General features: G+C 37.0%; 1 long non-coding RNA gene across 1 annotated transcript; it reads right to left on the reverse strand.

Moving 5' to 3' along the window:
* Positions 1 to 9,144: 9,144 nt before the first annotated feature.
* Positions 9,145 to 49,011, reverse strand: LOC130592317 (uncharacterized). The gene is made up of 3 exons (XR_008970525.1): positions 48,870 to 49,011; positions 39,727 to 39,825; positions 9,145 to 9,199 (listed from the first exon to the last, which is right to left on the reverse strand). It is a non-coding gene; the product is annotated as an uncharacterized LOC130592317 (long non-coding RNA).
* Positions 49,012 to 72,089: the final 23,078 nt, after the last annotated feature.

The following is a 72,089-nucleotide window of genomic DNA, read 5'->3' on the forward strand; positions in this document are numbered from 1 at the left end:
TGTTACATTTATTCGCTTTGGACAATACAAAGTAATTGATCAAAAGCAAAAAGCTCCCAGAAATAATTTTAAAGTTGCATCTTATATTTGGAAATATGCTAACAATCATATGCCAATGTAGGCAGAAAAAGTCATGATTTTAATTTGTGATGATAAATAAAGTGAGCCTGTATTAATTTAAAAACCTTGCTGCTTGTTACTAAAGGAAAAGTGACTTGTAATTTGACACATTGCATATAAAATGTAAGCTTCTTTCCAATGGTTGGAAAAGTTTAAAAATTGCTGTTATCAAAACACTACTTTTCTTTCAAATGCATTAAAGAGTATTTTTTAATTATGTAAATCAGCAGATATAATTTTACCTACAATTATTGTCAACTCTGCTCACTTATTTGCAGGCTATATTCTCAAAACAATATCATTATGTTGATTAGTCAGCTAGTAAATACACCAGTGAGCTGTTATTTTTAAGAACATTTCATTAACCTAATGTCTCAAACTGAATGAAATGGCTTAGTTTTTCTTGTGCGTTGTAGTAGTATATGCACTTAAAATATCAGCAGAATTTAACCTCCAGTTTCCACTAGAGTAATGCTTTTGACGGGATCAGTGCTAACTTTTAAGCCTAGCCAGATACACTGTTTTCTGACAGAGTTTCAACTGAAAAAGTCACATGTAGACAATTAGCCCTGTTTTAGAAGTTGGCCAAACCCAGAGAAGAGCTGAAAACATGTTCCTTAGTGTTCCTCATTAGATTGACTCACTGAAAGGATTTGATGGAAGAATGGCTAGTTCATGCCTGGCCTTTCATCTCAGAGACCTGTGCATAATGTGCCCCAGGTTCTGCAAGCACAAGCTAGGTGGTGTAAGCACAGTCTTAATGGGAAGTTGATTCTCCTGGTGCATAAACAGCACATAACTCATGGGACAGTACAGCGGGCGGCCTGTGTGTTGGTGTTGAGCAAGGGCAGGCTCAGCAGGGGCTAGCGGCAAGAGCACAGGCACTGGTGCTGCTCTTCCACACAGCTTTGCCCACTGTTTCCCATACAGCTCCTGTGGTGCTGCTTTGCCCCTTCTGCACACTTTCCATACAAATGAGGTTACAGTGATTGGGAATCTGAGTCAGACTTATTGGGCCAACTTCTAAACTGCCTGAAAATAAATGTAGATTTGCTCTCCTCACAAATTAAAAAGCATCTGAGCTCCAGCCCAGTCTGATAACACTGCTTTAATTCACTACAATTCTGTTGATTTTCGTACCTTAACATCCTCAAGTACAGCTATACCTGCATGTTAGTGAACGCAAATGTCATCCTCAGTATTGGGAGGGATTTGCATTTGAATTTACTTCAGCAGTTTGCATGGAATTAATTGATATCCTGCTATTTTTCAAAATGCTCTAACAAGAGTTCAATATGTGGTACTCTCTGCATGTTCTTGAACATCAGTGAGGTAATCAGATAAAACCCAGCCATATTGAAAAGATAGTCCAAATGGAAGCATTGAAAGCATAAATACAGTGTGTCTACCTTGATCTGATATGTTGCTTTCCTTATACTTTTCACATACTGTCTTGAATTTTGCTATTAAGCCAGAATTTCTCACAGTCAAGGAAGCAAACCCAGTTCTAATATCCAACTTCCCTACAGTTCTTCTAAACCACAAACTAGCACAATATATTGAGGAGAATATATACTATGGCAAATTTTCTCCAATGGATTATTTGCTGGAGAATACATCACTCTAATGACATCTCTTTTAAGCTCTATGCTTTAAACATTTCACTGCAAGTATGTTTATTCACATGCATTAGCAGAATCTGCATTAGTCATTGCAAGACCAGGAACATGTGGCTTCGTACAGATAAAACACCTCAGATCTCACATAAAGAGCATGCAAAGTTTGAATCTACTTTATATATATGCAAATTATTCTAGAGACAATTTTCTGCTTCCTGCAGTAAAATTTGGCCTCTAAAAGATTCATTCTGTAAATGCTCCCTTAAAGCATCTCTGTACACGGTGTTGAAGAAGAAAACAAGTGAGATGATACTTATTTTCCTTTTACTCTTGTTTAATCTGATGACCCTCCTGTCTCAGAGGAACCCCAAACTATCTTTCATTACTCTCCATGGCCACATTTTATTTCTCAAATATTTATCTTCTCAGCTGCACCTACTTGCCTTCCATGTTGCCTCTTGGAGGAATGATTATCAGCCTCTTCAGCTCGCTCTTCCCAATGCTGTTACATGAGTGACATAGTTTACAACCCTCCCAGTACTTATCTTCTTAGAGTTACAACATCTGGAGCCAATTAAAAACATAAGAATCACAAAAGAAGGAAAGTTTCTAGCCTTTGTGGTTTCTGAGAACAGTCACTATAATATACCCTACAAGCCCATAAAACAGAAAATAAAGTTCTTTTATTTATTTAAAGCATCATTAATTTTAAATACTTAGGCATGACAATACTGAACAGCTGATCCTTCACTCAGTGCAACCCTGGTGCATGGAATCACATAGTGGACAGACAGTGGGGTGCTTGGGAGGAGCATTTCCCTGTGCTAGGTAGGATGCTCAGGGATGGGATGGTCATCTCTGATAAGCTTGTGGCCTGCAACAGCATGGCTTTGCTGCTGCTCTCCTTGCGTGTGCTGCAGTGTGTCAGCCTCTTGAGCTCAAACAGTGCCATGCTGGAGCAGGAAAGAGCAGGGCAACACTGCACACAAGCAAATATGACTTGAAAAGTTTGTATTTCTCTATTTCCCTCTGTGCTATGCCTGCAGTTCCTACTCTCTAAGGCACTCATCAAAACATTACATATATAAGAGTAACAAATAAATATCCATCCAAGATACCTGATGTGGTAGTACATAAACATTCATTCTGCTCTTCAAGATTCACATGGTTTTGGAGTTTACTCAAAACCAAATCAATTACTAGTTTACAGCACATGAAAAGTTCCAAGTAGTACACAGCTATTTATTCATGAAACAATTTATCAATTTTATACTGTAAAGTTACACATTTACACTTTGGAGTTAAATATTTCTAGAAAGATATGTTACAGAAAACTTTCCAGAGACTACAAGCCATTTGATTTATGTGTAGGAATGTAACTGGTAGAAGAGGAGCTGCTGGAAAGCTTCAGAAACCTTTAATGTGTATCCCTTCATTATTTTTCCCATTTTTGAAATCTTACTTACTAGAGTAAAATAGCGGCCAATTGTTTCCATCAATCTGACAGGCTGTAACTTTCTGAGCCTGCCTTGGTCACAGAGGGTTAGGAAAAACTGCCTTACATTGTCCTTCCCTTCTTGTTCCTCTGTTTCTCTCTTTTTTTATCTTTCTTTTGAATTTAGATAGCTTCACAATTCTAAACTCTCAAGCTTTCAAAGCATTTCACATGAGTTTAGCACATCTTGTTAGCTTAATATCTCACAGAGAAAACTTTCTTTTGGAAATATTCTAGGTCAGCCTTACCACTACTACAAGAAGTAATTTTTCTAAGGTCTTGGTTCATTTAAGCACCAAGTATCCTCAAATACTGATATCAGAATGAGGTCCTTTGTGGTTTCCCACTGGAAGCTGATAAAAAGAAAAAGAAAAAAAAAAAAAGAATTTTGGTCCATTCCCATCAACAGGAATGCTGCCAGAAGCTTCCCCTGTGTCCAATGGAGCCAATGCCAGGGGGCTTCAACGAGGAGCTCAGAGGAGGCTGTGACCTTTCTCCTGTGGGAAGCCTGCACTGGAGCAGGCTCCTGGCAGGACCGGTGACCCCATGGAGAGAAGAACCCGTGCTGCAGCAGGTTTGCTATAGGACTTGTGACCCCACCAGGGACTCACACTGAAGCAGTCTGCTCCTGAAGGATTGCACCCTGCGGAAGGGACCCACGTTGGAGCAGTTTGTGAAGAACTGCAGCCTGTGGGAAGGACTCACATTGGAGAAGGGACACCACACTGGAGCAGGGGAAGAGTGTGGGGAATCCTCCTCCTGAGGAGGAAGGAGCAGCAGAGACAATGTGTGATGAGCTGACCACAACCCTTGTTCCCCATGTTTTGTATTATTTTTACACTTACACATTATGAAGACAGAACAACTCACTAAAACCTGCTGGGGAGAAAACCAGAAATTGCAAACTTGAAGCAATCTGAAGATGTTCAGAATAGAATGTCAAAATAAACAGAAAAAAAGCAGGTTTTCCAAAAAAATGCTTCCTCTCCCCTTCCCTGTCCCCCAATTCCTCTGTCTCCTACAGAGCCAGCAGCAGATGTTTCAGAAACCGTACATTGGGGAGATACACAGTATTATCTGTCCCTCCTTCCATAAAAGTCTCATCCAAAGGGAACAATCTAGTTCAAAGAGCACTCTGGTAGCAGCAAGTAGCAAACCTTCTATTCTAAATAGGTCTTACCTTTGAAAATAATTTTTCATGGATTAGTTTGAAAATTTCAAATCCAGAAAACTGTATCACAACAGTAGAAGAAGCTAAAGGATATTCTTGTCATAAGAACATTCATCTTAAACCATTCACAAGCATGTAACCTGTGAACATGATTAATTTAGGTAAAATATTCTTTCTTCATTAAGATCACAACAAAATGACCACAGAATAAAATCCTTGTGAAGAAGTAATATTTTTATAAATTTAAGAAACAAGTGAAATATTTCACTCCAAAAGATAAGTGTTTTACTCCAATCCAGGAAACATATGTTTTTCCAGTATGCAAATGCTTTCCAAAAATGCAAATTTCATTTCCTCAAATACCTGTACTGATAAACACTTAATGGTAAATAGAATTTTTTAAGGAAAAAAAAAAATTATGCATGATTAACAGTAACACTCAAGAGAATGGATTCAGACATTGAAATCAGCATGAATAATTACATATGGGTTTGTTTCAAAATAAAATTATAGGTGAAAGAGGTCCTTCCTTCTATGTGTAAATGTAACAGGCAATATTTTTGTCTCTGAGTTTGGCTGCTTTTTTGTTTCTAAAAGCAGTAACGTTAAAGATGGAGTTCGGATTCCTGGTGACAAGTGATCGGGTCACAAGCTAGGCTGGGGAGAAGAAGAGAGCAATGCCCCAGAGAGATAGCACTGAAGCAGGGCTGGGATAACAATCTGGGTTAGCAACCCCTACCTTGTCATTATAACTGCAGAGTTTAAAACACCTCTTAGGTTGCTTTAAAGTACGCAGACAGACAGCTCTGCCCCTGCCTGGCCCAGGATCAAAGGACTGGAAAGGTGGCTCAGTGCCACTGCTCTCTCTGGCTCTGCTCAGCCTCACGAAGGCCAAATTCAGCACAGCTGAGAATCCATCCCAGCACGTTAATCATACAGCTTGGGTGGAATTGCTGTCATACTGGAGTTTTCATTTCCTCCATCTCTTGGAGCCTGACTTTTTCGAAAGGACACAAGGGATGCTTTCTCAATTAGCAGACAACTTAATTTTGAAATGAAGCATTTTGGATTGGAAACGTCCTGTTGCCTGTAATTCTAGAAAGCAACTGAAGCTTGTGGAAGTTGAAGCACGTATTACATACAGAATATTCATGAGAGGAAGAAGAGATCATGAACTTGTTTCAGATATCACATGACAGTGATGTGAACACACCACTGGGAAAAAGAGTCCTAACCAAGCTGCTAAAAGTGTTTTCATATCAAGAAAAATATACTGCAGTTAATACAGATTAGATCTGCCAAAAGTGCAAGAAGCTCATTTAAGCAGTCACTCTGGCGGGTGCCAGAGGGGCTTCTACCAGTACACCCTGGCACCAAGGCCAGGTGGGTTTCTCTGTCTTTTCTTTCCTTCACACAAAGGGAGACAAAGGAGAAAAAAAAATTACAGCCATTTCAGTGTGATGAAATAAAGTCACAAGATGACTTGTACATTCACAATGAACAAGTGTAGACATGATACTGGCAAAATTTCTTAGCAGAACCAAACACATTTCACCATAGCAGAGAGATAATTCAAATCTTTACTGTAGTCCAGCTGCAGTGTTGAGTTCAAGATAATTAGGGGTTCTTTATTATACTTATTTTTTAAAGGACTAAAGAACAGAGACATACCACAGCTCTGTTGCTCCACAGCTCCATTTATTCTGGAAAATGCGACTCAATATTTAGCTGGAAACTGCTGTATAGCATTTATAATTAATATCAACATAATGTTATTTAATTCCAGAAGTTGTTCATGGGAGTTACTACAGACAGGGGCTACTGTCTTCCAGCCATGGGGTGGATTACAGTTACTGTGTACACCGTATTGTGAGGGGACCAAAGCCATATCTGAGGTCACAGAGATCAAGGAGACAAAAGAAAACTCCCTGTAAAATTATAAAATATTTCAAGCTAGAAAAAGTTAGCTGGATTATGGAAATACAGTCTTTCTGAATACTTTTTTTCCCCTTCAAATCCTAGCCATCTTTAAAAGCAAGGTGACAGCTCTCACAAGAGAAATTTTTCTTCTTCTCTGCTGTGAATTGATTTAGCTCTCCTTTCCAGTGACAGAGAGACTGCCAGATTGTGTAAAGCCCAGAGATCTTTTCAGCAGGCAGTCCACTAATGACTCAAAAGTTTGCATAAGATACAGAGAGAGGCATATACAGAGAGAAAAGGGGAGAGAGAGAGAATAGAGGAAGAGAGCATTAAGCATACTCTTCATTCACCCATCATACAGGGCTCCCAAACCCAGAGGCCTGAGCCTGCTGACACGGCAGGCAGCAGCATTACTCCAGCTGGGCTTCAGGTCTCCCCAGCTGGTCATCTATCCATATATCCCACTGCCACTCCATTGATAAGCCAGTACAAACCACATCTATTCAAAAAGTACAACATATGGAAACTAGGAGTGTTTTCAGTGATTTGTTTGAACGGCTTATAGTTTTGGTCTGCAAAGTTTGAAAACTTTTTCTTTTAATAGAATGTGTCTCTTTTTCTTTTTTCTTTTCAGTATCAGTTGTAAAACTACCTAAAGTCATAGTCACATGTCAAAATCCTGACGCCTACATTTAATGATTTCCATTTCCATTCCCACAGTCTCATCCACTTACTGCTGGGGTACTACTGCTCCAGCTTTCACATGTCTACATTTTATCAGTGTTCCATGGCTTTCAGTGGAATAACTGCATGGTCATACACATACTCTCATGCAACTGCCATCTTCATTATACTAAATGGACTTCACTCCTTTGGCAGCATTAGAAGCAAAGAGGCAGTTAAGTAATTGCATATAAAGTTATACTCAAGAAAAAAAGGATAAGCAAAAACAGAATTAAGAGAAATTGTTTCTTAGAGGTTTTTTATAAGTTTTAAAATACAGACTATGGAGCAAGAAAATGAGATAATGGCTTAGTCATAAAAGCAAATAACTGTCAGGACAGCAGAAAGAAATTATTTTCTTGTGAAAAGAAAGAAATTTTCTTGTGAAAATATACCTAAAACAACCTTACTCTATGGAAACAGAGTGCTGTAACCATACTCCACTGGGAAAATGAATCCTCACACCATTAAGATAAAGAGATTTACATACCATACTTTGACATACTTAGAAATATGGCCCCAGGAATCAGAAATGTAGAACAGGTGGGTACAGAGCAGAGCCAGGGGAAGAATCAAATTAAGTCTGCACATAAATCTCTTGATTTCACAAGTTCAGAAATATTTTAACACAAAAAGTGTGAGCATTCACAAGATTATGAAACTATGTAAGGTTGTAGAAGTCTTAATTAGCTTGGACTCATCTCATAGGTCACCCAAAGAGACAAAACTAATGCACAAAAATCAGCCACAGCAAAGAGCCTGAAGTCTTTGTCTCCACTTGAAAGTTCCCATCACAAGGGTACAGTGAAACATGTCTTATCTCATAAAGTATCTCAAAGAGGCCACAGGTAGGAAAACATGGAACAACCTAAAAAGCAAGGAGGAGACACAAATGAAACCAGCTGAAGAGAGAAGAAAGGAGAGATTAAATTCTCTATATACTTTTGTGGGTCTGCAAAAAGGCATTTCTTCACAGCAAGAGTTTTAAAGAATTCTTTCAAAAATTCCACATAGTCCTAAGGAGGGTGCTCCCTTTAAAGCTCTCAAAGGTTGGCTATTTTTCATTTTCCTTCAGCTATTTCCATTTTTATCATTCTGCCTTCTGGCTAGAAACATGTACTTGGAAGGATTTGTCAGTTCTTACAAACAGTGAACATGGGGACCGCCTTGTCCTCTACTATGGACACATTCACCAAGGGCTACTGAACATTCACCAGCAGAGGATGGTATGAGATATAAAATGAAACCTCAAGTTAAGTACTAATTCAAGCTAACTACAAACTACTACCATGTATACCACCAGTTAAGGAAGTATTGTTGTCATATATCCCCTAGTGTCCAGTGATAACAAAGGATGTGTAAGAGACTTGCATATAAATGTTATGATACCTTTACAACTTTCTCTTTTCTGCCCTAGGGAGACATAATCCTGAAGGCTAAAGGAAGACAGGAGGGAAAACACTGAGGCATAGACTCCTAACTGGAAGGTCCCTGCCAGGTTAAGTTCCCTTTGTTTGATTCCATGACATCATTCTGGCCACGGAATTCAACCAAGGAAACCCAAAAACAAAAAAAGGAAAGAAAAAATAAAGGATTAGCCATCTTTTCCTTCTGTTCAAATATTCTACGTGCCACAAAAAGCTGTTATTACTTTTATAGTTGTTTTAAAAGGCTAACTTTTCCACTTCCTTAATCTGGCTTCTTTTACTCTTCAGCCGTTGTATTAATGTTTAACCCTTTTTTCATCAGATCCTACAGCCATCAGACTCTGGTTAAAGACAAAAAAAATTCCTTCTCATATTTGATCTACCCTTTGAGAAGAGGAAAGATTATAGCAAGGGTTTTGTGCAGTACAATTAAAAAAAAAAATTTAAAAAAAGACAAAAAAGTAAGTTTGGTTTATTAGCACATTTATTAAAAGCACACTTTTATATTTATCTCAACATCTGAGGAAAAGTCTCTTCCATCCATTTGGACTCATCCCACTGCTCTCAAGATGAAAGCTATCATGCTACAGAGCAATAAGGTACCACCATATCTCCTTAACTGAGAACTGAAGAAAGATTTCAATGCTAACAGAATCTCCTATAGGCCCTGTCTGAAGCACCTGTCCATTGCATTAGGGAACTGTGCTGTAAACTTCGTACGTATCTACAGTATAAATGACATTAAGAAGTTCATGTTTAAGAAGGAAATTAATAACATAATTCTCATGTTTAAAAATGCTTAAATTAAAAATGCCTTTTACTTTTTTCCATTACTTTTCTTGGGATTTCACAGCTTTAAAGTACCATTCAACAGTACTTTTCATTTCTTTGTACTAAAGTTCTTTTTGTAACAATATGATAACCACTGATCTTTTCTAATAATGAAATAACAAATGTTGAAACACTCCTGGGAAAGAAAAAGGGTGGGAAAACAATTCCTGGATTATGAGATATCCCTTAGAAAATTTCAGCTGTATGTAAAAGGAGAGGAAAAAAAAGAAGAGTGGTGCCTTGTTTAAAAAACAATGGCTTTCCATCCAGAATTATGAGGATAAGAGCTAATAAACTGCCTGACAAGCAAATGTAGGTAAAAGCTTGAGTTTGTATAGCATTCTGAAAAGTCCTACTACAGTTTAAGTTTACACTTGGTAACTGCTCATTTTCCCTTGAAGTGTAGTACAGTCAGATTCAGATTAATATAAAACATGATCCATTTTAGAGAAATTATCGTATCTGATGTACAGAACAAAAAGGACCATATTGTTACTTCTCAGACACAGTCAATAATCTTTTTCTTTCTTTTCTTCTGAGGCTGACATAAAGTCACCAGATGGGTCATAATGGAAACAGTATCTTCCACCTCTTTGTATCTGAGTAAATTACTTCCTTTCAAGATGAATTCTCCAGAAAGAAAATTGAATTACCTGAGTGCTGATCCACTTCAAAGGATGTCCTTTATAGGAAGCATAATCAGATTCTGATGCTTTGATCAAGGGAATCTATGAACCTGCTTACTTGATCACAAACTCTACTATTTGCTGTGAAGAGATAACTAATCAATTACAGAACATACACCTGCTCTGAGTAACGTTATTGATGACTTGTGAGAAGGAATGCATAATTCAAAGAGCAAACCTCTTTGGAGAGCTGGCAGTGGCTGTAGACTGAAGAATTCAAATGAGACAGAGGGTGGCCAGCCTAGAAGTAAGTTGCTAATAATTAAATGCGAGTATCTGCTGCACCTTCATTTGAAATGGAGCTTAACAGCCAAAGTAAGGGACTCTTGCTCAAATCTGGTTAGTAGTATGGTCTGCCAGCACAAACCCTGCCACCCTTCCCTGTCCTAGAGCAAGCCTGGTCAGCTTCACAGCAGAACCTGATCATTTCTGCCATATCAGAGTAAGGACTCACTGGTCCAGGGAAGCTTATACAAGGGCAGAGCTCATTTGCCCATCTTGTATGCCATGCACCAGCCTGTGTTTCCGTGCACCATCTTTTCTCAAAGGGCCAGGATCTTCTAGACTTTTCTCAAACATGTATGTGGATGCCTTGCTCCTTCATGACTCCAGGGCTTCCATAACTAGTATTTTAACATTTCAGTGAGAAGCAAATTTCATTCATTCCAAAAACATCCTATGTTTCTTACATTGAAGACATTGTAAATGAGAAATTAAAACTAGCCTGAATATTTCAAAATCCAACATAATAGTTCACAAGACCTATAGTACTGGACTGTAATCACAACAAAATTAACTGTAATAATTACATCTATGTGCTGAAGAGTCTTTATTGCACTACATGAACGTCTTGGAGTATCTTTACAATTCAGACATATAGGAAATCTGTGTCATTAACTATATCTGAGTAATTAAAACTTCCTTATTGAGTGCCTTCCAACTCTTGATTGAGTTATGCCCAGACCCACAGGTGCCCTCCTTTTAAGCCCAAAACAAACAAAAAACCTCTGCAAAACACATACAACCTACAAGTGCTTTTCTTCAACTTTTAAAATAGGCTTGAGGTTAAAGTAGGAAAGAATCTAAGTAGAAGTTTTGAGTGCTTAAGAGTACTGAAAAAAGAGACTGCAAAGTCATCTTTGTAACCTTATCTACTCTAAAAAATCCAAAGATCAAAATGTTTGTCTATTCAAAACATTGTATTTTCCTATATCCATTTTTAAAAAAGCAGCTTTTTCTTTTTTTCATTAAACTCAGTTGAATTGGGTTAGACTTTAAGATTATATTTCATTACATGGTCTTTGCTTAATGCTTCAATGGTCAGTCATGAGCTGACTTTATCCATTGCAAGCAACACAAGAGCTGACCATGGAGAGCTGAATGTAGCCCTTAGAATACAGTCTTCTGCCATTTTGGCCTTGAACTGTAAGCATACACAGAAGATAGAAAAATAAAGTGTCTGAGGTCTGGACAAAATTTTGCTGAATCACTCAGGTGAGGACCTCAGCCAAACCTAAGACTCTCCTGCTGTGAAATACTGCACAGCTTTTGAGGATGGGAGCCCTCAAAAAGCCATGTTACAGCAGCTAAAATTCAGTGGCAGCAGTAACTGGCCACAGGTTTCTAAACAATCCAGTGAAGCATGTGCATCCCTTAGTCCTTCTCGCGTTTTGAATTTATGTGAAGATGTTTATTTTATTGCCTTTTATTTCCAAGACGAAGGAAATCTATAGTCCACAACCAGAATTAATAACATTAAAAGAAAGAGAGGAAAAAAAGGCATGAGTCATTTGAATTCAGTTTTTATGTAGCATGCCAAAATAGGCTGAAGTTAAAAGTGAACGCAGTGCACTGAAAGAATTGTAAGGTTTGTTTTTATCTTTCTTATTGAACAGATTCCTGCAGTTTACTTTTTTGAGCATCTTACGGCATCTTTGGATTAGGTAACAAAGAAATTCCTTTTTGACACAGCATGTGGTCAAATGAAGATTCTGTTCAAAGTGACATGAAATCAAAAATATTGGCTATATAACAGGTATTGTCTTTTTCTATACCTCTGTTCTTCATTGTCAGTAGCAGCCATAACTGAAGAGACACACTCACAAAGAAGTAAGAAATGTTCAAAGTGGGCAACAGATGCTTTATTAGAAGGCAAACCTTTCTCTTTTCTCTATTCATTTTATCCTAACACCAGCAGGTTTCCAAGGGGGAGCAAAAGCAGCTTTGAAGCTTTTTTTTTCTTCCAACTGCTGTACTTTTTTAAAGAGGTCCTAATTTCAAATGCTTTACTGAAGTCTGACTTAGTACTCTTATGCTACAGAATATTTAATGCTTTAAAAGTAGGATCACTACCAGTTCCCCTTTATATTTGCAATTTTTTTCTGGTTATTAATGGGACAGACAAGTCCCAGTTATTGGTACTTGCAGAATTCTCCACCTCCAGGACGAAAACAATACTCATCTTGGGTGGCAGGGAGCTACGGGGGACCTTTGACCTGAGTAGTCTGGGAACAGTTCATGGGTTTGTTCCAGTGTCCTATATGAAAACAGGTTTTACCTCCACATGCATAAGAAACTTCTGATGTTACTTACAACAACTAGTGCATACTCAGGCTAACTTCTTAATTGAAGTCAGTTGGAGTTTTGCTCAATCACTGAACACTGAATTGGATTGAAAACAGCAGCAGATACTAAGCTAGGGTAAACCAAGCTTGTTCCACAGAAACCCATCTGTATCCCACCTCAGAGTTCCAAATGCCAATGTCACATGTTCAACAAAAAGTCATCCCTGGAGCCCTATTTCACACATAAGTTTCATTACACTGTGTTGAAACTCGGAGTTGTTCAGTCTAATTATAACATGCAAAAAAAGTAGGACCAGCACATTCTTATATTCTATGCTGTCGTGGTTTAAACCCAGCCAGACAGATCGTTCACTCACTCCCAGTGAGTGGTGCCAGGCTGGAAGCAGTAGAGGCCCGCGTCCCTCCCCTCCCTGGGGGCTCTCCCCTTCCCTGCTCCCGGAGGGATGGGGAGGAGAATCGAAAGAATGCAAATCCCACGGGTTGAGACAAGAACAGTCCAGCACAACACAACACAAATCACCACTGCTACCACCACTAACAACAACAATGATAAGAGAAAATAACAAGGGAAGAGAATACAATACCACCCACGGAAAAACGAGTCCAATCCAGAAGACCCCGTGTCCTTCCGTGTAACTCTCAGTTACCCCCTCGGGCATGACGTGCTGTGGTATGGAATACCCCTTTGGCTAGCTTGGGTCAGGTGTCCTGTCTCTGCTTCCTCCCGGCTTCCCCTCCTCCCTGGCAGAGCATGAGCCTCACAAAGTCCTTGGTCACGGTAAACATCACTTAGCAACAACTGAAAACATCGGTGTTATCAGCACTGTTCCCAGGCTGAAAGTCAAAACACAGCACTGCTTCAGCTACCAAGAAGGAGAAAAATTGACTGCTACTGCTAAACCCAGGACACATGTCAATGAACAGGGATGAACAGACATAAATAGGGCTTAATGCCTATTTATGGGACTATGTAGGAGCCATGGGGACTGGATATATATATCAGCATTGTGTATATTCTCTCCATGGAAGCACACAAATGGCTATTCAGTGCAAAAGGTTTGTTTATACCAGCAAAAGTATCAAAGTAACAGTTCACTAACCAGGCCCCAGAGACATGAAAACAGATGACATGTTAACAAAAGACTGCAGTCACTAGAGGTACTGGAATATAATTATGTGTATCACATTCCATTTCATCTCACTTCAAAACTGCCTTGTGAATTAGTATTTTAATTAATACCTGATCAGGTTATACATTCTGTTCAATAGCTGACCAACAGATCAGCCTCAGACATTGCTCTCCATGTGACTACCTTAACGTGGTCTAGAACATCAGAACAACAACAGAAGCAGATCAGCTTTGGTTCTAAGGTTACTTAACTCCTACAGGGAGCCGGAAGCAATGAGAAACCAGTCTGACAAATAAGTGATCTGTGTCAAGGCAATTCACTGATTCTGACTTCTGCCTTCTCCATGAGCGCCTAACCTTTACCTCAAAAGGTAATCACCTGTTCAAAATCTCTTGGGCATCTCTTTTTTTTCATTCCTGGTTCTCCATTTTCAGGGAATTGGACAAAGCAATCTTTGGTGGTTTTTTTAATGCATCTCAGGTAACAGCACAATTATCTGAGGTCAGCTTTTGCTACATCGTACTTACCATTCCCTCACCTAGCAAAAATATAACCAGGCAGAAGTTTTAGCTAGAAACTTCTGCCTGGAGAAGAATTAACTTAATTCTAAGTGGTAACTTAGAAATCTGTATGACAAAAAGGCTCAGTAAGTCTGTGATTCCTTTTAAAATAAACACCTGATAAACTTTCAGACTATCTATCTGCACTGTTCTCAGTCTTCTAAATCCAAGTAGAAGGCATACTGTAATACAATAGTATCTGTCTTACACAGAGCTGTTTCGTTATCCAAAAGCTGAATTTCTTTTTGGCAAACAAGCTGTAAGAGTGACAATTTAAAAATTACAATATATAAAATATAGAAGTAATACTTTCACCTGACCATGGTCATTATTATATTTTTCCAAGGGTATATTCATAACACCTAAGAATCCATCTCAGAGGAGCAGAATTAATTTTATGCTATTTTTTTATGCTCATAAGAAATAAAGATGTTCAGTGTTTATTGCGGATTATTTATATTTTTTGTGTTAAGCTTTGTAAAAATGTATTTGAAGCAACAGAATGACAAAATGACTTTAAGAAGTAGCATGAAAGAAAGCAGACTGTTTACAGAATGGGACCATACATTTAACTATTGAATATATATATGTATTGAAAGGCATCTTTCTGAAGAAAGTGAATGAACTTACAAAAGTAAAATCAGGAAAGCAGGATTACATGAGGAAAACAAAAAAGGGGAGAAGGCCAGGAAAGATCAAAAGAGTACATGGGTAGATGAGCTGGATTAAATGAACCTGCAACATCAAGGTTCATACAAAATAGACAGTTAAAAAGTCATAATTTAAGAAGGCTTGAAGTGATCCAAATGTGAAGAAATTGCAGACATTACCTTATAAAGTAAGATATTGAAGCTCATATCTAAATAGGTAAACAGAGTCCAAGGTTCTACTAAACACTAAGCTCTGACTCTGTTTGCATGATTTAGGAGGGAACACAAGGCAGTTGTCAGAGGAGGTGGCTGCTGCAGATCCCAGTTCCTGTCTTTCTGAAAATTAAGTTCTGTTGCCTTTCTAGTCTCCACATTTCTAGTGATGCAAGATTTATTTAGAAAAGGTTTTCAATAGAGCAGATGATGATTCCCTGGCGGTACCCCATCCAAGTACTAACCGAGCCAGATGGTGATAACTGGAGAAAAGAGACTACATTTTTACTCACCTGTCACAGGTAGGTTCAGAAACCACCTGTTCTTATCCCAGTATTCAAAACAAGCTTGACAAACTACAGTAGTAGCTGTTGTCCAATCAGCAGGGGTAGTTTCTGATGCTACTACCCCAGAGAATACCACAAACAAAAAACTTGGCAAGTACTGATAAAAGAAGTGGGAGCTGGGTGGTAAGGAGGACAATATATCATAAGGCAGCCATTATTCAATACACTGTGAAACATGGTGAACTTACTGAGCTGCTCCTTCTAACAGCCTAATAATTTGTCCTGCTAAAGAAGAAATAACATAGAATAAATTTTGGAAAGCAAGTCTTGAGTGACAACAAAGAGAGAAATGATCAAGCTGCAAGAAAAGTATGCAGCAAGCAGAGAAAATAATTTAGCTGGAATTTGGAAAAAAAATATCTATTAAGGCCAATAAATTAAATCCTAGACCTAGTAAATGGAATGGTTTGGGGAGTGTTGGTTTTAGGTTTTTGTTTGCTTGGTTTGGTTGTTTGTTTTGTTGTCTGTGTTGCTTTAGGTTTTGTTGGTTTCAGGGTTATTTTGCAGGGGGGCTGTTTTTATTTTAATCAGCTTCAGGAAGGCCAGCATTTGACTAGTCTATTATTTATTCACAGCAAAGAAGCCAAAAAGTCTCTAATATATGGAAGAAGAATCTGATTCTTGAATTGCTTCATTTTAGTATCGAGTGGGTTTCCAAAAGCATGCACAGGGCAAGAATTTACTCAGATAACGGGATGCTCACTTCAGAATTTGTCTTTCCCTAGAAGCTTCTCAATTAAAGAATATTTCTGTTCTCATCTCTAAATCCATGGGCAAAAGCTAGTTGCATATACATATATATGTATACTTGCATATACATATATATATATATGTATCTGAGAGAGAAGGGGCACAGACTACTATAGATATCACGACTGATGAAGTTCAGCCCCCAGGCAACTACTTCATAATAGAAGATGTCCTCGTAGGATTGCCCAGGGTACTATACAACCTCTTATAGTTTTATCTGAAGGCTAGCATTTGGAGGCACCCAAGTAGTAAAGCATTAGCCCTGAAATGCTAAAACTTCCAGCGAAATAGCATTTGAAGGAGGACGTGGTACTGTCATCTCCTATCCACTGCTGAGAGCAAGCTTTTAGCTCAGTGCTGAGGTCTAAGATCCTGAGAAAGATAGGCCCTTGCACTTACATGACCATCACCTATATCAAATAACTCAAACAAAAAAAGAACATCTCTCATGTAAATCTCTTTAGAAAATGAATAGAAAGACCTGAAAAGGTTAAAGGCTACAGCTTTTAGAGCTTTTATTGATACCAAGGAAGAAAAGGAGACAGTGTTCAAAAGTTTTATTCTTAGGCCATTTTCAACAATTCCCTTTTAAAAATCCTACTTCTATGAGAACACTCTTACCTTATTCAGAAAGTTCACAAAGAGTTTCTTTTTCTTTACCTGTATATGAGTGTGTGTGTCTAAGAATGACAGTGAAAGTATAAATCTTTTCCTTGTTCATTATGTACTCCCCTACAGCAAATACCATCTGAAGAGCCAGGGGGTCTACATAAGGTCTGTTATGTTTCAAACTTAAAACCTTCTCAGACATCCCCTCTCAATTAGATTGTTGCTTCAAGTATTAGAATAATTGTTACAAGACCTTTAGACCTTTAGATACCTCTGGCAACTATATATGTATTTTTAAACACATAACACAAACACACACAATATCACACATGCATATATATCTCTCTGATGAAAATACATATAAACACCTAATCAAATAGTCCAGACACCTCTTCTGTACCTGAAAATGTTTACATACCTACACTAAGCCACATTTTCAGTTGTATCCTCAATCTTCTTCAGTGAAGTGCTGCTCTGAGAATATATATTTCAGCAGAGCTTTTTTAAAAAAAGTAATCTAGATAACTCGAGAGGAATGAAAAAGGCACCTTCCAAGAACACCCACCAAGAAGTTGCTCATTTTTGCAGATTCCCCTTTTTCTGATATTATTGGCACTTTAGAATCCTTGCCACTACCAGGGCCCTTTGATCCCTATGACCTGGCGCCACAATATTTGCACCCTGTGTGTTGTGAGAACTTAAAAAGGATTATTTAAGGGGGGCAGCTTGTGTAATCGCACATTAGCAAATGATTACCGCTTTCTTGACATCAGAATGATGGTTTATTAGCAGTATTTTAAAGTTTTTAGGTGAGGGAGAATGCAATTCCTCTCTGAATGGAAACAACAGTTGAATCTATAGTGAAGATGAGGAAAAGGTGGGTTCACTACAGCATTACTTCAGTCAGAGATTATTCCTTATGGGATTTACGCAGTGGTTAAATACTCATTCCCTCCTTTTCTATCCGACACCTTCGTTTGTTATTGCACCAATACAGACACTGAGTCTTTCCCACACTGAGAACTCAGTGACAGGAAAATTTAGAAATTACAACACAAATACCATCTAAGAAATAATAATAATAATCCTGCTATTATGACAAAGCCTGCTATGTTCATTAAAACAAACAAAAAAACAAAACAAACAAACAAAACCAAAAAAACAAAAAAACCTTCCAAATCAGTAATTCTCAAAAATTATATTAACTAATGCTAATATGCATAACAATTTTTAAAAGAAAGTATTTGTGACAAATAACGTGTCTACTGGACCTCTATGGAGAAGAGGGAATTTCTCTTTTGGAGTTAAAAGATCAATAGCTCCCTAAATTCCTATCACATCATAGACTTGAGGGGCTATAACAAGAGTCCTGCCCATCGTGTATGGTGGCTGTCTGAAGGTACAGCTCATCTAGCTTTCTTTTACTGCCTGCTGAGTGCTCATATAATCCTTGGTTTTACCTTTTATCGTTTTCTCCACCATTACAGATATCAATCTTGCTTATTCTTTTCCTCTTTGTTAATATTCTGATCCTTCTACTAAAGCTGTAACTTCATGGGAAATGTAAAATTGGAAGGAAGATCTTTTTTTCTTACTTTCCTTTAAATTTTGGTACCTAGCAAGCTTTCTGCAAAGTATTTCCAAAAATCCCACAATAGCATGGACTTTTAAAATTACACATATAAAATACTGTGGTGCCTGAAAGCCAAAATACTTTTAGGCATTTTGTCCAGAGTATCTTGGACAACCTATCCACATGGATAATACATGTTGTATCACTCTAGCAGAATACAACTACTGCTAATGATGTTTCAAATGCTACCTGGCCAGTCTTTGCACACTGAGATGAACAAAATCAATCAAATTATGCACAACTTCAGTCTGTTGGATACTTCACACAGACAATTTCAGTCTGCCATGTTTTCAAAACAGAAAAAAAAGTTTAAATTTCTTTGCAGTAAGGTAGTAAATTATTTTTCTCACTCCAGACCTGGGTATTCTTCAGTAATTAATTTCCATAACAATTGAACTGGAAAGAATCAGAACTCAGATATCAGTTGACTGAAGAGTTTTTCCCTATTCCCTTGAACATAACTTAAAGAGGAACATTTGATCACTACCAAATTTCTAAAGGGAATACCATTTCAATATTAAGACTAATGAGACTAGTTTAATCTCATCCCTATAAACAAATCAGCTTAAGCCTAATGAAATCTTATTTTTGTAAATTAATGCACAAAGGAAACAGTTCAGTGTAAACAGACTTGTAGTATACATTGTTTAGGGACTATTGACTTTCGAATTAGTCTGCTTTTCAAACATTACACGTCAAAAACATAGTCAAAATGCAAATGTAGCATAAACGGCTCTATAATAAATGCTCATTCAACATTTATTCTTTCTCAAATCATCTTTTAAAGCTCTTTCATGCTAATGTGTAGAAGATGTGACATTAGAAAAATTGCTTTGACATGCTAAGGGGCTCTAAGATTAACAAAAAGAGAAAGAGCAAGATAAAGCCTTCAAAAGACTTATTTCAGAGGAATTATTACTTCCTTTGAAAGTCTTCCAAGGTTGCAGTGCATTTAAGCTTGTTGGCATACATGTAAATGAAGAACTACAAAAGTATTCAACTAAATACAACTTGAATTAAACCTTCAGGCTAATGTTAAGGAATGAGGATAAAGGCCAGACCCTAGGCTGGCAACAACTCATTTAAAATGAGTTCTTTATTTGAGGACATAAGTAAAGAATTATTATTATTTAAAAAAAAAAAAATCAATACAAGAGCAAATGTAATTAATGTAATTCACATACAAAATGGCTTGAACTGATGGAATTTTCTGATTGATAAACTAGCACTCTAAAGGGGTATATTAATGTACCATGAGTTGTGCTCTAGAGCAGAAATAGTCTCAACATCTAACTTACTCTCCTTTCTCAAAACCTCCTCCACTACAAAGTCTTGATTCCATAGTAACTACAAGACAATAGGGATGTGGTTCTCATGAAAACAATGATTTTGACTTGTAAGCCTTAAGCTGTGATTTAGCCTTCTTGTCCTTTGACATCAAAGGGAAAGTTATACGCAGTTACAACTTACTCTTCAGTGTTCATTGGGAAAACATGACAGAACAAAGTCCACTCAGCTGCAAAGGCGACCCACTTGCACAAGTGGTAATGTTGTGTGCTTCTGCTCTCTTTGCCTTGCCTTGCATTCTCTCACATGTCCATATTAATTCACTGATTTCTATTAAAGCTATAATTTCCCAGAATATAAAAACACATGTCCTGAAAGCAGACTAGGGCAGATCAAAGAAAGGCCAGGCAAGGAAGAATAGGTCTGGTACTCTCTGGGGTTCCTCACCAAAATCTGTCCTGTAGCGAAGAAAAAGACACAGATTAGACCAGCTTTACTGTGAAAACACAGACAGGTGTCTGGTCCTATACAGATAGTAAAATACTACTTAATATCTCCGTTAAATGGCATACTACATTAACAGGCGCTTTTGCACCTACGTTTTCTCTTAGACTGAAGTTTGTGCTATCATAATTTTTATGGCAGATGTAGTATTGCCTCAAAAGAACCACATCACAGCAATAGCTGTTTTAAGAGATCATGTGTGAGACATCCTTCTCATAAGGATCACAGCTCTGTTTAAGCAGGCTGCTTTGGAAAAATAGCTTATTAACATTCTAACTTTATATGAATGTTGGTAATAATTTTAGGTCAACAACATATGGCAGAATTTTTAGTGATGTATTTCCAGGAAAATATGATTTAAGAGAAACAAGAAGTAGAGAACACCATCCTTATACATTTTCTTTTTCTGAAGTGTCTCCAAAGTATATGCCACTTTCATAATGCCAATCAGCTGCAAAATCTCTCCAGTCAGCACATATAGTTTCTACAGCTGCGCAGTCATAACCTTATTATATACCTGCTGGTGTGAAATTTGAGTTTGGGCGGAGTTTTTCAGGAAGCTCACTGTCTCACTATTCACAAAAGAGGATTCATTACTAACTTAATTTGTTACTACAATGAGTACTAGATGAACTTCAGATCATGCAAATTCCTATCACTAAAGTCAGAAATAGCAGTATGCATGCAGAAACCCAAGCAGGCATGAAATCGGTGATCAGCTAGGTTGCCACATGCCTTAAGCTGCTACGAGATCTCAGTGCACATATGCAATTAAGTGCCTAATTTTAAAAATAAATAAATAAAGAAGAAAATCTATCTCAAGTATTGTAATTGAAATTTTGAAATACTGATCATTGAAAATGTTATTGTAGCTTAAAAATGGAGTAATTCTTGCATACAAAATGATGTGTTAATATTGTCTGGCAGACACCTTAAAACAGGCACAAGAGAACAGAAAGAAAATCTGCCTCATTTTAGCCTTACAGTTTTTAATTCCCCCCAGAAATATCACTTGATATAATTAGGGAATTTTAGATGCAACTCTATAGATTCCTTTTTCTTAGCTCACTGCCTCCCAAGGGGAGGGAGGAAAGGTGCCTCAGATGAATGTAAGGCTGACAGCATTTGCTTTGGTTGCACTCATATTCCACCTGAACACTGAACCTTAAAAAAAAAAGGAATCTCTTTGATGCAGTCTTCCATTCATCTGCCTGTAACACAAAATGTCTGGAGCAAAACATCTTCTAAGCAGCTAGTTTCCTATACTGGTAGTTCACTTGAGACTCTGCTGAGCGGGGAATTAAAAGAGATCTTCTCCACAAAAATCTGCTTTGGATAGTGGCTTTGATGGGCTCAATGAATTTTGTAATAGCAATTTTTATTAAAGAGTGGCCTCCTTATTCCTGAGATTTCATGCATAGTGATAAAATTACAAGGGAGCACTTTAGAATACATCACATTATGCTATTCACTCACTGCACAGATGCAGAAACAACTTTCATAGAACCATAGAATAGCTAGGGTTGGAAAGTATATTAAGATCATCTAGTTCCAACTGCACCCCCCCCCAGGGGCAGGGACACCTCACCTTAAACCATGTCATCCAAGGCTCTGTCCAACCTGGCCTTGAACACTGCCAGCGATGGAGCATTCACAGCTTCCTGGGCAACCCATTCCAGTGCCTCACCACCCTAACAGGAAAGAATTTCCTCCTTATATCCAATCTAAACTTCCCCTGTTTAAGTTTTAACCTGTTACCCCTTGGCCTATCACTACAGTCCCTAATGAAGAATCCCTCCAAGCATCCCTATAGGCCCCCTTCAGATACTGGAAGGCTGCTATGAGTTCTCCCCACAGCCTTCTCTTCTCCAGGCTGAACAGCCCCGACTTTCTCAGCCTGTCTTTATATGGGAGGTGCTCCATTCCTCTGATCATCCTTTGCTGATATAAATAATCATATATTATTATGATATAAATAAGAGGGGCTGACTGATGCACAATATGCTGAGTGGACATGGGAGTGGTCCTGGAAGAGGAAACCGAATGCAGTGCAACTAAAATGTTCAGTAATTTACCAGCTGTATGACAAGGTTTCTGACAGCTACTGCTGTTCAGGGGTAAGCCCCCACAGAGTATAAATGATGCCAAAAAAATCATGCTCTCTGTATTGCATAATCTCTTCCCACACTGCATTCACCAGGCTGGTATTCCAGAACATCCCAGTAAAACAGCAGTCCTTTTTCACTTGCTTAATCTGGCTCTTATATTTTTACACTGACTCTACACATCTTTAGGAGCAATCCTGTCACTTCGTCATGCAGCTGTATCTGCCCTACATCCCATTAGCTCTGTATTGTACACTCAGAGTTTGTCTGAGGCTTGGTAAACTGCAGCTTTGCATTTTGCTTTGTTTCCCCTTACACTTTTCCAAAAGGCCTTAGCCCTGCACTAAATATTTTAGCCCAAGAAGAAAATACAAGGACAGGAACTCAGCCTTACTATCAAACTGGAGTTTGCAGTTGGATGCAAAGATATGCACAGTTCAAACAGAATTTATGAACTGCATATACTTAGAAACTAGAAGTTAGCAAAGTCTAAATTAATTCTGGCCATGACTCCTGCTGCATACTTTCAATCTAGAGCATCCTTTCTGCAACTACCATTAAAAAAAAAGCAATGCAACACACGTTTTTATATGCCACCAGCACACATAGTTAACACAATTGTCACTACTCATTGTATTCACAACTGCAGCACCTTATGCTTCTCTGCTCCTGTGCCACAAACTCTCACCTGCACTCTGGGGACCCAGGTGTTGCATTTCCACATGACAACACATTCTTGTGGCTATTACAGGTCATCAGAAGACACTTCTTCCACACACATAGCTGTGTTATTCTTTCCCAAATCAAACAGTCCCCCAGAGATCTGGTATGATCAGCTACTCTTTACATGCCACAAAGAAATGTCTTGGGGATCAGAGCATTAGAAAAGTGCCCAAACCACTACCCTTGCAGCAATAAAATGCCCCTGAAATCGTACTTATGTCGAGCCAAATTAAAAGGACAGCAAATGCAACTAATTATTTACAAACATCAGAACAATTGACAATGCAGTCACATCACTGCTAAAAACCTAGACAAACGTCCTGACAGAAAGAAAGAAAAATCATGCTTAACTAGAAGGAAAGAAAACTCCTTGCCTCCTCTGCATCCAGCTGACAAATCAGAGGTGCTTACCTGCCCCGCCATCACTGTTCTGCACTCATTTTTTGGTCAAGCTTTGTTTTAGGAGTGTGAAGGTCTTTTTAATTTGTACTTTTTACAAACTGCCTTTCTCTCTGTTCCAATTTAGCAAGAGTTGATGTGTCTGTTAACTTTAACAGGTATCCTCAAATAATGATTGTAATTGTCCAACATATTATGATACCATGAATTCGATATCATTTGACTGTAAAATAAGTTTGCATTTGTGAGTGTTAAGATAAAAATACCCCACAAAATGGTTGGGGATATCAATCTTTTAAATGGAAATTAATCAATTAAAATTTGCAAATAAATATACTCTGCATTATGATTAGAGAAATTATCCTTTCACACTTCTGAATTCTGTTTCCTAGATGCACGAACAAGATTGTGAGGGACAAACATCTAGATGCTTAGTATGAAGTATGCTACAATTGTGTCTTTCTTTCTAAGACTGACGGATATGGTGCTTTCATCTGTGGGCACTATCTATTTTTCCTAATTAGCAGTTTGAAAGAGAATGCCAGAGTTTTGTAATGTAGAGGGAACGCTTTCTTCTCATCTCAGTCATTCCAAATGTCCTGTTGACTAGCAGGAATCTTTGAAGTCAGTCTGTGACTCTATCCCCTGAATCACAATTGTGTATAAATGTTGTTACCCATTCTTACATTTGGCTTGTGTTTTCCCTGCTTCCCGAAGTAGGCAGATACTTGCCCATTATAAAATATTGTTTGTCCATCCTTCACAATAATCACAAAAAATTGAAACCTGAGCACTTCTTATTTAACTATAAAATATAATTAGGCTGTATGCAGTATAAAACCTCCTTACATCTATAAAGAAGCAATATCATCTTAAGCAAAGCGTCTAAGAGAATGGCACCCTTCTGATTCAGTAGCACAAGTACACTAGTCAGTGCAATAGACCTCCTCCTGCAGGACAGTGCAGTTCCCCATCTCCCAGCATTTGTGCACATATCTTGCATTTACCTGTCCCTTGTTTACAGAATCAGCAAACAGCCCAGGTCAGAAAGGACCCTGAAAGGTCACCTGCTCCAACATTTATCTGCATAGCTGCAATTTCTTCTCAATAGACAGCATTTTCTTTTAGACTTTCTTGCTGGTATGAGCAAGTATGGTCTAGACAAGGGAAAGATGACATTAATTAGAAGCAGCAAAGTGTTACTAAATGCAGAGATTCCCCTTCCATTAGCCAGTGATCAGGCTTCACTTGGTGGCTGCTCATGTAGAGCAGAAGTTGCAATGCCTTTTGAAAGTCTGGAAGGATTAGCACCTCAGACTTGGCTGACAGTCTGTTCAAAACAAAGTGAATCCCTCAGTTACCCATTTCAGTGGACAGGTGTATCTGTCAACTGTACAACTCTTCCAAACATCTTAGAGAAGATACTAATAAGTAGTTTCATTAGTTAGAGAACTTTTAAATTCACCTTTCCTCTTGGAGTCCCAGATGAGGAATGGCAAAAATTCACCCTGCTGCACTGTGCACTAGAATTTCCAGCCCATATGCTCAGTCTGGCAGGTATCACAGATTCTAGTAAACGCTTCCAGTGGCCCACCTAGAGACACTGTTTAAGCAGACTTCCCATGTTATACCTTCCGACAACTGGTGCAGAATTCTCATTTTCTAGTAAAATTTAAATATGGCTTTTGCCTACCTCAAATATTTTTCTGACTAAAGCTTCTTCCTCAGGCAACTGTAATATTTTAGTCCTAACTAAAAATATGGTAGACCCTTAGGAACTGAAAACTGTTTTACTGTTTAAGGCTTGGAACTGATAACTCTACTGCCCACAACAGTTCAACTCTACACAGTTTATAGCCCTGGCTAGAGTTGTTTATACTATTTTGTGACTAAGACAAAATGAACTGGGCAGAAAAGCATAAACTACTTCAGTCTTAGAGTAGGCAGTTATGCACTGGTGTCTTGTTTGCATGAAATCATTATTCTGTCTTTTTACAATACACAGTATTATAAATCACAAGCAACACAATATGCTAGCTCTGAGAAAGCTGCACCCAACTTCCCTCACTAGACTAATAGCTTTATTTTAAAGCATTACTGGAATCAGGTTTATCTAGTTTTCACATGAGGAAGAACTAATAAACAAATGAATACAGAAATGTATGTGCTATGAAAAAAATATATGTGGACCACTTTTTCTAACAGTTTTAAAAGAAAAATTGGGATGGTATGAGCTCAGTAAGAAAAAAAAATAGAGAAAACTGCAGTTTCCATTGGTACATATTAAGTAGACTTGTCATTACTGTAATGCCTGTAAGTCTTTAAAATCCTGAATTAAATGTCAGTGTCAGAGGGAAATCTTGAAGATTTTGTAATTAGAAATATTATATTAGAATAGCGGTACTTTTTTTTCCCCACCCTGCAATGCCCACACCACAGTCTGTTGAAGTGAAAGATCATGTATTGCACATAACTCTTCCTGGAAGAAGAAGAACTCCATTTGTTGAGAACCACTCAGACTTGTCACAAAGCACTACCATGTACCCTTCAGTCTTCTAAATAAACATTTTCCCTTCATTCTGCAACCACTTATGGTATAATTAAACAGCTCTTTTCTCTTGTCCAAACATCCATTGGAAGACTTCAAACAGCAAGAGGGTAAGTTGACTATATGAGAGTGACAAGGTGCAATAACAGAAGAACAAAATCTTCTTTCTTGTTCCTGACAGCACAGGAGTTCCTAGAGAATTGTCATTCTGCTCCTTTAGTCCTAGATAACAGCTAATCTTCCAGTTTGATCAACCATGTCTTGCAACAGTGAAGAAAAAACAAACCAACTTTTTTTTCCCCCAGCAATGTTCTTATTGTAGTGGGAAAGCACCTGTGGGCCTAACAGCAATCACAGAAAAGCAGTCTTTTGAATCCTGGTGTTCTGATGCCATTGCTAGCTCCTCAACTTTGCATTACCATTTTGTCATGCGAGTGAAGCCCCAAAATGTTGCTCCAGAAACTGCAAAAAATCTGTTAAATCCCATCTTCAGACACATCCTATGTTGTAGATGCATCTCTGCAAAGTCAGACTAAGTGCCAAGCTAAACCAGTTCCATTGTTTAACTCCAGCTGCATGCACACTATGTTGTTCATGCTCTGCAGCAGATTCCACATGCTAAAAAAGGTTGACGCTCTACAGCAGGTTCCAACTGCTCCAAAACACAGAGAATTGCGTGATGTTAAATGGAATCGTAAATGTTTGTTAATGCCATGGTTTAAGCCCAGTCAGCAACTAAGTACCATGCAACCACTTGCTCACTTCCCCCTGGCTGGTGGAAAGGGGAAGAGAGTCAGAAAAATGGTAAAATCCATAGACTGAGATAAGAACAGTTTAATAATTGACATAAAGTAAAATATAGTAACAATGTAATATATAATAACAACAAAAGCAAACATAAGAGACAGAGGAAGAAGCCCCAAGAAAGACAACTGATGCACAATACAGTTGCTCAACACACATCGACCAATGTCCAGCCTGTCCCTGAGCAGTGATCAGACACACCCAGCCAACTCCCCCCTGTTGCTATATGGAGCATAATGCTCTGTGATATGGAATATTTCTTTGCCCAGTTTGCGTCAGGTGTCCTGTCTCTGCTCCCTCTTGGCTTCTTGTGCCTCTCCTCACTGGCAGAGCAGGAGAGACTGAAAAGCCCTTGACTTAGAGTACTACTTAGCAACAACAAAAACATCAGTGTATTATTGTTATCAGACTAAAGCCAAAATACAGCACTGCACCAGCTACTAGGAAAAATCAAATCTATCCCAGCCAGGACCAGGACAGTTAAGCTGGACCATACTTCTCAAGTAGCATTGACATCCCACAATGTACAGCAGTAAAAATTCCCATATCTGTAGTGGAGGACAAGAGCACCATGTACAAGCACATTTATCTGGAACATTTCATAGCTAATTTAAACAACTGCAGTGCTGTCCGAAAACCCTAGACACCTGAGTAAACTTGGCAAAGCAGCATCAATACGCTTTCTATCATATGCTGCTGAGCAAAACATAAAGCAAACTAATCTGATGGAGCATCCCTACCTAGACAAATGCTTGCATGTACATAGCGGAGGCATTCAGTGCTCCTAAACCAGCATAGGTGGAAAAAAAAAGGAAAGAGTAAATCCATGGCCCTCAACAGTGCTAATCTTTTGTCAAATAAGCAAGACATTCAGAAATTAAGTTCTAAGCATTACTTTTTCTGCCTTTTCTACATTGAAAAAAAAGTAAGGCAAGCAAAAGTTGCTCTATGAGCATCTAAGAATTCTTGAAGTGGCTTGACCTCATGATGTGTCTGATACTTACAACATTCTACTTATATTATTTATTACTCATTTATTATACTGAGATAATCCGTGTAATATTTATAGATTTAGTCAACAGATTCCAAGTAAAACACAGACCATTTATGGATCACTTGTTTAGACTAAGATGAAAATATGCTTGGGTCCTTTACCCAATCACTTTTATCTTGCAAACCATAAATACCTCTCAAACATGGCCATTGATGACTGGAACACTAGAATTCTTTCACAAGCCAATTGTTCATGTGACAAAGGAAGAATGTGGTCTCTGGCCCTATCATTATTACATAAATTTTATTGGTGCCTTTTTCTGGCACAAAAGAAATTACTCTTTTAATTTGCAAAAGCTTGACAAAAGGAAAATATCAGTAGAAATTCAAAGAATTCATCTGAAATACATTATCCAAACAACAGACACTGCAGCAATAGGTCATGTCAAAATCTTACTGAGATGGACTTCTTGTGATGGCAGAGAAATCAGGGATATTTCTTCATTGTCCCTAAGTAAAAGTACTCTGCATAATTTCCTTAATTTGTAAATGCAATTATACAGTACAATTACAAATTTGTTTCTTATAAAATGTGGTCTGGGGGCACTTTGTCTTCTTGCAAAAAACAAGCAAACAAACAAAACCAACCAAACAAACAAAACCCCCAAAACAAACAAATGAACGAACGAAAATCAAATGCAAACAAAAACCAACCCACTTTTCTTACCTTTTTTTTAGGACAGTGGTCACTGTAGTCACTCATTTTTCATTTAAACATCAGTTGTTGGTGCATTCCATAAAATGCTTCAACCATAACAAACTCGTGGTCCAGTTATGCCCTACTGATCTTTCATCCATGTTGATAAGGATTTAATCATGGGAGTAATCCCCCTGGTTTATTTGAATGACTTTCATTAACTGGATCTTAAATGTGTAAATATGAGCATCTAAATCTCATAAGTTTTCAGTATGATGGCATAATTTGACTTATTCTCTGAATTTTCTTTTGAATTATGAATTCATTTCCAGTATGGTATTACTTTTCCCTCATTTTTGCTATGCCAGACTAAGAGAAAGCCTTAAAAGAGCAAAAAAGATGGTAAGCAAAGGGAAACAAAAACTTGCTCACATCAGGTGATACACTGGAGAGTTCAAAAATGCATGCACAAAACAAAGAAGGAAGGAAGCAACATATAGTAGTTTAAAACTGAAAAATTAAGTAAGCTAGAAGAAATTTTAACATGAAAAAAAAATAAAGGCATTGTACTGTAAAGCTTAGCAAAAATAGAATTTTGTATAATGGATTTGTGAACAGCTAAGGGTTGGGAGCCGTTGCTTTTTGTTGTGCATGTTTTGCTGGCACCTGCCAATTTTGAGAAAATAGAACACTAAGAAGAGAATTTAAGAATTCAGACAATGCATGGTCAAATGCACTATGCTCATTTGGACGGTTTGATGTACAAAGTGGCTCATGATTTAAATATCACTGTTAGTGATATTTAGTAGGTACTTCATATGACATGTTAATCGGATTGGTGTCCAAATGACCATTTTTGTAAACAGGATTGAATGAAAGCCAGACTACATGGAATGACAACTAGAATCAAGTTATTTAATGGAGTGCCTAAGCCAAAGATTTTGATGTAATTCTGTTATGTAAATGTTAATATATGAGAAGCATTAGCTAATGACTTTTATGGCAGAGCGGTATTTCTATTCATACTACAAGATTATTCACAATACTGCAAATAGCAGCTGAAAAAGCTCATTTAGTACAAGCTATTCAAGAGCTGTACTTTTGTATCCTAAAGCTCCAGCCATATGCCACTGCAAAGAGACAAAGTACTTTTCCTTAGAACATTATAGTAATGAACAGCTATTCTTATGTCAGTATGGAATTATGTTTATCTTATGTTTGGGCACTGTACAGAAAAATAACTCATTTCCATGAGAATAAAATAGCACTAAACATATCATATCTATATCAGCAGCCGTTGATCTGAATCTCTTTAACTGTCATACCAATTTAAGCCGCAAAACACAGCTCTCCTTTAACTACAGTAATTCTGTGAAGCAAATGGAGAATCTTAGTCACAAAAAATGATGAAGTGATGATTATCTTTTTCACTCAAGAAAATAAGTTTAATAACTTCCCAGTCCTTGCCTTTTGTGAATAAAAATAACAATCATCAGTAGCTATGAGTAAAATATCCTAATTCCCTACCATTCCTACCTATAAGCAAAGGGACAAAATAATGAGAAAGCAAAGCAGACATTTTTGTGGTAGGAAGATAGAAGACAATTTGCAATCCCATACAGTAACACTGCTGATAAATTACTATCATACTGTAGTCCTTTGAGTAATTTTCTTTAGGATGACAAGTACTGCTGCTGAATTCACAAAAAGGTAGTTTGTCCACTGAATGCAGATATACCATTTAAAATGACAGAATAAGCTACACATAAAGGTCTGTAAATACTATTTGAGGGAGAGTTTTGTGGAGATTTGAATTTCTAGTTTCAGCAAATGAAGTGATTGCAAATAATAGCATCTTTTCTAGTGCAGCACATGTGCTTGGGTCTTTGAATTAATTGCTTTACCTTTGTGAATGCTAGGGCACATTAAGTGGTATGACCAAGACAAACAATTGTTCCATAAGGGAGGAAGAAAGCAGTCAGAAATCACTAGCTAGAAATCACTCTTATACCATGCAGGAATAGACAGTGGGATGTTAAGTTAAAAGGTGATGAGCAAAGCAGATAAGGTAAGAAAAGCAGTGCGGTATTCAGGAAAAAACACTGCAAACAGAAAGTACGTAAGCAGGCATCTCCTTTGTCAGCTGAAGGCTGAGCTTACATAATTATATAGCCCTCTCCCTGTTCACACTCTATATTCATTTCCTACCTAATATTGCTGAGAGGAGAGGTATACAAGAAGCTCAAGATTTCTAATAATACAGAGCCCTCAGCTGCTTGTTTAATTTCATCTGAGTTTTGTGTCAGTCACTGTATGCACTTACCCTAAATCAAATGCTCCTGCTGTGCACAGTGCCAGCACTTACAAGATCAAAGCCTTACAATAGATGATGTGAGTTAGTAAACTTCTAAAAGATTAAAATTGAAATGGGACACATTTTTAGCGACCTCAGAATCTCAAAAGTAAGCTTTCTGAGTACCATCTACATCCATAAAACCCCTGCATTCATGCATAATGATGTTCCAGGTCTTCCATTACATTATATTATGTCAGTGTTACTCTGGCTAAAATCTGATGGTAAAACACTGTAAATCCACTGTTCCAGGGATTACTGTTTTATCCATCCTACCAAAATGAAAGAGTTCTTACACACATTGCCAAATGTATTTCAGGGTATATTTCCAGGATAGCCACAACACTGTGTGCTTCCATCACTGAATGCGAGTGTGACAGCTCAGCCAATACACTATTTCTGCTTGGATTATATTATGCTTTGCCTTTACTTTTGCTTTGGTGTATCATGCTACAAGATAGGCTTATATAAATAAGTAATTAATTCGGAGTTGAACTCGATGATCCATGTGGGTCCCCTACAAATCAGAATATCCTGTGAAGAGATAACTTTTGGCAGTCTTCTCTCAAAACACCTGTGGGGAAAAAGGCTTTTCTAGTGTACAATAGTGTACAGATATGTATATTAAACAAGTTGGCTGTGTTGCACCACAATGTAAAAGTTTCTCATTTTATTCTTTCTTTTTTTTAAGTCTGTGAAACATACCTGAGTTTTCTATTGAAAGATTTGAACAGCCTTTGATTAAAGTGTGAAAATCAATTGTAGGCATAGAGAAACACCCTTCCCAGGAAGGTGAAACTAGATGTTTGGTCAGTAGCTTGATTTAATAAAACAGCAGCAAAATAGAGGAACCAAGAGGAACTGACATAACTAATCTTTTAATCCTGTCTTCTTCTTCTATGCATTTGTGTATAGAACAAAGGAGGCGAACAATAAGCCATAAAAATGTATATGTTGCCCAGCAGGGCTTCCATTTGGGCCAGTCTTATATGCTATGGCATTGAGATTTTCTCATTTTACAATCTGCAAGTAGTAGAGCTGTTCGATTTATTTCATATGAGCTGTAGCTCTCTCCATCATAGCTCACTGTTGGTATATGAACAAAAGGCAAAGAAATTGAGAGCCTAAAAGGAACAGGTGGAAAGAAAGAATGCAGAAGCATCTCAAACACCAACCCAAACACAAACGAGGGTGCATTGGCACCTCTATCAAAGATTGCCAAAGTTACCTGGATAAATCTGAACTATTTTAAAATACAAGTAAAATTTTTATAGACTTGATAATAGTAAAAATTTAGGTCAGTTAATCCTTGACTATTATGAAGAATACTTTATAAATACCTATCCATAGATACTTTACAGAAATAGCCTTTCTGACTCAGTTAAAAACTATACAAGACAGTCTTCATAAAATCCAGGAGCCTGATTCTCTTACTGATTTTATCTCTAAATCATTACTATTATCTCCATTACAGCATCACTGTACTAACTGTGGCTTATTTTTCATTAGCTACCAAGTTTATGCTCTCTTTTCTTTTTTTTTCTAAACAGATTGCTCTATGGAATAATTTTGCTCAGGTGATCACCTTTGATGACACACATTTGCTATTGCTTGAATCCTAAAAACTGGTACATACACATAAGCAAAGTAATTGCAGCATTGACCTTATCTTCAGTTCTGCAAACAGTTAGGCAGGTGGTTCACAGAACTAATATATAATTAGTCAATCTGTTTTTACCATTTGTCATTTTTCATGTGGTTGTAGATGAAGTAAGTAAGCAACTGTCTTGATGATGTTTCTTGTCTCAATATTTGCAGACAGAACTGTGCTCATCTTCAAGGAATTCTGCTCTAAACATGTAGATCCAGTTCCCAAGAAAGCTCTTTCCCTTGAAATTCTCATTTTTTTTCCCCTCTCTCAGAAGTAGCAGCTGCTTTTGGTGACAATTTTATATCTGTGGAATTACTGATGAAACAACTAGCAGCTTTCCCCAGTAAAACAGGAAATTTTTTAATAACAGATCTATATTTGCTGTTATAAACTCTGGGTGTTGTCAGCAGAGCAGAAGTAGTTTCAGTAGTATTAAATCTGATTTCAGTTTGCTAAAAGAGGAGATAGCTCTGATCTGGAAAAAAATGGTATGAAATATAAAAAAGGCACCTTCTTACTCAAAAAAAAAAAAAAAAAAAAAAAGAAAAAAAAGCTATCCTGCCACAGAGATTACAAGGATCTTTAGCTACTTTGGCTATTTTATCTAATTCCAAGAACTCATTTCTGCTGCACTTGAGCCTGCAGAACTGTGCGGCTAACACTATGTAAACAGGACATTAAGCAAACAGAATTGCTACTGATTTTTTTTCCTTGCAATAGTACCCAATACAATGACTTTGCACAACTGCTTCTATAAGCACAATATTGAGACAATGAGTTTGTATAGGTGTGCGTGAAATCAAATGATGAGGAGATATTATTAAAACTGTGCACATGTCAGGAAGATTCCCAGTAACAACAGAAAGGTGTTTTATAATGTGACCGCTTCATATCATTAGGTGAGGTAAAATGGGATAGCTGAAATTAGTGGAGGATCTTGTCCACGGGAGGATGTCAATATTTAGTTTGCAATCAAGACAAATCTTTTTATATAGCAATTTCCAGATACTTCTAGTTATGTTACAGATATGAGTAACTGCCAGTATTTTCTAAAGACAGCTTATCATAATTTACCATTATATTACACCAACACTTTTGGTTCATTATTATGCTGTAGAAACATAATAAAAGTAGTAATAAAAGTTATTATTATACATAATTTCCTAGTTTGCTTTCCAGAAATACTTCAGTTTCTTTTCCAGATCCACACAGATCATCACCACAAACATGACAAAAACGTAAACTGAAAATTAAAAAGACTGGTTCAGATCATCAGCCAATGTAAGACAGCGTAGTTTGATTCAGTTAAAACAGACTACAATCAAGTTAAAGTAATTTATATCATCTATATAGATTTGCCTCAGAAGGATACACAGCTCATGGGATATTTTATTGCTCTGCAAACATCTGTTTCATTTCCATTTCAGCTCCCCTTAATAAGTTGTTCTTCTGTTCATTAATTTATTCTCCATTCAAGGGCTGTGGAAGTCACCAATGATTTGGGGCAGTCCAACACCAAACACTTTAAAAGACACTCTAAAAGACACTCATTCAGTGGGAGTTAGATATGTAATGCCTACCAACACAACAATCTCATCCTGATGCTACAGACCACTTTTGAGCAGCTCTGGAAGATTTATCACTGTCTGATTTAACTGCTGTTTGCAGTAATATCTTAAGGAAAGGATTATATTTATGCTACAGTTCAAGGCAAGCATATACATTCAGAGCTCCCAAAAATTATCCAGAAACCATGCACTAGACAATCCAAGTTTTAAATCCACATGTACCAATTACTAATTAACCCAGTCTCATTTTCATCTTATTATTGTTACTTGGGGTGAGGAAAACAGCTTACATCTACACATTTGTAGAACCCAGGTTCAAAAGCAGAAGTCCATGGATGGGCTTTCAATTACACATACAGGGCTCTTGCTTCCTCTTTAAAAGCCTTCAAATGTATAAACAATCAGCAAAAAGAAAAAGAATTCTTTGATACAGCAGCACAGAGGAAATGTATTCAGAAGAAAGAAGAGAAAGGCAAGTCAATGAGAACAGAAGAAACAATTTCAAAAGGATTGTAAAAAAAGCGCTTGGATTTAAGCTTTGAAATATGTTATCATTTTGTGAGACTTAGAAGGCTGATAACATGAGGCTAAAATTAAAAGGTTTTCCCCAAATAAAACATTTTAAAATTGTTTAAAAGTGGCAATACAAAGTTTCAAAATCTAGAAATTGAAAAATACATCAGCTAAACTCATGTTTCATGATTATAATGTTCAATACAGCTGCTCACTTACAAAAACCAGAAAGATAAAGTTTATGAATATTCATTATCCAGCTCTAACACTGTATATAACACTCCCTTCCTCTTATTAAATCAAGTTAATTATGTTTTGTCTGTTCATTTGTATGTTTGCATGTATGCCCATACATACACATTTATAAATACATTTAAAGAGATTGAGCATTAAAAAGCCTTACATTAAGTTGAAAACTTAAAATGGGGACTATCAAACACAGGTTTGTGTGTACAACCATAATTCCAACAGCTAATGAATATGTACATATTTTTTTCCTAGCTCTCCCATCTGCATCCCAGGCTATTACTCTTGCAACGTGCTGCTTCCGGCCCAGGTCAGGTAGGGGGAGAAGAGATGTATTATTTCAAGTGCAAGAAAAATATCCTCCCTTGCTCCTGCTGTCTGGGTACAAGCATTCAGACACCAACACTGCCTGGCCCTCAGCACTCCAGAACTGAAATTACAAAGGAAGTGCAAATCCAGGTAATATTAAATGGAAGCCCCTGCCTGGCTCCGCAAAATAAGCAGGTTTCACACATGCATCTACACTTGCCAGATCTTAGTGACTGTCCACAGTGATAAATAAAGAGCAGGTCACTAAAACAAAACATTATTCTCCCCTTCAAATTTCTCATCCTGGATAAGCATCTTGGACTCAGACAATTTTTTAAGGTCAGGATTGTGTTTTTTCACTATTTGCAAAGATCACTCTCTTGCCCCTTGTTCCCAAAGCAGCACACCCTCTTTGGCTGATAAAACTGGATATCTGATGGGAAGTTTTCAAACCAAGCTATTGAATTTTGTGAAAGTTGTCAGCAGCAGTTAAGTATTTTCTAATTTCAAACAAGCTTCACTACAAGTAGCACTATTAGCATTGCCTAAAGAAGACATGTGTTTGCAAAATATTACTGCAAATGCCACATCTGACTGTCTATAATGTTAAAATGCAAACTGGGCTGAAGACTTTGGAGAGCAGCTGATGACAGATTTCATCCAAACTTAAAGAGTATTTATTTAACATTTGACACCATACTTCCCACCTTTATAAATATACTGGAAATTGTCCTGCATGAATCTAAGACAATAGGTTGCGGTCAGAAAGGTCAGTAGTCAACTAGCAAACAGAAGTGGAGAACCCACAGGTTCATAGTGCAGCATCCGAGGCACATAGCCAGGGACCAGTGGAACTAACTCCCCTTCTGATGCTTTTTTCCTACATCCTCCTACATGAAGGCACTTCAAGACTGCAGCTTAGGTCTGAAGTATAAAATGAAATTGAAATGAAGACAAATATAACAACCTCATTCCTATATGCACAGCCCCTTGACAGTATGTTTCCTAGAACACTTTCCTGAAAAAAAAAAAAACAAACCAAACACAGCTTCAAAATTCACCCAAGATGGACTTATTGGCTCTAAATCTTTTTCAGGAGAACAATACCACTCACACCTGAATAGGAAACAATTCTTGTGGCTGGTGGTTAGCTGCTTGGGATAGAAAATTTCACATCTCCCAACTAAATAACAACTGCTTTTAAATGTTGCTATTTAAAGCTGATAAACTTTGTTAAAACACATGTGTTTCACAGGCTGCCAGGACTGGAATTTTAGTTCCCACATTACTACCCCAATCCATATTTTATTGTGCATATCTTATGTTTTTCTGTGTGGTGTCATTAATCTGCTCCCTGGCTGTGCAGAATAATACCCCACAAGAGTAGGCTGCTTTTTGAATATTTTATTATCTCTCATTGTATTTCCAAACTAATATATATTTACAAATTCAACCTCCTACAGGCAGAACTATATTGTTTTCCCCCTGTGTTTGAGAACCAAGGTGTAGATACTGAATTTAAATAGCAAAAATCTATCTACAGTCATTTGTGTTGAAAGAGAGAACCAATCACATATCAAGCTGTGCAAGAAAGGGGAAAAAAAAAGAAAAAAAAAAAAAGAAAATATTTGCATACTGCAAGAGAAGACAGAGGGGGAGGGAGGCACACAAACAGGCTATGTTCTTGACGAAAGACATCTTTCAGTGCTGCTGAAGGACAACTCATTTAATCAGAGATTTTCCCCTGGTGTCTTTATTGACACAGATAATTTCTTTCCTTTTACCTGTAGCATTTTGGCAGTAAGAAGAGCGAGAATACCCTCCCTTGCTCCCCTCTTTACTGCTACACTAGTAGCCAATGTTGGCCCTAAAACACCAAATTACCAATGGTTCCTCTACTGCAGGAAACTCCTCTTAGGCCACAGACCTAAGATTAATCTTTCCTAGTTTCTGAACAAGGCAAAGCTAAGCTTGAAGTTGACACTGTACAGGAATATACACTGAAATATCCACTTGGTCCCCACCACCTGATGTTGGAAGAGTGAAAATCCTCTTACAAATGGAAGGGGAGACATTCTTTTATGGGTTTTGCACATTTGAAATAAAAAAAAATTGCTCATTATGATGAAGGCCCAAAATTTGGTTTTCTAGACAAGAATTTTAGCCTTAACTTTTAAAACACTTTAAATATGAAATATAAAAATACTATATACACTATCCACAGCATTTGCAAATCCATTTCCTTTTTAAAGGGCTTTGTTGCCATTCTTAAGTTGAACCAGAACCATCCAACTGTGTATGAGTATCCCAAGACTCTTCTCTAAACTATGGAAGTAAAGCATGCCATAAATAGGTAACCTGATATTTAGAGACATTTATATCCCTGTATGTGAAATTATCATGTATATACCAGACTTTCTGCTTTTTTGATCCAAAAAAAGATTTCAATCTGGTTTTAACCAGCTATTGGTTTCCACTATAAGTACCACCCATTTGAATACTGCTTTAAACATCACTGTTATACTCAAAATGAAAATGTGAGGACACATGATTAAACATACATGGTCAAAACTAACAAGCCCAAAACTTGATGCATCCTACACCACAGCAACTATGCTTATTTTATTTTCTATTTTAAAAAAGCCATATATGTTATCTTTTTCCTCATTCAAGTTTACTAACGTGACAGCTACTCAGGAACCTGCAATTACATGCAATTACTAGAGGTAGCAATTTTTCAGAATAATAGGGGAAGGGTACACAGTCGTACAAACAGTAATACTCAATGAGCAGTTTCCTTTCTTACAAAAAATAATTCACAATATCCTTTTACGTAATTATTAGTTACCCTGTGAGATTCTGCCTGTCTGCAACATTATTTAAAATGAACAAGTATGATGGTTGTTCCCTTTGTTTACCTTGTTTATCTATTTTCTTTTTAATTCTATGAATTCTATGCAAGGACAGATTATTTGACTCAGTTTCGTTTGTACTTTGTAGTCAATGATCCTGATCTAGGAGACTTTGAGACCACTGGAAAGTTCTTTTTTGAATCCAGATAGATTTTGGATCACCTTAACACCATCATTATCTCAGGAATACTATTATAAGAAACACAGGGTTACTGGAACAACCTCAATGTTCTAAAAAGAATTGTCTGTCATCACACCTTTTGTAGTTCCATGATTGAAATCTAATACAGTTAAGAACTCCTAATTGATTGATCTTTACTTTTTTTTCTCCCCGAAAGTGCAATCACTTTTAGCACTTAATTCATATTTATTTTGAGCATTTTCGTCAATAACATTTTATCTGTGGAGTTTCTAGCACTGAGTTACTAACTGCACCTAGTTGACAGGAACAACAGTCTCCTCATGACTTTTCTATTACTTTTTAAACTTCTTCTCCTATTCTACTTGCTGTATTGTATATTTGAAGGGATACATTTTCAGAAAAGGGCTATAAGTTACTACAGATAACCTGCACAATCCCACATTGCCAAGTCTACATACAACTAATATTTATATATACAAATAGTGACAGATACTTGCCTACTTTCTTGGAAAATTTGGATACTTTTCTTGGAAAATTACTTTTGTTTTACAGCATAATCTACTGCCTAGTTTATACTACTTTGTTAAGTTCAAATCAAAACAAAAGTATGAAATTATATTTAGTAAATTTTGCAGAATATAGTAATTAAAGTCCTTACTGACTTTATTTATAAGGCACACCAGTAGTATATTGAAGGAATCTGAAGTAATCTGAACTCCTGTAGAATTTTTTTTAAAGTAAAAAAAGGATGCAGAAAGAAGTGTATCTGTTCAGTTTGAATATCATTACAGACAGGTAGAAAAATATAAATATGTGGTGAATAAGACTAAGTTAAAAAAAGAACAAAAAAAAAGTGTTTCCTAAGTTTGAAATGAAAGAAAACGAAAATGAATAATAGCATGCAATATTTAAAGAAAACTAGCATTAGTGTGTTACAGAATGGTAGGCAGAATCTACTATTCTGCAAGGACTTTAGTAGGCAAAGATCCTAATTAAAAGTACATTTTAAGAATTTCCTATCTCATGACTGTAGATACTTTCCTTAAAATTTTAGGTTTTAGAATCATCTTATGATCAAACAGACTTCCACTTTCTTTTCTAACAAATTTCTAGCCTCTGTGCTTGGAGAGCATGGTTTAAAAATATGAAACTTTCAGGTGAAAAACAAAGTTGCCCCCTTAAATTTCTCCTTAAACTTACTTCTTTCATGACACATCCAGCAAACATCATTCCTTGGAGACTGTCTTTAACCTGTTTTTCAAAGTTAGGGACCCAATATATTAAAGCAAGTGACTTGCCAAAGATCACCCAAAAGCACCGTAAGAGAGCTAAGAACTAATTCTCTGAATCACAAAAATCTTCACCATATGACCAGCAATTCTATTAGAATTAAGACAGATATTGCATGCTTAATTATGTGGATTAGCAAAGGTCAAGGAACAATGTCATTTGTAATTGAAATTAATATTGTGATGCCTTGGTTTCCTCACCAGGAAAACATACCCGAAAGTCATGCAGTGGCATCCTTCCAGATACAGTTTCAGACATGAGGAGATCACATTCTTCTCAGTAACCAAAGATGAGAGAGGCTCTGGACATTTTCTGGAAATCAGAAGCATGCAGATTGATAAGGAGGGAGGACATGTAAGCTCTGACACTTTCTATTTCTTATAAGCATTTCTTTCAGCTCTACAGGGTGAAGTACAGGAAAGGTCACAAATCAAGTCCAAAAAGTAAAAGACAGTTGTTGCAGCTCAGAAAGCAAAGGATAGTATTTGGATCGAAGTACCTAGGTCAGCATTCAAATGAAGCTGTTCTGCTAGATTTAATAACAACAGATGCCTTATTTCTCTTTCTTTTCAGATAAATGAACCACTCTAAATTGATGTCAAGTTCACCAAAAGGTATGTGACTGAAAAAGCAGAATAACTAACTTACTTTCCTTATGGAAAAATGAAACCTCCTAGTCCAAGGAACTTAAAGGACCTGGAAACTAGAAGCAATCAGGTCAATTCAACACCCACCGACAGTATTTTCTTTTTGTAATAAATTGGTCTCAAGTGCAAAAGACCTTGACAAACTTACTTTTTCTAACACTTCCCCATTACACATGCTAATGCTCTTATCTAATTAATAAAACTCCCTTTAATTCTGCTTTCTACCAACACAGTATTTGACAAAATAATGAATATATGCTTCTATTTAGTTAAGAAGTTTCATTCCCTTTACACTAATGTAACTAAATACAAAGTCTAAGTATACATTTATCTATATAAGCATTTAATTACACATGCAACAACACAGTACCAATCAATCACTCTTTATTTCATGAAACAGATAAAAACATAGAGAATAACATTGTAATCAATTATTTCAATCAATTTTTTCTTTTTGCAGAATCAATAGTTTAGTTCTTACATGTTTATTTAAAAGTAATGCACCCACTTTTATGAGAAATGAAAAATGGGCACTTTGTAGGCAACATAAACCTTCAATTTCATTATCTGTGCACCAAAACTTACGAGAGGGGTTTAATAAGGAGTAGTATGCATAACACTAGTGACACTGAATAAGAATTAAACAAGAAATGCTTATCCAGAATGCAAGAATAAAATCCTCACACTCATGCCTACACATTCATGCTTTGTCCAGAGTCTATTCTTGCTCACGTACTGAACACATACAGTATTTTAAATGGTCTGTTCATCCAGTGCAAAATGAGTATGATTAATGGCTAATTGCTCTTTCTTGTTTGCTATCCTTCTCATGCTATGATATCAGAGTTCCACAAGGGCAACTGTAGTGGGCTGGCCAAAAAGCCTGGAGGGGAAAATTAAATCCTCTTCTTAAGTAGCAGACTAGCAGTCTCCTCCAACAAAGGCTTTCCTTCCCTTGGTGGTAATGTGATTCATTTTCCTATAAAGAAGAAGGCTGGTATTTCAATGCGTAAAGACAGCCATTACTGTGACATTTAACAAGCCTGAAACCTCTGGCTTTCTTGCTAACCTAGATCTGCCTTAAGGCTATCAGAGACAAAAGAGGCCTTCTCCTCCAGCAAGCATCAAAGACCTAATAAAAAGCCAAGAACGACTAGGCAGTCAGCTTCCCTGTCAGAAATGCAAAATAAAAATATAATATATGCAAATTTGAGGCATGCAAAAAAAATAATCATGGAATATTGCTTGTGTGTACAGTTGTACTCATAAAACCTGTAATGCACTTTTTGAATTATTCAGCAAGAAGAGGCTGAAAAGCAGCAAAGAAGCTTATTATGTTTGCTTTGCTTCATAGACTATTAGGTGGACAAAAAGAAAAAGGAATTTAGTTACGCTTGCTTATCTCCTAACCTTATAAACTTGGGATTAACAGATCAAAGAAGGATTTGGTTCAGTTGATAGAAAATGGAGCTCTTTTATAGCTGTTTGGTCTCCCTGTCCCTTATGATCAAATAAGCTTAAGCAATTGATAAAATAAATGGGGGTTTGAATTCATGTGTTTTAGTATATACATTTAATATTTGTTGTATCACGTTGTACATATGTATGCAGAATTAAGTAACAAGTAAAAGAAGATTGAACAGTGCACATCAGATGTTTTTTGTATTTTGCACATGCCCTAATACTGGAGTCCAAAGTACAAACACAAGGTACTGTACTGATATAATTTAAGTCGCTTCATGATTTTGCGAGGTATGTGGGGCATCCCACATACTACATGCATACAGTATTTCTGATGCTTCATTCTCTGATCTTGCCATCAGTCTGAAAATTAACCCACAACTTACCTCCACCTCGTGGCGCTGTACAACACTGGGACGCAGAGATGGATACACCTTGCATCACTGTGGTGTGGGCGCACGATGCTGGCAGGGCATGATGCTCGCAGGGCATAATGCTACATGTTTTCTCTCCAGCATTTCAAATTACAATTGCAATACACCAACAAGTGACTTTATTATGACAAAGATGACATGCTTCTTTTATTCCTTCATCAACAGCTCTGTTATTTTGCACAGGTCTGGAGATGGCTGTATTTCTGTGCCAAGATCTGGATAACTTCAAAGAGTCTCACCTTTTAAAGAACCGTAAAGAACCGTATATGTTCATTGTGAATCAAAATTAAATTACACATTCTTTTGAAAGCTGAGGTCAGCCCATTTAGCTATGAATTACCAAAAGATGAAGATATGTATCATTTATTTAAAGAAGATACCATACCATCCACATGTAAAATTGTTTTTTCATATCAACTAGGCCATGCGATTTCCATTTACAAATTATCACCTATAAAAACGAATTAAACGACATGGCTTACTTCTTTTTCTGTAAGGTTTTGACTGTAACTTTTGCACAAAGTTTATCTCCATTACTACAAACTGCCATCTAATAGGATATTTGGATGCAAATTGCATGAACTAACCCCCAGTACATTTAGTTAATGTAATACCTCATGGGACTTCCTAGTTGCAAACTGAGGATTGTTAATAAAACAGCAATAAAATATGGAATACCAGTGTCTTATTTATCTCTTCAACACCAACTATCATTTCTGTGTTTCTACTCTAATAACACTTCTGTTCAGAGAAGCCAGAACCATTTGAAAACTAGCACAGGAAGAACCTCCAAGAGATTTTCTAAGATTACATTTGTTCTGGCATTAAGTTTCTTAAATAAAGATTTACCAAAGTCATTTAATAACACGTAGGGGAAAGAAGGCAGATGAAGCTCTTTACATGGTGGGAAATGAACCAAGTATCAAGAACAGATAAAGCAGAAATTCTGTGACTGACCCTTCCATGGTTAGCTCTTCATAATTAATGGAGATGCTCTCATCATAGATGAGTTAGTTAGTGGCTGACTTAGATTGAGATTCATTCCAAGTAACAGCTAAACCAGTCACCGAGGAGAGAATAGCCACCATGTCCTAAGGAGGCCAGAGACCAACAAGTGGAAGGAGAGTGGTGGAAAACTACTGAGTTGACAGATACATGTAACAGCTCGGACACTGAGATTGGAATGAAAACCTTCCTAGGTCCTTTGTATATATGTACATTTGGAACATCTTCACCTTCCCACAGCTTAGTTCAACACTCACAAAATCAAAGGAAAAAATGAAAACTTCTGGAATAAAAACCTGCCAGAGGTAGCAGATTCAAAATCTGTGGATCTGATGACATCTAGATCAGATTTATTTTCCGTGTATGGCTTTTGATTGGCAAATATTACAGTTTGTTTATGTAACATAATTTTGCACTGCATGTTTGCTGGCATCATTTGCTCAGCATCTCAAGAGAAAAGGAGAAGAAAGGAGAAGGATACTAGATGATCTTAAGGTCCTTTCCAACCCTAACTATCCTATGATTCTATGATTCTATAAAAGGAGAAAAGGAGTGGGGGAACAAAAGGAGAAAGCTTAGCAATGCATAAAAAAAGGCAATATCTATTATGCTAGAGTACCAGAAAGCCAAGAATGTTTTTCCTATGTTACAGGAAAAAAAGGTTACATCCTAAACCATAATATTTTTTTAGAAATTATATATTCCTTTTCCATACAGGTCTTACATTAGGAAGAACAAATAAACAATATGAGTCAGCTAGTGATTGTGTCATTTCATTCAAATGACAGAACATGATTTGGTTTTGTTGGAAATATAACAAATGACAGCCAAGCAACACAATATTCTCTGGCTACAACATAGATCTATGTACAATTTTGCTAAATAAATTAAACAGACACTGGGGGGATAGAACACTATGTTAGTGTATTGTATTACAAACGTAAATCTTAACACTTGCAAATTTGTTTGGCCCAAGAAGATATGCAAAATGTATTGCAAAAATATCTTCAGGAAAACTGGTCTCAAAAGTTACTCTACAAAACCTTGGTGGTTGTGATCTAAGACAGAAAACAGAAATAATTTTATTTTAGCAACAATATTGGGTAACACCTAAACATATCAAAGACCAGCAAAGGACTAGATTTCACTTTCTGAATGGTTTAAAAGAAATACAGAAGGTAAATATATAGTTAGTTTCTGTACCATCTCACAGTGTCTCTAAACTCAAGAAGTTCTTATTTAACATTACAGGAACTTTTTTAAGTTCTTTATTTCAATTTACTACTATTTAATTCATGTTAAAACCCAAGCAATCTATAAGAAACAAATGCTGATGGAGTTGAAGCAATATAGACCCATGACTGCACAGTACCTTATCTGTCATATCACAATTCTATGATGTAGTTGCAATGTTACTGTAGCCGTGCTGTTCAAAAATACTAGTGAGGCAAAATTAATGAGGAGAGGTAATGCATGTTACTAAAGTGATACAGGTGAAGGGGAAGTTCTACGGAGAGAAATATTTCTCCTCAGGTTTTTGTTGGTGCATTAATGAAAGCAAATGATAATCTGCCACCTGACAGGAAGGTCACCTTAAAACAAATACATGGTATGGATTAGTTTATGTAAAGCATACCTAAATGGGTAAGAAAGACAATTACCTGATAGCTTGTACTGCTGAAACAGAGTTCATATTGATCTAAATTAAAAAAAAAAAAGAAAAATACCAAAAACCAGTCACAGATTTCTACCAATCTCCTTCAAAAATATCAGTCCTTTTGAATAACTTAAACCTTGATTGGAACTCTTATTGTTCTCTGGATATCCTTCACTATATTCTGCACAGGCTCTGACGTGCAGCACCTCTGTTGCTTGGGGTTTTTTTTGGTTTACAGGAAAAAATAAATTTAAAAGAAAAATCAGTAAAATTGTTTCTTGCCTTTCCTTGGTGAATCTTGGTGCATATAGCATCACAATTAAGGCATTCATATAACATCATGATATGATCCTTTTGCTACTCTGTCTTTCAACTGGTGTTGCTTCCAAATCATTTAACACATGCCATTGCTATCATTTAGCCTTCCCAGGTAAAGGTTGGGAGCACCTAATGCAGAACAGCCCTGCCATTGCCCTTGTATCTGTATCTTTCTCCATCACAGTGCCTGCTGCTTCACCTTGTCTTTAAATACTGTGTGAGACTTTTTGTTATCTAGAAGTTTCAGGTAGAAAGCTTTGGGAGGTCCTATTGTTATAATCAAACACTGGTGTGGTATAGAGTCCTATTATTACTTGTGGTGTAGGGTCTTAAATTGAAAATTTGTGCACTGAGAAAGTTTTGGCAACTTTTGCTATATAATTACAGTGTAATTCTGTAGGTACATAAAAAACTGCTGGTACTAGTTTACCTTCAAATCCAAAAGGTCTAACTATGGTTTCAGAAAACCTCCATTTCCCTCTGCTGGTGGACTTCATATAATATTGGGTTGGGTTCTTTGCTAAGTGCATTTCCCTTTGCCACTTAGGTTTATGGAAGGCTGAGATTTAAGACCTCAGGTGTGGAATAAATGTATGCTTGGAAGGCATTATCATTGCCATTTTACAGACCAGTAAGCTGATTTAGAGGAACCATATGATGAATCCATGGACAACAAAAATATATGACTGAAGTAGAAACACCATCTTATTCACACAGGCATCCTTTTATTGTGTTATACACAAATTTCGTCCAACACAGACTCTTATAAAGTTACTACGTAAACATTTCCTGAAGTAGTGCTTATTTGGTTGTTACAGCAAACATGACAGTTCAGTAGACGGAAGCATACAGTATCAATATGTAACAATCTAAAACTTTATAAGAAGTTTCAACTGGACTTGGGTACCCTTTGAATGGTTACACAACAGCTAATTGCTTCATAACAGAATATATAGAATTTTACTGTAATGAAAGAACTGCAAACCTTGGGTGAAAAAGCACATACATAGCATAAATGATACCTATTTTCTTAATATCTCATTTTCATTCTAAAATTATTGCCAAGAACAGACACACACCACACACTCTATATCCTACAGTTAAAAGTTCTTAGAAGTATTACTAGTTGCTTTCTTTGGCAATGCAACAAAATATACCTCCAATGTTCAGGTAATTGGATATGACATTAGTCAAACCAATTTGCTGAACACAGGCTTTTGTGCTCCAAATATGCTACAAAACTCCACTGCATCACTAATAAATACTATAGCTAAAAGCCATCACAGAAAGAAAGGGAGAGTCTGCATACGTGGGAGTAAGTAAAAGAGGAAGTCTGGTTTTATTTTTAAATTCTCCATGTGCAGAAAAATCTTCACATTCAAGGATTTCAATCAAAAAATTATGGTTTAATCACAAAAAAAAAAAATGTTACTCAACTAAAGACTTACAAACACCCCTCTGTGAATGCCTTCAGGAAAGACTGAATATCATTCTCTTGTGAATAGTTTCACTCACATACAAAGTAAGGCAGGAAACAATAACTAGAAGGAAGGAAAATTGAGCAAAACCACTTTACTGCTTGTTATCAGAATGTAGTGTAAAAGGACTGCAAGACTAAGGGGATCTTGAGAATTAAGTTATTTGAATGAGTTCCCATAAAATTCCGCGGCAAAAAGGTCACTTGTGCAGGTGGAGCCTGTTTGTTCTCTTCCTCTGCAGAATTCAGTCCTTGCCAGGTCCCCACCAGATCTTCTCTCACTGATTTCATCTACTTTTGCTTCAGATGTTCAGTTCCCTCACTGCAGACTGGAGAAATACTCTGCCTCAGAGTGATTTTCTCTCACTTCCTTTGGACAAATGCAGTCTTTCCTTTAAATATCCACTACTTTCTGAATTAATTTTTCACCCGAATTACCCATTAATAATGGGTCAGAATGATCTGTTTTCTACCCTTCAAAGAACAATAACTAAGTAACAAGTTGTATAGGTACAAGGTCACCCCAGCAGTGCAATTGCTATTTCCTGTTAGGGATAAGAAAAGTTATTAGGAGCATACAAGTGGGGTTGCAGAAGACACTGACACTAAGAGAGGAGTTTCTTCTTTGACAACTAAGATGGTGGCAGCAGTATCATCAGAAAAATCTATTAGTGCAGCAGTGTTCAAAGAATCAAACAGAAGTACTTAGGGCAGTGTTTGCAACTGAAGGACTGTACTGCTGATTATTTACCTGTAACAGCTTTGCTTATGACCAGATTCAGGTCCCTCCTACTGACTCTGCATCTTTTGAACTCAGTGATATTTATTCACAGCAAAGTTGAGGGCTACAGCTACACGTCTGAACCAACACTAAATGAAAGGCATAGAGCTGCAGACAAGATCTGATGTAGGAATACTATGACCAAAAGCTATTTACCATCAACAGCTTGTCAATCCAAAGCATACCCTGAACTCTAGCTTCTACTTTAACTATTTTCAATGAACTTGCAAGATAGGAGGAAAAAAAAAAAAGGCACGGAAACAAAAATTACAGAAAATGCCAAGCCACTGTATCAAGCACTTTGGAAAGAAGAGTTAGAATCTAAACTGATAAAGTGAAAGTCTAAAATCAACAACCTGAAATTCAGCAGAGCTGTCATCAATATACACAAGGAAAAGAACTACTAGATAGATAGAAAATAGGTACAAGGCAACACAGGAGAGGAGTAACCAAGTAGGAGTGCATCACTAAATCACTTCAGCAGTAAATATTCTGTATCTCATCACCAAGGGGACTTTAATAGCTACAGTCCTCCTCCATCATTAAGTTTCAGAGCTTTATGATTATTTATTACCATTAGCAACTAGGAGAATGAGGGCAGAGGAATGTTACTCCTAATTGAATTGATAAAGCCTACAGATAAGCAACTGAAGTCACTCTGCATCTGAAGTTTTACAGTCCACTAACTACTAAGAAGCTGGAGAGGCAAATGGATATGAAATACATACATATATAGACATACAGAAAAAAAATAATTCCCGTAAAGCATCCCAAACCCAAGTATTTAGGACTTGAGGCAACTCTCTTCTCAGAGATGAAGAGCCATATTGAATGCAAGAAGAAATGAGGAATAATTCTTAGTCAAGAAAGAATCCTAGCATTTGGATCCTAGCATTGAGTGTGAAAAAGCTGCATACCAGAGTTCAGCACTTATACACATAAATGACGGTTCAGAACTTAATTTTTTTTCTGAGCATTAGACTTGCTGCTCCTGTGAACTATGCACCTGAGAGTTGCAATGAAAACTTACCACCTACTAAGCATCCACTTCAGAAAGCACACATATTTTAATAAGACCAATTAGGAAAGCATCTACGTTAAAGGTCTTTTCCAACTTAATTGATTCTATGATTCTAACTGCTGTCATTTATAGGATTTTCTGTGTATATGAAGTTCAGCTATAGACCTAGGTTAGCAAAGTCTCAAAATATTATTTGTGCTATTTATTTACATTTTTAAAACATAGTTCATACAATTAAGATGTTGATATCATTATTACCAGCAAAAAGAAAGCTCCTCCATTACTGTTAGCATATTACAAATCTCAGGAGTGTTTTTACAGAAAACAAAGATGTTTTTGCTTAAGAGCTGGCCATGAAAGATGCTTTTCCCAGGCAATTCTGGGACACAAGAGACAAACTACGCTAGAAAGTGTAACGTTCATTTGAGATTCAATCAGACATTTTCTGTGATTGTATTCAAAAGACAGATTGTAATATTACCTAATCAATGGGAAACAGCCTTACAGCTAAATGAAACAGCACAGAATATACCAAAATTAAACATTGATACTTACTTCGGGACATAAGGTCTCAAAACCATTCAGTTGATAAACTTGGTTTATGCAAAAATTATGGAGACAAGATTTCAGTTCCTCTGTAAGACCCCAGTGATTTCCAAAGAGAAGAATCAGAAGCTCTGTTTAAGACATTACTTTCGGTTCCCTTCGGGAAAGAAAATAAAAAAAATAAAAGAAAAAGCTGGAGCTTGTCAAAAGTTGGTTTTCCTGAAAACAGCTCCCGATGAACAAGCTTATGTAATACCAATTGATTTTATCTACCAGAAAAACATTTTGATATATAATATCTAATTTTAAGGTGCATCCCTTCAGCACACACATTAAGTGTTCTCACAAAAAGCAACAAAAAAATAAATCTATCTTGAACTCAAGAATTATTTCTGCACTCCATCCTGCTTTTTATCCCCAAATTATCTATACAGTGCTTAGCTATTAATAACAGTTTTAAAGGATGCACAGCTAATACCATTCATATATCACATTCTAGCAGGCTGTACTAGAAAACAGGGAGCACTGTTCAATTTTTTTAACCTACACTCTCTTATCCCCTCTTTATACAATATTTGATAACTTTCTACTAAGCAAACTCCTACTACTGAAGGAAGGAAATCTAAACTAGATATAAATATATTAATATAGATGGGATTTTTTCTGTTTTCAGAGTCTTAGCCAAAACCATAATTGTGTGCATTTCTCTCACACAGCAATACATTAAAATATTGTATCTAGTATTTACATTTGAGAAAAAAATCATCCCAGTAATAAAAGTTCTAAAGAACTGAATATCAGTAAGACAGCATCAATATGTATGATTTTATGATTTACAAAGAGCAAAGTTAATCAATACACATCTCTTGGCAGGTGTACACAACTACTTAAGAAGCTGTATTTACAAAGGAAAACCTGCAAGTAGGATATGAAAGAAGAATTTTTACTATCATCATATATTCTTGCTGTGAAAAATACTCATTCAGTGACAGTTTTTTCAAATTTGTATAAGTTTGGTTGAAAGTCATCCCAAAAGTAACTTTTGAAAAGGGAACATGTAAATTCACTTTTTAAAGTCTTAATTGAAAAAAAAAATGTTACTTCCATTATTGTTGTTGTTATTAGCAGTATGGTCAGAGATGTTGAAAGTGAAACATTTCTTCATAGAGACTCACTCAGTGATTCATTCACTATGATTTTTTTCTTCTAATTTTTTCCACAATCTCTGGCCAGTCTGAAAGTAAAATAAAATCTGTAAATGATTATATGTTCTAATAAGACCAAAAGATACATCTAAGGTGTACATCTGGCAACTGCTTTCATGTACATATTACTGAAGATGGTAAGCCAATAGCTGAACATAACAGTAGCCCTTTTCAAAGCATACTGAGCTTCTAAGTAGATTTCCATCAGATTTTCATAAGTACCCAATCAAACTCTTTCTAGTTTACATTAGTTTCAACGTATTTCCACATGAATTATGTAGCTAACCACCCAGACTACTTGGTCTGGTCCTTGGTCTTCTATTTATAACCTTAAATACCACCTTTGAAAATGTAGTCCTTACTGCCTTTAGAAATAGAGGCTTTGCCTGTTCAATATCTTCTATATAAGTGAAATAGTAAGCGATCCCAAAGCTCAGGTAAATATTCAGACAAAGATTATTTAATGCCGCATTAAGTATGCAGCATCAGCCTCATACCTAACATTAACTTCATTGACTTTCAGTAACTTTCAGATATAAAAAACAGATTCTCCATAAATTAGCCGCTCCAGCAACTCTTCATTTTTCTGCTCTCAACATGTTCTATACCAGACGGATGCAGGACTGGCCTGCCTACCATTGCTGTGAGGATTCACTCTCACGGCTGAAAATAACGGCTGGGTCATTGAAAATAATCTAAAGAACTTGAAGACTGCCTAAGACAGTTTTCATTTTAGTGGGATTTAAGCACTTCAGTCCTCTGAGTTTCTGTGAAATGTCTGTTCACTGATGCTCCCAATGAAGAAAACTGCATCCTGATTGAATAGGTGAATCTGTATCATAACCACTTCGTCTAAGAATCCAGCTTGGTACACTTCTGAGGGAATTTGTTATCTCATATCAACTCAAAATCAGTAATAAACTGTCACATTAATTACGACACATTTATTTAGCAATTATATCATCCTTATGCTGAAATCTTACAGGGAATTACTGCAAAAACAACCAGTTGCAAAAAAAGGTAATTATCATAAAGGATCAAGACAATAATAAGTAAAGCAAGCAAGTAAGCTTGGAACACGGACATTGTCAGGACAAACAAGTTCTACATGCAATAATAATAACTAGGCCCTTTTGCTAATATAATAGTAAACAAATGTTTGGGGATGGGGGTTGTGTCTCCCCCTTTCTTTTTACTTGTTTGCACAGTTCAGTCATTGTCCAATGAACAGACTTACAAGTAAATGATAACACAGAGCAAAGGCACTATAAATGGAAACGTACTTAAGATTTGAACTGGTTAACTGCATCGAGACAATGCAGGACTTCAGTCCTGTTGTGGTATAAACAGGGGTTCACTACACAAGTTCATTTTACATCATTCCACCCTCAAATGTATATGTAGTGCACTCATTGAAGCCAGAAACTGGAAGAACAAAATAAAATCCTTTAATAAAATTCCTGTATATCAAAATATATTAGAATCTAGGCCGAGAAGAAAATGAAAACAAACCACATAAAGAAATATGGTGGCATTTTTTTTAAATCAGTGGCTTAGAAAGTTTTGGAGACCACCGACAAACATGTCACTTATAAAACAAAAATGACTGCTACAACCTACTTATAAAGATATTCCAAATCATCACATCTGGATACATGCATGCTCATAAAAAACAACAGCTATGGCCCATGGCCAGTGAGTTGACATCCTGAAATTTTCTAAACCTTTTGTCAGTCAGAGATCTCTGCCCCACACTTTTAGTAGTCCCACTTTAATTGCTGCAACTGGAAATGGTATTGTTTTCCCGTACACAGGATTATTCTGCTTGTTCTGAAAGACCGTCAAAGATTTATATAAAAAAACACTCAAAGCAAATAGTAAATTAGTCTGTGATTTATGCTTAACATCATGAAATGATCAAAGTCAGAAACACATTCTGAAATGTGCAGGGGACCAGAAAATGTACCAGACCCTGCTAATATATGGAATTATCAAAGACCTCCCAAATGACTTAAGTTAATTCAAGCTCCTTGTTCACAATTAGACTCTTATCATGAAATCTGCCATTTAGTTTCATACTATCAAATCTATGCAGAGAAAGTAGCACATGCTGGAAAAGAGGCAGATTACTAAACCCCTACATCTTCGTTTCCCTGTAAAAAAAAAAATATCTGTTTAAAGAAATGTATTTTCTTTCATGTGAACTTGATGCTGTCTAATTTAATTCTTGATGTTTCTTCCATTGTACAGCGAGGTATCCTTTGAGGAAGGAAAAACAGCTTGTGTTTTGATAACAAACACCCAAAAAAATAGTTGCATCTCTGCTTTCAAAGAGACAAGCTGCTTTTATTCCTCGGCAGAAACTCATTACAATATGATGGACAAAATGTCATAAATAAATAAATAAGAACAAAAGGTGATTTTTTTTTTTTTTTTAATTATTTTTGACAGCAATATCAACTATTGGAAATAGTGCTGGTTTTATGCAGGCCTCTCATCTCCTCTCTACCTAGATTCTTGGACACTTGACTTGAATTTGTTATGAAATAAATTAGAAGAAAAGAAAACTAAGGGGAGAAAGTAACATACCATATGAAAATACCATTAACATTTTCTTAGTGAAAGGTAAGTTAAGAGCTTGCTGTTAGACACAGTTGCATGTTCACATGCATACACATAGAAAATCAAACTGCACTTCAGAGGAGGACCAGAGCTCTCTGTGAAGCTCAAAAGCCTTTGGACTTTTCTCATTTCATATTGAAGGAGGTCGTGCTTTCCCCCACCCCAAGGTCAGTGTTGTAAACATCAGTCCATCAAGATAAGAAACTTAAGTCAGACGATATTAATTACCTGTCCTTTCATGTCATCCCTGTCTCACATCTGGTTTCCTCTTTGTAACATTCATTTAGGCCAATAAAAGCGGGGGGGGGGGGGGAGAACAAAAAACCACTTCAGCAGCTTTCTTCTTTCCCAGGCTGAAAATGGCACACGAGCGCTTCATTTACTGCATACACACACTCACTCACACATGGGCACACACGTACACACATGTGCAAAACAGTTAGCTGGTATCCTGCAAACTAAAGTCTATCTTAAAATTGTGATGTTAGCTCAAGCCATACCAAGATACAGGCAGAAATTTATTCTATGTATTTTACTACTTTTCATATAAACTGTAGGCAGCAACTGGACTTTTCAGGTATATTGTAGATGTTTTTCCCAAAGCCTGATATTGGGGCTCTTAAATAGGTCAAATATTAGTGCTTTAGTAATTCAACAGTATTAATAGACCCCACTGTTCAGACATCTTCCTTTGCTTGTGTTTTATTTTTATATATAATCTGTCATGAAGAACAAATGGCCATTCTTTTTTCCTCATATCACTACCTGTAATAAAATAGTCATTTAGCCAAATCGTACAAGCTTATTTTCACCTTTTTTCCAAGTGATATAGTCATTTTTGCTGCTATTGAAACTAAGCCTTTATCACACTAGTTTTGAACAGGAATACTGCTGGTTCAAATTTTAGGCTTTGTTGTTTCTAATAAACATCACGGAAAATTAAGGATTTTAGGGTAATCCACAAGATAGATAAATATTACTTCATATTACTTTTTAATGGAATGTATTTTCAAATTTTCCAAAGTTCTCTGACAATCTCAACCATTCTGAAGTATATTTTAAAGAGCAGGCAGAAAAACAAAAAAATATTTACTACACAGATGATTGGCTCTCACTAGTGCAGCCAGTCTATATTAGTTTCAGTTCATAATTTGAAGTGAAAAGCACAATACCTAATCCCTATTCCTTAATCTATCCTGTCTATACATTTCTATTTGCTTTTGAAGTCTCAAAGTGTTATCTTCTGTAACTTGTTTCCTCTTATTTTTGCAACCGCAAAGCTATTTTAACGTATGTCATACAATTGAATCTAAGGGTCCATTATCTACAGCACATGCACTTGTAAATCTAATGCTGAAGAGCTGCATCTCTGTACTAAAGGAAAAGATATATACACAAGCTTTTATTTACTAAATGAAAGGATCTGCAATTCCTCTGAACTCCTTTCATTTTGGTGCCAAGGACAGACCAGATAAATACTGTAGTGAGATATGTTTATTGATTAATTTAATTATAGTTATTATCTACAAAGAACACCATACGATAGTAATTCCAAGTCAGATACACAGACATGCAAACAATGTTAACTTCAGCATTGTTTCAATTCAGTTACTTTATGCATATCAATTTTCATGCTGTACTTAATTACATGCTCACTATTATGCTTTTTCCACAAGACTACTGCCTAATTTAGTGGACATTATTTTGTTAAAACCTGGTTTACACTGTGGCTTTGTGTTTGACAAGCTTATTTCCTGTGTAATTCCTGAACTGATATGTTTCTTTCAAGTGTTCATTAAAGAACAAATAAAAAAAAAAAAAAAACAAAACCCTTAGCTTTCACAGAACATTCCATGTTATTGGGAAAATAGTGGTGTCCTTCGCACCTGCACCAGCTAATGAATCCCAGCAATAAAAGGTATCCTTTCATCCCTGTTAGTGCAATGATACAGCAATAAAGCATATGAGGTTATATAGGACATTAATTTGGAGCAACACAGCCCACAGTAACTGAACATCAGACATGCATACACAGTATTTACATGAAACAGTGCAATGCTATTAGCTCCAGAGCAGCTAGAGCAGATTTAACATTCTGTCTCATCCTAATCGGTTGTGGGGCCTGAGTTGTCCCATTTAGAGCATGCACAGGTATCACCACACACATGGCAAACAGCACAGCAGACACGCCCTTTGATCCATGTCTGCCACAAATTTCTGATGCAGCCTTTAGCAAGACAGTGCTGCTGTTCTTTTCCTGTCAGTAAACCTGTGACAATAATATTTGTCTCCCTCTGGCACCTAAGAATGTGATGCAGAAACTAATCAGTTTGCAAAATATTTTGAACACGGAAGCATGTAAAAACCAGATCTAGGCTATTATATAAAAAAAAAGCAACTGCAATTACATTTGTGCATCCCTGATCTAGACTAGTTAAGAGATTGAAATATTCAGGCCACAGTTCATGAATGTTCCAAAGATTCTGATTTAACACTGAAATAACTATGAGCCACAACCAAACCAACCAGCAGTGTGACTGCAGTGTATGCCTGTTCTTATCTCTTAGGACTTCATGTGATAATTAAGCTAACAGATCCTTAGGAAGTAACACAATAAAATACCAGTCATGCAATTCTGAGCTTTTGCTTAGCTTCAAAGATTCAGTACACAGTAAAAGCTCGATCTGATTATTCAGTTCTATAGCTCAGGTGGTAACAGGTATTACAGCAATGGTACACCATCCCTAAACAATACTCCTAGGATTCTCTACCATACACACAGATGGTGCCTGCTGGTGCTTAACCACTTAAGAGTATGCAACAGTTTCCTTACTCTTATCTGACAGTATGCAAAAATTATGACTTAGAATTTAATTCTCTAATCATAAAAACCCATCACGTAATCCTTATACATTGTATTTCAGCCAAAGATCTCTCAAAATAGCATCCTTGCTCGTCACATCTTTCAGAATTTTAAAGGTCTGACTACACAGTCCACCAAGTTGTACACTAGCTGTAGCCTGAGGAAGCACTTCCCAAGTTCACTGCCTTTGGTTGTGCCACAACAGTCCAAGTTTCCTACACACTGGTGTGCAAGAAAAACTAATTCCTGAAACTTTTTCTTCAGTGATAAGTATGTGAGATATCCTGTTACTGTAATCTAAGTTCGCCCATTGATTCAGTAAATTATATTAACAACTTTGGATTATAATTATCAGGCCTTAAATCAATTAAATATTTACAGCATAAAATGAAGATAGCACAGTCTTACACAGGTGAACAGCAGGTGTGCCTCTACCATGGCAATGAACATTGATTTATGTGTTTTGTCTCTCTAAACCAGCATATATATCCATTTGAACAGTTTATGTACATTGGTAGATAAAACTTTCATTTTTATTCTGACTCAATCCTGGCTTTGAATTACCTGATTTGACTTCAGCATATTTGTGGAGTAAGTATTTTGAGGATTATTCTGAGGAATTATTAGGGTAAAATCAAAAAATAAAATAAGCAATTTTAGGTTTTGACAATGTTTTAAAAAAAAACAACAGAGGAATTTAGCTGATGTCAAGCCCTACTTTTATGAAAGAATAAGAAGGCATGAAAGTTAAAGCAATGGATTACATTTAAGGAATGTTTCTCTCCAGGACACTGCTCACACGCTGGATTTCTTGTGTTTATAATGAAAGATGCAGGTTAGCCCTTTATCTACAGCAAATCACCCAATGAAGAATGACTTTGCATCTGTAGCATGCCTTCAAATGTCTAGCTAGCAAATGTCAGAACTATTTGATCTGGTTTCATAAAATGAACTTTCAAGACTTTGAAAGATAGTTTATGCTTTGAAAAAGATTAAAAACTTCTGTCTTGATCTCAAATAACAGAAAAAGAATACTCACATGCTTGAGGGAAAAGGAGGTGCACTGCAGTACAAACATAAAACCAAGCAAGCGGTCTAATGTTTTCTGGGTATGCTTTCCAGCACAAATTTAAGACAGACCTGGGCAACATAAATCCTGCTTAGTATCTCTTGCTTAGCAACAAGGAATGTTTGATAACACATGGGATATTTAACACTAAGAGCCATGCACCCAGACTGGCACAGAAATGAAGAAGGAATAAAAACACTGTCTCTGTTTCGTCTTAGAAAGAGACAGCATTATCAGCTTGCTTATATGATTAAAGTTTGTGAGCACCCTTTAAAATTAATTTAGGCTGAGCTTTCAGCATAGCTTCAGAACTTATGTGCACAAACCTTCTGCAAAATCACTTATATCTATTCACCAAATAAAGCAGTTCTGTCTTAGTCCAGTGCACCAAAATCCTTGCTGAAAGATGATCCTTGTATGAATTGTACCGCAGTAGCTACCAGTGCACAATCACTCACAGCAGGCACTACTGTCTTTGAGAGCAGTAGTAATAGGATGCCAGCAGTAGGAACTAACACTAGCAGCAAGCTTGGATTTATAAGCATTCAGTGAAAGAAATAAAGTAGAAATAGACATTTATATTTCAGATGAGTAGTTTCTACCTAGATAAGCTGCCAAAGTATGTGCAACTTTCAACCTTGCCGAATTATTGCATCTCTACTGCAAGCAGCAGTACAATTCCTAGCTTTCCAGTGCACTACCACCAGCAATTTACTCTGAGAAACAACTTCAAGCTTAATAACAAAAGGTGAAAGAGTAGAGATAGCCTGCAACCACTCTTCTATATCTATTCTGGATTTACCCAAAGAAATCATCTGGGCCTACAACTACAAGGTGATTCATGTAGCTAAGGACTTTAAACCTGTACATCTTGTACCTATTGTGTACAGTAGGTACAGACAGGTACACTGTGTCTGCACTAGCAAGACACTGGGACTTACAGAGGATGAATTTAAAAAATCATGTAGCATACTGCTTGAATATTAAATGAACAAAATAGCTCCATAATACACAATAGCTAAGAAGGAAAGAAACAGATAATGAAACAAAATGTTTCCATTTGAATTAGCTGAGATTTACAAAATGAGCAGCCAAGGCCAGACACCTACATGATGCCACTTAATAGCTTTCCTACCTATGCTGGTTAAGCATGTAAAGACCTAATGCTTCTCTACATAAATATAGATAAATATCTGTACATATTTTCCAAGTAGCTACTGAAAGGACATCAGACTAATATTAGCACATTCATTAAGAAAAAGTTTAGTTATCAGTTAAAGTTATTATCCCAACAAAATTACGTTCAGACTGAAGGGCTATGTGAATTTATTCCACATTTGACATAAACATCTGTTTATTACTATATAGACTAAGAGATAACACCATATTTAGTCAATTGATGTATTCTATTCCCATTGAAAAGCAAATATGGATAGCTGAAGACTATACACTTCCTATTGTTAACGTTCTCCAAAATAAAGATATGCTGTAACAGCTTAGAAATTCCTAGAAATTTTTTCAATCCAGTAATTCCTAGAAGACACAAAGATTCCTGGAAAGTGCTTTAAAAATCCTCGAAGTTCACAAAAATATCCCACCTCACAGTAAAAGCACCGACTTTCAGGAATTCCTAGAAAGCATGGAAAAATGCCTAAAAAGACTCTCAATCCAGGAATTCCCAGAAAGCCCTCAGGTTTCTAGAAATAACTCAGAAATTTCTAGAATGCTTCTATATCCAGAAATTTCTAGCATGCACTGAAAATTCCTGTGAACTAGGAATTCCTATGTCATGTCACAGGGTACACCAAAAGCTGGGAACATTCTTGCAAGTCTCCATGTGGCAGAAAAGTACATGCCACAGAAGATGCACAAGAAACCTTGAGAGTCAGTATCCACCACTTCAAATAGGACAACCAATAGGGCTCTTTGGTTTGGTTACTTCTTGTGAAGCTTGATGAGCTTTCATAAATAGCCACATTTGGGGAGCACAAATTAATTGGAAAATGCTGTACCTAATACTTTGCTTTCCATGAAAACCAAATTCTGTATTAATTTGTCTAATTGGGAGTATATTAAGAAAAAATCCTTTCATACCTGGAGTTTATATTGTCTTTGCAATGAAGTGATGCAATTGTACAACCACAAGAAAATACACCTTCAAAGAAACACAAATTAATTAAAAATACAAAACAAAAACTAACAGAAGCCACTTATGCATGTTTGTATGTGCGTGTGTGTGTTAAAGCAGTATAAAAGAAGTATAAGACTCTAGTAGATACAGATGCACAGTGTACCCTGACACTATCAAGCTATCAAAGGCTGGAACCCATTTGTCTTTCTGGAGTGACAGGAGGATCCCAAGAGTTGATAGTACTGGAGGCTGAAATCAGCCTGACTGGGAGGGAATGGCAAAAGCACCCCATTGTGACTGGTCCAGAGGCTCCATGCGTCCTTGGCATAGACTACCTCAGGAGAGGGTACTTCAAAGACCCAAAAGGGTATCGATGGGCTTTTGGTATTGCTGCTTTGGAGACAGAGGAAATTGAGCAGCTGTCCACCTTGCCTGGTCTCTCAGAGGATCTTTCTGTTGTGGGGTTGCCGAAGGTTGAAGAACAAGTGCCAATTGTGACCACAACAGTGCACCGGCGGCAATATCGCACCAAGTGAGACTCCCTGATTCCCATCCATCAGCTGATCCGTAGACTGGAGAGCCAAGGAGTGATCAGTAGGACCCGCTCACCCTTTAATAGCCCCATATGGCCAGTGCAAAAGTCTAATGGAGAGTGGAGACTAACAGCAGACTATTGTGGCCTGAATGAAGTCACACCACCATTGAGTGCTGCCGTATCGGACATACTAGAACTTCAGTATGAACTGGAGTCAAAGGCAGCCAAGTGGTATGCCACAATTGATACTGCCAATGCATTTTTCTCAATTCCTTTTGCAGCAGAGTGCAGGCCACAGTTTGCTTTTATTCGGGGAAGGGGGGGGGGGGGGGGCGTTCAGTACACTTGGAGCCGACTGCCCCAGGGCTGGAAGCAACCACTGGATGGCTGAAGTACAAATATAGGAGGACCAGGAAATTTTCCCCAAAGCCGGACAGTCATGAGTAGCAGGGTGTGTGGAATAGTATGGGCAAGTATCTAGGCCAGTGGGCCCCTCCAGTGCTTTGGAACTTCACCACTGAGCAAGTGCAAAATCCATAAAAATTAGTAAAACACTTACACGAGGTCTGCTGTAGTCCTGGTCATACCAGAGAGGGACAAATCATGGCAACATGCTGGGGCTTGGCCTATCCTTGCAGAGCCCTGTTCAACACTATCCAGCACCTTCAAAGGGAAAAAAATGTTTCTCTGAGGGCAAAGCAACAGACAGTGCAGCTATGCCAGCTCCAAGCACACCAGCTACACCAGCCTCAGCAACAAGTACAGCAGCACTCAAACTCCAACCACAACAGACAGTGCAGCTACTCTAGCTCCAAGTACAGCAGCTACACCAGCCCCAGTGACAAGTACAGCAGCTACCCAAACTTCAAACGCAGCAGACAGTGCAGCTAATCCAACTCCAAGTACAGCAGTTACACCAGAGAACCAATATCAGTTGCCCCTGTACGCAAGGGGAAAAGCAAAAAAGAGGCAAGAAAGATGAAACAAGATGAGGAAACAACGTACTCACCACCCGGGACAGCATCTGACCAGGAGTTATTAGTATGTGAATCAGAGGAAGAAGAGGAAGAAGAGATGACTTCTCAAGCCTGACCTCAACCAAGCTACAGAATATCTGAAAAGATTTTACCCATCATCCAGGGGAGCACATCATCACCTGGTTGCTCCAATGCTGGGACAACGGGGACAACAGTCACGAACTAGAAGGTAGGGAGGCCAAGCAGCTGGGATCACTTGCTAGGGAAGGGGGAATTGACAAAGTAATTGCAAGAGAGAAAAAGTCCCTCAGCCTTTGGAAGCAGCTCTTGGCAGCTGTGAAAGAAAGGTTTCCATACAAGGACAATGTTATGAGTCATTCAGCCAAGTGGACTACTCTAGAGAAAGGTTTCCAGTCTCTGAGGGAATCAGCCATTGTAGAGATGATCTATCACATCAAGCTGAATAACGGAGATGTACCCACAGATCATTGCTTGGTCAGGCTGGGTATCAGTCAGCAAGTGGTGAGCGGTTGTATTCTCTTCCTTTGCTATTTCCCTTATCATCATTATTATTGGTGGTAGCAGTAGTGGTTTTGTGTTATACCTTAGTTACTGGACTGTTCCAATCTCAGCCTGTGGGAGTTATATTCTTTCAATTCTCCTCCCCATCCCTCCAGGAGCTGGGGGGAGAAAGGGGAGGAGTGAGAGACTGCATGGCTAAGTTTAAACCACGGCAACATGCTTGTATGTGTGTGTGTGCGTTAGAGCACTATAAATTAAATTTAATTGGTAAAATCCAACAAATAGACTGTCATAACTGCACCCATAAATTTCTGTGTGTTTATCGTATATATCATACATAGAAAAGAAAGACACCATCTTCATCCCTATAACAGGGTACACCTTTAAAAGGCTGTGGGTTTTTTATTCTTTTTGAAGCAACATTTATTCTATGGATATTGTTAAAATAATGTTGTGACTAGATCATCAGCATACAACACAAAGTTTAGGGTCCAGTTCCAAGCTTTATCCCACACTTTTTGTGTACTGGGAAAAGCACTCAATGCCTATGTTTCAATTTCTTTTTCAGAAGTATGCACTGTATTTCACTGTCACCATAGCACTGGTCAGTTCATTCTTGAGCCCAGTCTCTTTTTTCCCCACCCAGGTCTGTGGGATGAGCCAAGCTTAATAGGAGTAACACAGGACAAGGACTTTTGCAACCACATCCATCTATTATTAACTCCTAATTTAAGGTGCACTGCTACTGTAATGTCAGCCATTAGAACCCAGACATAGAAAACACATGATGTAGAAAAAAATGATGTCTAAGCTAAACTGAAAAAACATTTAGGTCTCATTCCAACTGCAAAGAAGGCACTTACCAACCCTAAATATTCTTTGTTAGGAGGGCCATTGAACAAAAAAGGAAAAGGAGCTGTTACAGTATGTTACATGGTGCAAATGAGAGCACTGATAAGAGGATACAGCAATGCTAATGACTACCAATAATTAATATTTAGCATTTCTAAAGCCTTTTCATCTGTAGGCCTAAAAATCTCGTCTTAAAAGCATGCAACTGTTACTCTCTCTATCTAATAGATGAAGGCAAAGAGTCTCTTCAATTTATTTGTATTAAAAAAGTGTACGCTGATAGTGCCTAGGGACCTGCCAAGTACAAGTCCTGTTCTTCCAGATTCTGTGCCAAGATCTTGTAATAAAATAGCTGCTGTCTCTAACAGTTTACAGCTGAAATAGGCAGGACAATGAAAAGACAGGGAGGAAGGTTTAACATGAACATGGCATAAACATACAGCCCTTTTGGTAAGGGTTATTTTTGGGGGGGAGAAGGAGAACAGGTGGATTGAAAGAGATGCTAAAAGAAACATAAGCAAAAAGGGACACTGAAGGAAGAAAATGCTGGGCTAGATATTGTTTAAAAGAATTATAAGGAGAAATGTTGAATGTTTGCAAGATTATTAGAGGGGGAAAAAAGCTGGTAAATCATAAGGCAGACTAAGTTCACCAAAATGGACAACTCTTTGCTGTTATTACATGAACAGAAGCTCCATATTTGATGTCTCCTAGCCAAATAAATGAAATAATTTTGCTGGCTCATCTCTGCAGATACTTACCCCAAAGCTGCATGATAACAAATACCCTAGCAACTCTATAAGACTGGTCTAGCAATTATGATGGCTATCTCCACTCAGTGTTCCAGGGAAATATTTCCTAAACTATACATTCAGCTAGGGAAACTAATTTGCTGGAGCAATTAGGAAGTGAATTAGACTAGACATAGAGAAATATTTCCGTTTCTTTGTATATGCATTTGTGTGCATGACTGCCCTCAAGTACAGGGGCCCTTTGATTCTCCACACTAGCGGATGTTGCACTAACCTGACAGCTTAAGAAGGCTTACTCAACTGGAAGAGGACAGTTTGATTAGACAAAGCCAATTTCTGAAGAGCTGTGGCAACAGTCAAATGCCAGTTTGGAAAATGCACAAATATCCAGGATGTTAACAAAATCCCTAAAAATTATTATTCACATTACAGCAGTTTTTAAGACACCCCATACCACTTGACACTTTACAGGTACATGTTGTAAAAAGTCTTGCCTCATACAGTGTCATCTAAACAGATATGAAAAATGGGGAAGAATGAAAAATAGAGCAACCCAGCAACTTGCTCAAGTCACCTAGAAAGCTGATGCCCAAGAGACAGAAAAAAAAACCTTTAAAGTGATGGTATATTAGCTAGACAACCGGAAACAATGAAGTAGAAAAGTTTAAGAAGCTAATGTTTGCTACTGAGACATAAGTTTTAGGCCATGCAATGTATTTCTGTCCAAACTGAGCCAACTTAAACTACAACTGCAACTGAGAAAGTGAAACTACAACTTAGTTGCGAGATGAAGTCAAAACACCTCTAGAAATCCAAACTGACACTAATGGTCAAATACTGTGTATGTGACACAATACAGACTGCTTGAATACTACAGAAAAGCATGAGTGTTTTCACATAGTGACACTGTCTGCTAAAACAGAGGTGTAACGTATAGAACTAATCATCTACATAAAACTCTTCAACATGAATCCAAAATGGCAGCATAAACTACTGTATACGTTCCATGAAGGCACACTTCTTTTTCCTCCTTTTTTGGACAACAGATACAAAATAAAACCCCCACACCATTCCTTCCAGTAAGACTAGCAGTAAAATGGCATAGTCAGAAGGTTACAGACAGGACAAACTTTTTTCTGGAAGTCTTGAGGAAGTTAGACTGACTGGTCATTTGACAGGGAAGGTACATTATAGATCCTCATGGAGCATGTTACTTTTGTGTTCAAAATTGTTGGAATCTGCTGAAATACTGTGTCTGATACTAACATCTACGATACAGGCAGGTCACAGACAGTTCAGAGAGAGCTATTAATAAAATGGTGACTCACAAGGAAATAGCTGTGGAACTCAAACTACCTGGGCTAACACGGAAGATATCAGCTTGTTACATTCTGTGATCACCTAATGGGAAACAAATGTTTGACAGTAGTTACTTCAGCACAGTAGAAAAAGACATTGCAAAAAGAAAGGGTGGGATGTTAGAACCAGGTAAGTTCAAATCAGAATTCTGTTACCAGAAGAGCAGCCACTTGCTGAAGCCACTATTAAGTAAAGCCCATTATCTAAGGTATAAGATATAATCTCCAAACCCACATATGTAGAAAGGAAGATACAGGCTTATCTAAAGGATAAGCTTCAATTCAGAGAAAAATCCATTCAGTAGGATTCTCTGGTTTATGAGTGCATGTTACACTGAAGACAGGAAAATGTTCAAGCTTTACAAGCTACCACAAAAGTACAAAATCTTCTGTATTTGATGGTAAAACAGAAAAATAAATCATGCCTAGACTCTAATGTGGGCCCTTGCAGAGTAAATCATATCCCTAGCATCCCAGCATATATAACATGGTTTTGCATTTCTCTACTTTGAGGCCAAATTTTCAAAGCCATGAGTGGGAGGTACATGCACAAATTCTGTTACTTGTTAACAGTGTTTCTACACATACCTTACATGACCCGCTTTGGAAATCTAGCATGTAATCTCCACTTGTGTAACGTGTCTGCTGTAGGTGCAGACATGACTGACGTAAAACATTACTTCCTATCTCTTCAATTACACCAAGTAGTTTTTCATTTTCTTTTCTTGTATTAAGGTCTGTATAGTAGTTCTGCTTGTCAAGATATAAGACCTTCTACATTCCATGCTCTGATTTCCAAGGCTGTGTACGTAGAAGGGGGCTGAGGACAGCGGAAAGAATCACTTTTCCAATTATTTCACTCATACCAAAAATTGCTGCATGATGATGCCTGCTTACCAACCAAAAAAAAAATCACTTTTATATCACACTTCATTATACAAAGTACATAGCTTTTCAATCTAAAGGAGGCATTAGGAGTTAAAAATGGGAGCAGTTTTCTTCTCTTTCTACATAATGTATATACAAAGAGGAAAAAAATAGATTGAAAATTTGGGGAAACAAAAATAGCAAGCCTAGCAAAGCCACATAATTGGATTAATTCAATCACTATGACATTACAGGAATAGGCTTTCTGTTTTCAATGAATTGCAACAAGAAGTGTGTCAGGGATCATTCCTCGCGTTATAATGTTTACCACAAAGTGGAAGCTTAACAGCTATTGTAATTTCACTTCACATTTTTATGTTGAGAATCCAGCAAAAGTGAAGTTTCAGTTGTTGAGTTACTTTGCCTTTTTCCCCTCTTCTGGAAAATGTATTTTTAAGTTGTCAAAGCTAGAGTCAGCTGCCTCAAGAGACGCCCTTGAAAAAGTCATAGGTCATCCTACCGGTACATAAATGTTCCACAATACAAATAGAATGTAATGATGTATTATTTAATAATAGTTGTCACATCTTTGGTTAGACAAATAGCTGTGCAAACTGAATATCCAAAACACGTCAAAGCTAGAGCTGGCTGAAAAATTTGTAGTGCAATACTTTTATTCCATTGCAAACTGATGGTTTTCCAAAAATCCACTGTTGTGGAAATACCTTTATTTTAACAAATTTTTTATCAAGGAAGATTTTTCATTTCTTCCATGGAATTTCTGACAAAAATCTGTATCCCATGATTCGTTATGCTGGGTCATGCCAAGTTTTTTTCCAGTCAGCTATACCATTGAGAGGAGAATCTGACTCCATTTTTAGTAGAAGAACTGAAGGTCCATCGACATTCAAATGGTATTTAACGCCAGATTCCAGTCCAGTTCTCATAAAATTCAGATTTCAGTCTATAACCCAGGCTGTTCAAGGCAGTACAGAATCACAACACAAGCAACTACATGCTTGCTCTGAGAATAACATGCAGAGTTCTGTGCATGACATGCAGAATAATAGTTATTAGAACAAAGGCTAAAAATGTAATACAGCTACGGACTTAGGTTTGAAAGCTCATGAGAAGAGAGGTTTACCATGTTTGCATTTATCAGTCAATCAAATAATCCAACTATAAGCATAAATAGACAATGACAACACCTAAAACTACTGTAGTGTTTTTCTCTTGAAATCTGTTAAACAATAAATTCTCAAAACAACTTTGTTAAGAAATAAATTATTATTTCATTCATTTCACAGATGAATAAGGGCCTGGTAAAGAAACAATCAAACTGAGATATTTCTCAGGGCAAAATCTGGAGCATTAGGTACATATTTGAAAGAGACCTTCATCAGTGGTCTCTTTCAAATGAAGTACTTCTCACCATAAATCCTATAAAAAACTTGTAGGAAAACAACATTCACATAAATAAGTGAAGATATTTCACAACTTACTCATTTTATGGCTTAATCCTTAGAAGTAAACAATACAGTTTAGGAAATAAATATAGTGCCATATGGATAGGGAGAGATAAAAGACTGTCAGGAATATTGCCAAGATTGGCGTTTCTCTACAAAGCATATAGTATGTACAATGTTGCCAAAATAAAACATGGACAACTGAGGACAGAAAAACATCTGGGCAGACTGCAGCAAAACAAGAAAAAAATATACTATACTGAGCAAAGATAAAAGAGAGTAAAGAATGAATCCAATAATCACAACCCAATAAATTCTCTGTTATTAATTTTTATATTTGAAAATTAACATTCAATATCCAAAGCTGCCTTAGAAGTATAAATTTTGGTTCTCTATGTGCCACCATTTCTATAACGTGATCAACAAAAAAATATTTTTGCAAAACACCTTTTGTAAGCGTTTGGTCAATGAGTGTTCCTTTCAAGCTTTTGACAATGGTAATAGTGTTTCCACACTTGGATTCAGTACAGGATCATTGTTAGTCTTGAGGGTAAAGAGTCACTATAGCTTTCTGTATGATTTGTATCTATGCATACTCCTCCTTGTTTATATGAAAACTCTTTGGTAGAATGGCTTAAAATTACTCAACTGAACAACCAAAACCAGCTAGCCTAAACAAAGACCATCATCCAAAAAAAAAGAAAGACTGCTTCAGCGTCTGTACAATTATTAGCCATCAACTCAACAGGGCTGTAAGTACAAATGGGTGTCCAGCTCATATGCTCATCACAGCTCTTCAAGACATTCACCAGCTGTTACACGACAGGGAAAGTTCTCCCTCCCCCTACAATTGAAATTACAGTTGTTGTGTGGCTATTGACAACTAGTAGCCATAAACTTACAGATTTGTGCTATTACGTTACATATGGTTTGCCAATAATTACATGAAAAAGTTGAAACATGGATGCTTATAACTGAATTGTTGTAGTCCATATTGAGATGCCCAAATAAGTAACAAGGAATTCAGTTAAGGACCTAAATGTTCCCATTTTCATTAGTAAAACACTTGACCATTGGAAGAAACACATGCAATGCTGTTTCTTGCACTTCATATCTTGAGGCGTGTTGCTGTCAGCATATCAAAGTGCTTTATTTCATACTGACATCGACTTTGTATTACAAAGAAAGAAACTACTCCCTTCCTCCTTCCTCTGCCCCAGCCCCTCTCAAAACTAACAACATATGCCAGAGGTTCTGGAATAAAGCAAAAACTCAAATGCCACTTCATGGTCTAGAAAATATAGTCAAACTATTTCTTAATAACTCATTATAGATGAGGGAATTAGCCTGCACCATGCCTTTGTGCATGTCAGCATTTCCTATGCTTACTCAAATATACAGATCATGCGATATGGGCTGCTGAGGAAAAGGAAGTATCATTGCAGCTTATAGGTAAAACCATATTTGTCAAGGGCTGCTATGTTATACCTGCTTGTACAAATCAATTAGAGAGAAAGTCTCATCCCTTAAGTCTCTAAGTATGCAATGAATGCCTCCTTCAAAGTGCTGAGCACTGTCAGTTTGTGAACTTAGGATACATGGTACCTTCCATCACCTGTAGTAAGTTTGTTTGCAATGCCAACTCAATTTGCAAATGGTTATTACTGTCTAAGAAACTGCTGATCCCAGTTTCTTCTTAGGACATCTCTGCCAGCAGAATGAGACATACATGTCCTCTTCATCCACTTTAGTACATCAAGTCAATTTTAAGCACTCAGGAAGAGAATTTACCTAAGCTGATTTACTTTACACTAAACCAGATGATGACCACACACATTCTGTTCCACCTGCAGGAATTCTAGCACAGAAACCTCCAACAGAGAGACAGCTGGAGAGAAAGCATGGGGAGTGAAAGGGGAAGAGACAAAAATGACAGGAAGGTCTTCAACCTCTCCATCTAGAAGTAAGCATCTGGCTATGCCCTTAGGTTCTCAGAAAAAAAAAACCAACTAATTTTTCAGTCATTGCACAAGGCAGAATGACTTAGCATATAACACTTCAAATGCTTACAAAAAGAGTGAGAAAATTACTCTAAATCTTTCTTAATACAGCTTACAAAAGATAAACATAATGAACCACTTAATTACATTCCTTATTCTCATCGATTTAGCGCTGAACTTGGAACATCCTGCCTAAATCCTGCATCCACATAAAGAAAATAGGGATCAGATTAATTAAACTCACTGTTGTGGCCAGTTGCTGTTTCACAGATTCTTGTTTAAAGGTTTTTCAGTTTTGGTTTTGGAAGACTTTTTTTTTTTTTTTCTGAGGGGGGGGGTAGCTGTACAAATAAAAAGCCTTGCTTAGAATTTTCCCTGAAATATCAGAATATCTTTGTCTTAAGAATCTGCTGGAGTTAAGCATTTGGGTTCTGAGCATTTCCAGCATTATCAGGTTAGAACAGAACAAACAGACGAAAGTCTGACATCAGCACACTTCCCAGCAGGATACACTACATTTTCATTAGAATCTTTGAGCTTGAGATCAGACACAGGGAAAGATTAAAACAAATATGAATTTAATCAAGGGATTCTACTTTCCTGGTGTGGGAACAGGAACATGCTGACATAAATAGAGGACGAAGCACTAGGGCGTCTGAAACAAATCAAAGACAGCTTGCTTACCACTAACTGCTCAGATGATCCATATCATAACAACAAAAAGAAAAACAATTATTTATTCTTTTTGATGTTGCTGCTCAGAAGTAACTTCCTTTTTGAAGACAGCAGGGTCAAAGCCAAGTTATTGTTTTTGCTTGAAACTTTGTCAGTGAGGGACTAAAAGTTATTAGGTATAACTTACTTCAGGGATTTATGTGGGAAAGTTAGAGATGTTCATTTCTTGTGGGTAATAACTTGGGGAAAAAAAAACTAATTGTAAAATGAACTAAAATTTCATTGTTGTTATGGAAAATCAGACCATTAAAGAAAAAAATACAGCAGATAATGCATTGAAGCCTCCTAAAATAGATGGTACACAGCCAGCTCTCAGCCAGCACTAATGGCCAAATGAAGCCTAGATACTGTATAATGCTGAGAAGATCCTGTGGTTAGAGATAAGTATGCTCAGCATTTGCAAATGAGTGGGTGCACACAAAACTCAGAGATATTTTCTAGAGAGCTGCAGATTAATATATGGTCATCAAAGGGGTTTTTTATCTAATAGTCACTGCAACTAATAAATCTAATTAGAAGGACAAAGCTAAATGAGATAGGCAAAATAAACTATCTGGAAGATGACAGATCTGGTGATTTGAAAGAGTGTTTTCTAATTTTTAAGATCCATTAAGACTCTGTCCTCAACCTTATAAAAGACACAAAGACAAATCCTGCCCTGAAGAGTATATATGTTAAATTTCTACTCAGGAACAGAAGAGTTCAGATTTGCACAACATACGGGCATCGTTGTTCATAATGTGCTTTTTAAGTATATATTACTGCCCTATTTTACAGATGAGGAAAGTGACGTTAATGTTTCAAGTAGGAAAAGAATCCACAGAGTGCTTGGATCTCAAATGGAGACACATTCATTTTGCCTTATAGCTGCAAAATTATGTGGCATTGATACTCAAGAAAAGAAACCCAAAACATGAAACCCAAAACATGAATTCCAACTAAATGGAACTGCAGGTTCTCACAACTTCACATGCCATGTAACTTGTCTTATTTTATTTGCAGTTGATGTCAGATATTTGGAGCTTAACATAACTTCCTGCAGCTACAATACTGCAGCCATCCTCCCACTCCTACATATTATAAGGGGACAGAGCAGGTGCAGAACTATCATATGCTTACTTTATTGTGAAGGGAAATCGAAGCAATAATGTATTAGATTACAATCTCATTGCATTTACTATGCTCAAAAGTCAACGATAAGGGGATTTCACACCAAAATGGAAACTTAGTTACAACTTGAGTTAACATGGAACCTAGCCACAAACCCCATTGGGTACACTAGCTCCAAAACCAGATCACAGCTTTTCTGCGTAGGCAAAACTGGAGTGGAGGCTACCAGCCCAACAGGAGCTATTGGTAGTGATACAGTGAAGCTGACATACTTCAAGAGTGAAAATGTTTTTCATTCTGTATAAGAATAAAAAGAAAATCTAAGTTCATTTCATAAAGGAGAAGCTGGAATCCATATGACACACAATACCTAGTGGCAAACTCAAACCAGCAAGCTCCACGGCAAGTATACACTTAAACAAAACACATCCTTGGGAAGCCAGAATCTAGTGTTTCTCCTCTTCCTAATAAGTGCACTGAATCTTATGCAGCATTTCCCAACTAATTAATTCATGAACCTATAAATATTAAACGTAGCAATTTTACAACTCCAGAGCAAAACATCAAAAATGGTATCTAAGAAAACATTAAAGATTTTTGTTTGAGATAAAAAGATTTGACAAACAAAAGAAGCACAAAGCTGACAAGGACACTGTAGGGACTTGAAGACAGACCTGGTGAGAGAAAGAAGGTGCCTGTGAGGCAAACTTCTAGAAAATGTTCCTATTAGTTTGATTTCCATGAGAAGGAGGGGCAAGACCACAAAATACAGACAGACAACTGAAAAAAAAACCTGAAGAAATTGCCTAAAATCATAATAGGGTCAATTAATACCTTGAACATCAAGGGAATAGGGTGTCTACAGCCTTTGGCAGGAAAGAGAGCCATAAATGAAGAGCAACCAAAACATGCAAGTAACAATAACTGGAAGCTTTTTATCAATAATAGGAAAGATGTTTGAAATTCAGTCAGTACACGTGTTTGATAAGGGCCAAGCCTAAGTATAACCTGGTGGTAACACTGCAACATGGGCCTTCTTTTTCTGTCAGAAAGTTGGAAAGGCAGATGCCTCTGCATCTGCTATTCCAGTAAAGTATCCCTTTTCCCTGCACCTGATTCCTCTCTTTTCTCCAGCAGGAGGGATACTGCACTGGTGATGAGGACATGACCCATGACACAGAGTAGCTAAATTAGAAAACAAACTTCAAATACCTGATGGGGAATATACTAGGGGTAAAAAAGAAAAAAGAAAAAAGATCAGTATTGAACCCCAAGAACCTACATGTCAGCAAAGCAGACCAGAACTGTTTTAGAAAATGCAGAGTTAAAAGAGACAGTGAGGAAGGGACAAGAACCATGCTGATGCAGATGATGCAGTTCAAAATACAAATACAGAGGTAAACCAAACGCTTATTTTTAAGAAGGTATTTTCTAAAAATCAGTCCCATTTTCAGTGTCTAAACACAGGCTTCATGAGCACATCGGCAGTGATTTTTGGAGAAGACTAGACTAGAAACCTGTCATACAATCCAGACCACCATACCAAGTCTGGCACTACTGACAAACAATCCCTCAGTTGGCCCACAGATGTGATTTAGGAAACTTAAACACATTATTTGGCCAAACTGTTAAAATCTTTCATTTTTGATATATCTAATGCCATTAAGAATGTTACAGACTGCAGCAGAATTTGGAAATGTTTTTTAATTAACATTTACATTGTATGAGGAAAATGCAGGTCCTTACAACAGCTGGACTCAGCAGGCTCCATTTCACCTCCACAGAGAATGAGAGCAAATTAAAACACAAAACAGCAAACACCTAAATATCACAACCTGGTCAGCTCTTAGATAGTGAAGACAGTCATACAGTGAATACTTACAATACTAACAGCGTCTGAAACAAGATGCCTGGGGAAACTGTAATGGACATGTTTAACAAAAGCAATAGTTCTTTTTGTGTCATCCATAACAAGTGTTAATTCCAGTGACTTCAGAAGTCACATGACATACCTGCGTGAACTTTGGAACAGAGTGCACCAAAAATATTTGAAGGCAAGATTGCCTGGAGTTGATACACATGGTACAACCCAACACTGTATTGAGATGCTTACCCCAATTCCAAAAGCTGTTTTAATTATGACAGAATTATGACTGAACCAACAC

This window comes from Pezoporus wallicus, unplaced genomic scaffold (assembly GCF_028554395.1).
Source record: "Pezoporus wallicus isolate ANWC-B61680 ecotype Strahan unplaced genomic scaffold, APGP_CSIRO_Pwel_v1 contig_3324, whole genome shotgun sequence".
NCBI classification, from domain to species: Eukaryota; Metazoa; Chordata; class Aves; order Psittaciformes; family Psittacidae; genus Pezoporus; species Pezoporus wallicus.